We start from the raw sequence: 64,789 nt of genomic DNA, 5'->3' as shown, positions 1-64,789 counted from the left end.
CGGTGGTGTCAAACTTGATTCCTGATTCCGCCACGAAATCAGGAATCAGCGGCTCATAATTTTCGGGGGGCGAAGTCCATATAGGCTCAGTAGTGGGGGGCTCTGGAACATCTCTCCTGCGACGATGGCGGGGCGGGCCAGCAGAACCTGAGGAAGAGGAGGAAGAAGAGAAGGAGGAAGACGACGAGGAGTCGGAAAAGCAAAGAAATGTGGGATCCTCATCCTCGCTGTCAGTGTCGGAGGCAAGAATAGCGTATGCCTCCTCCGCTGAATACTGAGTTTGGGATGAGCAGGACATTGTTTGTTATGTATGTGGTGCGTGTGTGTCAATACTTTATTGAGAGTGTGTGTGTGTGTGTGTCAGTACTTTATTTAGAGTGTGTGGAAAAAGGAAATACTGTATGTGGTGCAAACAGCGAGCACGAGTGTGGATTGGTGAACTATGTCACCGATCAATACTCGGCAGCTGCTGGATGTGCGCACAGATGTGTGGGGAATGGGAAGAGGGGAATTGGGTTGGATGAGGGCAAATCAGAGATTACTTACCAAAGTCCTCTCTGTTCTTCTTTCAGGACCGGGAGCCCGGCGCTGGTGACCGGGAGCCCGGAGCAGGAGACCAGGAGCCCGGAGCAGGAAACCAGGAGCCCGGAGCAGGAGACCAGGAGCCCGGCGCTGGTGACCGGGAGCCCGGCGCTGGTGACCTGGAGCCCGGAGCAGGAGACCGGGAGCCCGGAGCAGGAGACCGGAAGCCCGGAGCAGGAAACCAGGAGCCCGGAAAAGGAGACCGGGAGCCCGGAGCAGGAGACCGGGAGCCCGGCGCTGGTGACCGGGAGCCCGGCGCAGGAGACTGGGAGCCCGGAGCAGGAGACCGGGAGCCTGGAGCAGGAGACCAGGAGCCCGGAGCAGGAGCCCGGAGCAGGAGACCGGGAGCCCGGAGCAGGAGACCAGGAGGCCGGAGCAGGAGACCAGGAGCCCGGAGCAGGAGACCAGGAGCCCGGAGCAGGAGACCGGTACTGGAGCTGGAGATCAGAACCAAAAGAATTAACTGGGACACTGGGGTGAGGCGGATTGGGGTGGGAAGTGGGGTAAAAAGACAGGGGAGTGGGAAGAGGGGTAAAAAGACAGGGGAGTGGGAAGAGGGGGATTGGGGTGGATGAGGGGAGATCAGAGATGGACTTACCAAAGAGTCAGCAGGACTGGAACAGAAGACCCAGAGCAGGAGCCCGGGAGCCCGGCGCTGGTGACCAGGAGCCCGGCGCTGGTGACCAGAAGCCTGAAGCTGGTGACCGGGAGCGGAGCTGGAGACTCGGACTAGAGCTGGAGACCGGTGCAGGACGCAGAAAAAAAGGTAAGGGGGGATTGGGGTGGATGAGGGGAGAACAGACTTACCAAAGTCTTCTCTGCAGGATAAGCAGCAGGATCAGCAGCAGGCTCTGGAGCAGGAACCACAGCAGGTCAGGAGCAGAAGATCCAGGACGCTGGAGCAGAAGATTCAGGAGCAGCGGCAGCAGCAGCAGCGACTGGAATGGGTGAGAAGATGGTCTTGTGGTGTCACAGAATATTCTGTGGCACTACAAGGCCCAGCACAGACACATCAGATGTGACCACTCTGTAGAAATCCTCACCAAGTGTGAGGGTCTGCAGGGTGGTCACAGGGTGATGATGGGGTGGTGACAGGTGGAGGTAATTTGATTGGAGCAATCATTGATGACATTGATTGCTCCAATCAGAGTTCCTGAATACAGGTGACCAGGCGGTCACAGGGAGGTGTCACCTCTCTGTGACCCCCTGTGGTGCATGCTGTGCCCCAGCCATCTGATTGGTGACACTGATTGCACCAATCAGACATGGCTGTATTCAGGTACTCTGATTGGAGCGATCAATGTCATTATCGATCGCTCCAATCACAGCAGTCTGGGGGCTTAAATCACATTACAGGGGGTCATGGGGCGGTGACAGGCAGGTCACAAGCCGGTCACCACCCCATGACCGCCCTGTCACCGCGCGGTCGCGCTACGATCGGTGCGATCGATGTGATCGGCGATCGCACCGATCATAGCAGTCTGGGGCCAGGGCTGGGGTGTCCTAGCAACAGCCTAGGATCGGTGCTCTTAGGAGCACCGATCCTAGGCTGCAGATCACTGTTTCCGGCTATCACATTGCCGGAAACAGTGAGAAATGCTGTGATTGGCTGTTCAGATTTGAACAGCCAATCACAGCGATAGCTGGTGCGGGGGGGCGGCGACACTCCCCGGGATGATGACGCCATCTACCAAGAGGTAAGATGGCACTGTAACATTAATGCTGTCACCGCGACTTAAGTCGTGGTGCCGCATTAAAGATATGACGTACTAATACGGGTCTGGCTCTTAAGTCCCAGGGCACAGACGCGTATTAGTACGTCTAATGTTGTTAAGGGGTTAAAACTGTATTTTCTCCATCACACGGATCACACATGCGTTTTCAGAAAATACTGCCATTTCTGACCTCCATTAAAGGTTTGTTGCAGTGTGTCAGTGATGCAATTGACACCAGATTGCTGTTCAAAATAGTTGCCTACAGGCCAGGTATTTAAAACTGTCTTTTCTCTGTCACACGGATCACATATACAGTACAGACTAAAAGTTTGGACACACCTTCTCATTTAAAGATTTTTCTGTATTTTCATGACTATGAAAATTGTACATTCACACTGAAGGCATCAAAACTATGAAATAACACATGTGGAATTATATGCTTAACAAAAAAGTGTGAAACAACTGAAAATATGTCTTATATTCTAGGTTCTTCAAAGTAGCCACCTTTTGCTTTGATGACTGCTTTGCACACTCTTGATGAGCTTCAAGAGGTAGTCACCGGAAATGGTTTTCACTTCATAGGTGTGTCCTGTCAGGTTTAATAAGTGGGATTTCTTGCCTTATAAATGGGGTTGGGACCATCAGTTGTGTTGTGCAGAAGTCTGGTGGATACACAGCTGATAGTCCTACTGAATAGACTGTTAGAATTTGTATTATGACAAGAAAAAAGCAGCTAAGTAAAGAAAAACGAGTGGCCATCATTACTTTAAGAAATGAAGGTCAGTCAGTCCGAAAAATTGGGAAAACTTTGAATGTGTCCCCAAGTGCAGTTGCAAAAACCATCAAGCGCTACAAAGAAACTAGCTCACATGAGGACCGCCCCAGGAAAGGAAGACCAAGAGTCACCTCTGCTTCTGAGGATAAGTTTATCCAAGTCACCAGCCTCAGAAATCGCAGGTTAACAGCAGCTCAGATTAGAGACCAGGTCAATGCCACACAGAGTTCTAGCAGCAGACACATCTCTTCAACAACTGTTAAGAGGAGACTTTGTGCAGCAGGCCTTCATGGTAAAATAGCTGCTAGGAAACCACTGCTAAGGACAGGCAACAAGCAGAAGAGACTTGTTTGGGCTAAAGAACACAAGGAATGGACATTAGACCAGTGGAAATCTGTGCTTTGGTCTGATGAGTCCAAATTTGAGATCTTTGGTTCCAACCACCGTGTCTTTGTGCGACGCAGAAAAGGTGAACGGATGGACTCTACATGCCTGGTTCCCACCGTGAAGCATGGAGGAGGAGGTGTGATGGTGTGGGGGTGCTGGTGACATTGTTGGGGATTTATTCAAAATTGAAGGCATACTGAACCAGCATGGCTACCACAGCATCTTGCAGCGGCATGCTATTCCATCCGGTTTGCGTTTAGTTGGACCATCATTTATTTTTCAACAGGACAATGACCCCAAACACACCTCCAGGCTGTGTAAGGGCTATTTGACCAAGGAGGAGAGTGATGGGCTGCTACGCCAGATGACCTGGCCTCCACAGTCGCCAGACCTGAACCCAATCGAGATGGTTTGGGGTGAGCTGGACCTCAGAGTGAAGGCAAAAGGGCCAACAAGTGCTAAGCATCTCTGGGAACTCCTTCAAGATTGTTGGAAGACCATTTCCGGTGACTACCACTTGAAGCTCATCAAGAGAATGCCAAGAGCGTGCAAAGCAGTCATCAAAGCAAAAGGTGGCTACTTTGAAGAACCTAGAATATAAGACATATTTTCAGTTGTTTCACACTTTTTTGTTAAGTATATAATTCCACATGTGTTATTTCATAGTTTTGATGCCTTCAGTGCGAATGTACAATTTTCATAGTCAAGAAAATACAGAAAAATCTTTAAATGAGAAGGTGTGTCCAAACTTTTGGTCTGTACTGTAAGTTCGCTCCAAATTCAGTCATTTGTTGTGAGCGTGGAAGATATTGTCCTCCATTTAAAATGGGCAAGGGACGGGGAACTGGACATGATGGTGATGAAGGTACATTCAGAGGCCGAGGCCGTGGGCAAGCTGAAATTGTTCCACAACAAACTACCCACATCTTCTCGTTCGACCTTCCTGTCCCAATTAATAGGGGACCGCAGAACACCACTATTGAACAGAGAGCGGTGTGAAAAGGTTATTGGTTGCATAGCAGATAATGCTTCCAGTCACTTAGCCACCACCACCACCTTGTCTTCCACACGGTCAAGTGTCAATAGCTGTGAGTCTGGACTGCATATTCCTCACCCTGAACCTCCTTCGTCCCACCATTCAGAGTGCCCAGAGACAACTGATCCCACGCTTGGACACTCCGAAGAGCTGTTCACTTTCCCATTTATAGATTCGGGCCTCTCGCCCGATCCAATTGAAGCGGGGCAAGAGGAGATGTAGCAATGCCCAAATATTTGAGCAGCCACAGTCACACGAAGGCGACGGTGGGAAAGTATCACAAGAGGTGGACGATAAGACACAATTGCCAGAAAGTCAGGAGGAGGACCAGAGTGCGTAAGTGGAAGACGAGGTGGTGGATGATACAGTAACTGACCCAACCTGGCAGGAAGACATGCAGAGCGAGGACAGCAGCACACAGCGGTAGGGAGGCAGAGCACCCCAACAGGCAGGAAGAAGCAGTGTGTTGGCCGCAGAAAAAGGCAGGCAACCATTCCCCGTAACACCAACACGAAGGAAGTTGCCAGTACAACTGTTAGGTCTTCCCGAGTCTGGTTGTTTTTTAAAGACTCTGCCGATAACCCCAAAAATGCCATTTGCACCACCTACCAGGCCAGCATCAGCAGGGGTGGCAAAACGACCAGCCTGACCACCACCAGCATGATCAGGCACATGGCAGCAAAGCACCCGACTTTGTGGGCCGAACCCCAGGGTCCAGGAACAGTGTCTGCGGGTGGCACCATTGCTTCTTCCGCTGTTGTACATGAAAGCCAATCCCCTGTCCATGGTGCATGCGAAGATGCCTCCTGCCCTGCACCTGTCGTTGCACACTCTCAAGTAGCAGCATCAGGGAGCACATCCTTGTCCCAGCGCAGCGTTCAGTTGTCCATACCCCAGTCCTTGGAATGCAAGCGCAAATACGCAGCCAACGCCCCACAGGCCACAGTACTAAATTTCCACATTTCACGACTGCCTGCACTCGAAATATCGTGGAGACGGAAGCATTCCGCAACCTGATGGCGGCGGCCGTCCCTTGTACTCTGTCCCCAGCCGCCACTATTTCTCCTGGTGTGCCGTCCCCGCATTACACAAGCACGTGTCCCAAAACATTAGCTGTGCCCTCAACAACTCAGTTACCGGGAAAGTCCACCTAGCCATGGACATGCTGAAGAGTTGTGGACAGCTCTGAAAGAGCAGGCAGATCTGTGGCTCACACCGCTGAATCTACAGCCAGGCATGGTCGTGTGTGACAATGGCCGGAACCTAGTGGCGGCTCTGAGGCGAGGCGAGCTCACACATGTACCATGCCTGGCCCATGTGCTTAACCTCGTTGTTCAGCGGTTTCTCAACTCCTATCCGGAGCTGCCAGATCTGCTTGGTAAAGTACGCCGCCTATATGCCCATTTTAGAAAGTCACCTACAGCTTCCGCCGCCCTTGTCGTGTTTCAGCAGTGTTTGTTGGTTCCGGCTCACAGACGGATATGTGATGTCCCCACTTGTTGGAACTCTACACTGCAGATGTTGGGAAGGATTTGTGAGCAGAAGATGGCAGTTGTTGAGTACCAGCATCAACAAGGCCGTCGGTATTCAGTTCAGACTCCACACATAAGACCTCAGGAGTGGACATGGATGTCAGACATATATATCATCCTCCAAAACTTTGAGGACTCCACCAAGATGGTGAGTGGCGATGACGCCATAATTAGGGTCACCATCCCGCTTCTCTGTCTTCTGAAATTCTCTCTGCTCACAATCAAAGAGGATGCATTGCAGGCGGAGCACGATGAGATGGAGCAAGGAACCATACAGGGTGATTACACACAACCCAGCCTCATCTCATCCCAACGTGGATTGGGTGACAATGAGGAAGAGGAGGAGGAGGAAGAACATGATCTAGTTTCATGCGCTGTAGACGGTACTACCTGCACAACTGTCATACCGTCTGTTCAGTGTGGATGGCCAGAGGACAGAGGAGGAGGAGAGCATGGTCAGTCATCCTCTTGATGAGGACACGGAAGTCTTGCCTGTTAGCAGTCTGGCACGCATAGCTGAGTTTATGTTACGCTGCCTTTCCCAAAATTTTGTGTGACAGTCATTACTGGTTGGTGACACTTCTAGACCCACGCTACAAGGAGAACTTCATATGTCTTATTCCTGTGGCGGACAGGTCTACAAAAATGGGGCAGTACCAGAAGGCCCTTGTTGCGGAACTATTAAAAAAATTCCCATCTGAAAACGCTGGCGGCAGAGGTCACAGTTTGTTGTACAACCAAGGAGTACAGGCGAGAGAGGCACAAATGCAATCCAGCAGAGGCAGGTGAACACTGTCAAAGTTCTGGGACAGTTTTCTGAGACCCTCCCATCGCACAGGCCCTGAGGTGCGGGGTACTCTCACAAGGAGTGCAAAGTTTGGTAAGATGCTGAGGGAGTACTTTGCCAACCGTACCAACGTACTCCGTGATTCCTCTGTGCCTTTTAATTATTGGGTATCCAAGCTGGATACGTGGAATGAACTGGCTCTCTATGCCTTGGAGGTTCTGGGCTGCCTTGCCGCTAGCGTTTTAATCAGAGCGGGTTTTTAGTGCCGCTGATGGAATTATAACTGATAAGCGCATCTGCCTATCAACTGAAAATGCTGACAGGCTGACTCTTATAAAAATGAACAAGGGCTGGATTGGGCCAGACTTCTCAACACCACCGAATGATAGCAGCGTAACATAAACTCAAATCCAGTGTCTTTTTTTGGGAGGTGTATTCCCATGCACCTCTTCACACCCACACATGGGTATACGCTTCCTGATTTTGGCTATTTGCTCTTGTCCTCCTCCTTATCCTAATCCTCATCCTCCACCACCATATCACCAGAGTGACCGTGGTCCATAATGCAACACCCACATAATTTTTTTAAAGGGTGTTTATGATGCCCTTAAAAAAAAAATTATACAGTATGTTCATGTATACCCCCCAGGGGTAAATGTTTGTCAGCCCATACACTTAGTGCATGGGCATTACAAGTATAGGAGACCCACTCCTTTCTAATGGGAACATTTTTTTATGAGGCCCTCTAAGTCTCTTCCAAGGGGAATTGGAGTGTCTCCCAATTTTTGGCAGCCCTTGCATTCACTGCATAGGCCAACACTATGGGAGACCCTCTCTTTTCTAATCGGAATTTGTCGTTACTGTGGCCCTGCTCTATGTGTCTTTAAATTCTTAGTGGTGTTTTTCTTGTTTTTCTTAAATTTGGTCAGCCGTTGGACTCACTGCATACGCTATAACTGTATGACAGACCCTCTCCTTTCTAATGGGAACATGTCGTACTTGTTACTGTGGCCCTGCTCTATGTGACTTTAAATTCTTAGTGGGGCTTTTCCCAAATTTTGGCAGCCCTTCCAAGGGCCCTGGCAGCCCTTGGGAATTACCACTATAGGAGACCCGCTCCTTTATAATGGGAACATTTTTTTTACCTCCTCTATGTCTCTTCAAAGGAGTATTGAGTTGTGTCCAAATTTTTGGCAGCCCTTGCAGTCACTGCATACGCAATAACAGTATAGGAGACCCAATTGTTAATAATGGGAACAACAAAGCATAGCCGGCTGATGGCTCGCTAGCGAGGGCCGACTGCTGGCCTTTTAAGAATAGTAAGGGCCGTCTGATGGGCCTATAAAAATAGGCTTTATGACTTTCAGGGTCCCTCCATCATAAATAAAACATGATGTGTCTGATGATGTGTCACACACCACATGGCCAGATAAGGTTGTAAAATGTTAAAATGACATTTCCCGGTGAATGCATTTGTCTTAAAAAATAACGTAAAAAAGCCCCAAAACAATAGGATCTTTCTTTAGTATAAAAAACAGCGTCGCCAATTTAACCTCAATGTAATCACATTGTTCAGCTCCTGCACCTCCTCCTCCATCTCCGAAATGACCACATCAGTCACAAGCTGGCAGCACTGCCTTGGCCAAGCGGCAACAGGCTGTGCTGAATATAACATGCTTAATGGTTAGGTGAGAAACCGCCCAGCGCTGCAGAGTTGTTGAAAGCTGTAACACAACAGCCTAATCTGTGGCTCTCACTGCTGAACATACAGCCAGGCATGGTCATGTGTGACAATGGGCGGAACATGTTGACAGAGAAATGACAGCCAGAGTAGATACGGTTTCCCTCTATGCCGGTCCTTTCACTGAGTTAAAGAATATGGCTGTGGTGAAATACAACTCCCACTGAGAAGCTGTTTCAGGTTGAAAAACATTGTGCCCACCAGAGGATTTGATGCTGAGGGCTCACCTTTCTCCCCCGCTCAAGAGCCGCTGCAAAGTTAGCGCTATCATGAACTCTCCTGAGGTAGAAGCCAGGACACACCAGAGGATTCTGGCTGGCTGCATACTTGCGCTTGCATTCCAAGTAACAGAAAACTAAGCAGATGGTGGTCTCTATCATCATCATGGCCTCACCTCAGCACTATGAACTTTCCTGAAGGAGAAGCCAGGGCCCACCGAAGGAGTCTCTGGTTTTCTGGTGGGCCCATCCATCCCTGCCGTGAAGCAGCCCTGGCTAAGAAAAGTGTGGGGGAAGGTTCCCGGACACTCTATGGCTGCTTTTTTAATGTGGATCGGACGTGCTTATGCATGTTATTTCTCAAACCGCATTGCAGATCAGGCCATTGCCCAACTCTGTAGTCATGAAATGAAATGCGCAAAGAAAGATGTTTGTGTGTCAAAGCACCACCGACAAGTGCGAGTTGATGTTGGACGTGCTGCCATTGCTTCTGCAACAAGCTGCATTAGAGGACTTCCTGGGAGAAATGACACCCAGAGTAGATACGGTTTCCCTCTATGCCAGTCCTTTCACCGAGCTAAATACAACACAGCAAAAAAAGCCATGGACTGGCTCCGTACCGTTCCTGGCCACATTCACCTGTCCATGTGTTTTGTGGTTAGGTTGTTAAGTGCACTACTGGGGAAGGCATGGGTAATGTTGTGGAACCCATGCTTGTGGAAAGCGGAGACGATACTAGGAGGAATAGTGGCGGCTGGGGACCGAGTATGGACACCCGGCCGCCGCCGGCATGAGGTTATGAAAAGCTTCCGCCTCCACGAGCCTAAAAGGCCACATTTCAAGTGAAAGCAGCTTTAGAGGACGTCCTGGGAGAAATGACAGCTGGGTAGATATGGTTTCCCAAATCCTTTCACCAAGCTAAAGAATATGGCTGTGGTGAAATACAACTCAGCAAAAAAAGCTGTGGACTGGCTCCGTACCGTCCCTGGCCACATTCACCTGTCCACGTGTTTGTGGTTAGGTGGTCCTTCCCAGTAAGTGCACTGGGGAGGGCAATTTTAATGTTGTGGGACCCGTGCTTGTGGAAGGCGGAGACGATACCGGGAGAAATAGTGGCGGCTGGGGACCGAGTATGGACACCCGGCCGCCGCCGTCATGAGGTTATGAAAAGCTTCCGCCTCCATGAACCTAAAAGGCCACATTTCAAGTGAAAGCAGCTTTAGTGGACTTCCTGGGAGAAATGACAGCTGGGTAGATATGGTTTCCCAAGTCCTTTCACCAAGTTACAGAATATGGCTGTGGTGAAATACAACTCAGAAAAAAAAGTTGTGGACTGGCACTGTACCGTCCCTGGCCACATTTACCTGTCCATGTGTTCCTTCCCAGTAAGTGCACTGGGGTAATGTTGTGGGACCCGTGCTTGTGGAAGGCAGAGATGATACCCGGAAAAATAGTGGTGGCTGGGGACCGAGTATGGATACTCATAAAATTGTGGACAGCTTCCACCTCCACGAGCCTAAAAGGCCACATTTCAAGTGCAAGCAGCTGTCAAAAATTTGGCAGTATAGTATTGCAACCTGTGGGAGGGTGGGTGGCTGGCTGCATACTTGCGCTTGCATTCCAAGGAATGGGGTAGGGACAACTGAACGCTGCACTGGGACAAGGACGTGGACTGTGATTGTTGCAAGTCTGCAATGACAGGTGCATGGCGGGAGGTATTTTCGCATGCGCCAAGGATCACTTATGATGCGCACACTTTTAGGCAGTGACCTGGGAGTCAGAAATGCTTCCAGAGGTCTTCCCCATGCTGTTCTCGTGTCTTTTCAGCACTGTATGCATGCGTCTGATGATGTGTCACACACCACATGGCCAGATAAGGTTGTAAAATGTTAAAATTATATTTCCCAGTGAATGCTTTTGTCTTGGTTGAAAGCAATGCAAAAGTGCAAAAACATATCAAAAGCACTACGTGTGAACATAGCCCAAGGTGTGGAGGAGTATTTTTGGTTTTGGTTATTTATTTTGCCTTATATACAAGTCATTACCCTGGAAAGGATGTTCCTTAACATATTTCCCAGGAAAATCCATTTTGGTTTTGTTTTTGTATGTTTTATTGTGAGTCCATAAAACTGGCGTAATACAACATTGTTGACAGCAGTGACCTGGGAGTCAGAAATGTTTCCAGGGGTCTTCCCTATGCTGTTCCCATGTCATTTGAGCACTGTTCCCGTCGATTTGGGCAATTTTTAGACCCTCTGCAGACTGCCGGGGGGAGCCACCTGGAAAATACTCGAGTTTCCCATAGACTTACATTGTTCTTGTTGCTCGTGTCAAGCACCCGAGTATTCCAATTTGCTCGACCCGAGCAACGAGTACCCGAGCATTTTAGTGCTCGCTCATCACTACTGGTTAAGTATGAAGAATATTTAGGTTTAAGAGTCCTCAGTGGTTGATACCTTTTAATGGCTAACTGAAAAGATGGTAACAAATTGCAAGCATAGTATAACAGAATTTGAAGAGTCACATATTTATACCCAGCAAGACACAGAAATAATGCAATAGATGAGACAAATGACGTAAAGCAGAAGTATTACTATAGGAGAGGGATAAACAGTTGTGGCCATAAATATTAGAATAGTTCATAGATAATAAAACTTTCACACTCCTTATCTTGTGATTGAGGTCTGGTCCAGGGTTGAGATGACCCCACAAGTCTGAGGAGCACATTCCTTAATTGATGTAGAACGACATAAATCAATGCAACACATTCATTCCAGCTCTGAAGGTGTCAAAGGTCATGATGACTCTATATTCCCAAACTTTTCTGTCTCTCTGAGATTTGAAATTACCTTTTAATACGAGTAATTTCATGTCCTTGATGCTAAGTTCTAAGTTTTTGCCCTGTCTCCCCTACAGACCCACAGCTGGATATTTGGTACATATAATTAAGCACACCACATTAGATGTGATGCAGCTGAAAAGTACCTGGGATCTTGTGGTCCTGATGTGAGTTGGGTATCTTCATCTTGTCTGTGGTCATTATAAATGGACAGGTTTTACATTTTTTCTGGTTGCAGGGAAAGGTTCCTGTAGCTGGTGGAGATGACAGGGAGCTTCTGACAATGATGCTTCTTAGATTTGGGGGCTGCCTGAAACACAGAAGTGGGGGGTCTGGAAATATGGATTGTAATCAGGCATCTTTTTGTAGTAAATGTTGTAGTTTCCGTGCAGCTCCCCTTAGCGCCTCCAGATTTAGGATTGTAGGTGACTACTAGAGGCACCCGGTTGCTTTCTTGTTTGGTTTTGTAATGTAGGAGATGATTCCTTGATATTGTGTTGGCTCTTGTAATCTGGTTCTCAACTGTTCTTGGATGGTAGCCCTGATTCAAAAAGGTCTTTCTGAGGCCATCAAGGTGTTTGTCTCTATCCATAGGGTTGGAACATATCTGGTTGTATCTGATGGCTTGGCTGTAGACAATAGAGTTTTTTATGTGTTTTGGATGGAAACTGTCCCATTTAAGGTATAATGGACAGTCGATTGGCTTCCGGTACAGGGATGTCTCTATTTCATTGTTCTGTAGCTTGATGGCGGTGTCCAAAAAGTTAATTTCAGTGCAGGAGTAGTTGAGTGTTAGATTGATGGTGGGATGAAATTGATTAAAGTGTTCATGGTGCTGTTCCTCGGATTCCGTCCAGATGATTAAAATATTGTCAATGTAACCATAGTAGGCCAGAGGCTTGGCCATGAAGAGATTTGTGTACTGTGGAACCATTTTACTTCCCATCGCTGTACCATTTTCCTGTAGATATATGTTGTTATCAAATTCAAATAATTGTGGGTGAGGATGAATTTTGTAGGTTTCACCACAAAATAAGCATCAATTCCTGTATTTACCATGAAGATTTTGCAGGCATTTAATCCCTCCTGGTGTGGGATATTAGAGTACAAAGATTCCACATTCATGGTAGCCAAGATGGTTCCTTCTGGAAGAGGACCTATTGCTGCTAGTTTATTCAGGTCCGTTGTGTCCTGAATGTAGCTGGGTGTATTATTTAACAGGGGTTTAAGAACACCCTCTACGCATCCAGAAACTTGCTCAGTAAGGGTGCCCACACCACCCACATAGATGACGGAAGTGGTGGGACACATAGATAAGGTGACAAATATTACATGCAGTGCAGAGGAACAGCGATGGGCACCAGGATGGCGCCCGCTTATGCAAATTTGGTGATGAGAATCATGGAGGAGGACCTTATCTATGTGTCCCACCACTTCCGTCATGTATGTGGGTGGTGGAGATACATAGATGATGTCCTCCTCCTATGGTCCGATTCCTTGGAGGAACTGTTGGATTTTTATGTCTTTCTTAATGATCTGATTGAGGGCATTGGGTTTACTTTGGTGCATTCGGATAGAGAGATACAATTTATTAATGTATTGATTAAATATAATAACAATAGATTGAGTACAGAACTATTTGTTAAGCCTACGGATAGAAATAATTTATTGAAATATGATAGTCACCATCCACGCAAAATGGTTGAGTCGCTTCCCTATAGCCAGATGTTGAGAGTTAGGAGGTTGTAAGTGAGGATAGTATGTTGGAGGCTTCTTTGGATTCAATGATTGATAAATTTAAGGTGAGGAATTACCCATGCAAACTCCTAGATAAATGGAAGGATAAAGTGAAGGGAGTGGACCGCAATTGCCTGCTGAATAAACCAGTGAAAAAACATGGAAATTTGAATAGAATACCAATGGTAACGTCTTTTTGTGAGGAAAGTAAGATGGTGGCTAATATTGTTAAACGCCATTGGCCAATGCTAAATAAATGTCTACCCGAAATCAAAGAATTTCAATTGCCTCCCCTGATGTCTTACAAACATGCCAAAAACATCAAGGATAGGTTGATTCGGGCAGATATTGGTTCCCGAATTGACTTCTACGAGGAGGTTAGCTCTCGAGTAGATCATGGGGAACCAGTGGATGTCGTGTATCTCGACTTCTCAAAAGCGTTCGATAGCGTGCCACATAATAGGTTGGTATACAAAATGAGAATGATGGGGCTGGGGGAAAATGTCTGCAAGTGGGTAGCTAACTGGCTAAAGGATAGAAGGCAGAGGGTGGTTATAAATGGAATATACTCAGATTGGGTAAGCGTCACTAGTGGGGTACCACAGGGGTCTGTACTAGGCCCAATGTTATTTAATATCTTTATTAACGACATAGTCAACGGGATAAATAGTAAAATATCAATATTTGCAGATGACACAAAGTTATGTAAAACAATTAATACAAAAGAGGATAGTGAAGACCTACAGAGGGATTTGGATAAGCTGGGTAGGTGGAGCATTAAATGGCAAATGAGGTTTAACGAGGAGAAATGTAAGGTCATACATATGGGAAGGAAAAATGGAAGTCACCAGTACTCACTGAATGGGAAACCATTGGGGAATTCAGAGATGGAGAAGGACTTGGGCATCTTGATTGATAGCAAACTAAATTGGAGTGCCCAAAGTCAGGCGGCTGCTGTAAGGGCAAACAGGGTAATGGGATGTATCAGAAGAGGTATAGCTGCAAAGGATGAGAACATTGTTCTTCCACTGTACAAAGCACTGGTCAGACCACACTTGGAATACTGTGCTCAGTTATGGGCCCCAATATATAGAAAGGATATAAATGAGCTTGAAAAGGTACAAAGGAGGGCAACAAAATTAATAAGGGGAATGGAGGGACTGCAATACCCAGAGAGGTTGGCAAAACTAGGACTATTCAGCCTGGAAAAGAGAAGGTTGAGGGGGGACATAATAAATGTGTACAAATATGTTAGGGGACAGTATAGAGACCTTGCCCGGGATTTGTTCAAAAGGAGGGATATTACGGTAACAAGAGGGCATTCACTAAGACTGGAAGAGAAAAGGTTTCAGCACCAGCATAGGAAGGGGTTCTTTACGGTAAGAGCAGTGAGAATATGGAATTCACTGAGTGAGGAGACGGTAATGTCGGATTCACTAAACCAGTTCAAGCGGGGACTGGATGCTTTTCTAGATACCAGGCAGATTTCTGCATATACTTAAAAATAGAATAAAATAGTAGGTTGATACAGGGATTTATTCTGACTGCTGGTTTCAGAGTCGGGAGGGAATTTTTCCTCAGGTGAAGATTGGCTAAATCATTTGGGGTTTTTGCCCTCCTCTGGATCAACTTTAGCAATTACAGAACTAACAGGTCGAACTTGATGGACGCAAGTCTTTATTCGGCTTTACTAACTATGTAACTATGTAACTACTATGTAATGGATTAAGAGACTTAGAACTTTAAACCTAATGGATTAAATGTTGATTATAAGTTGAATGTAACTGTTTAGGGATGCTTGCTTGCCCATTTCCTCCTTGTGATTGTTTCTTAGTCATACATGATGTGGTTATTTTTTAGAATTCTTATTAATACCTATATTTTTTCCTTATTTTTCTTTATAGATCTACCACCACTGTCTTATGTTTGAGAACATGATTCATCCTTATTAAAATTGATAGTTTTCATCTAAAATGGCGCAATGTTTGTATACGAATATGATGATAAAAGATATGAATTGGGCTCCATGTGATAAATCCTTTATTTACAATGTACCGAGGGGTTGCTACACAATTATCTATGGGAGTATATGGACCAGTAGGTAATAATAGTAATAATTTTTTATTTTTATAGCGCCAACATATTCTGCAGCACTTTACAAATTTTAGGGGGGACTTATACAGACAATACAGAATAAGCATATCTCATATCGAAAGGAGTGAGGGCCCTGCTATCAAGCTTACAGTCTATGAGGTAGCCTGTGTAATGGGGGGGTTGAGACTGGTGCCCTTATGGCAGATCTGGGCAACGTGCGGCCCACGGGCCACATCTGGCTCTCTGGCTGTTCCAGTCCGGCCCGCGGACCGAGACAGCCGAAGGGCTGATAACAGTGGCCCACGGGCCGCACTGCACCGCACGCCGTCACCGCTCGCCGTCACTGCCCGCCTGCACACCGTCACCGCTGTCTCAATCCGTGGTCTCAATCCGCGGTGAATGCATTGGTGGAGGAGGGGCCGCCACTTCCCTCTTCCACCAATCAGCGTTAGAAACAGCTGACACAATGGCATCAGCCTGCACACTGCGGAGAGTCAGTGCATCAGAGACAGGAGCGTAGGGAAACGGGGAGTGAAGTAAGTATATGCTGGACACAGGGGGGGCTTTAATGCTGGACACAGGGACGGCTTTGCTTTGATGCTGGACACAGGGGGGCTTTAATGCTGGACACAAGAGATGCTTTAATGCTGGACACAGGGGGGGCTCTCATGCTGGACACAGGGGGGCTCTCATGCTGTACATAGTGGGGCTCTCATGCTGGACATAGTGGGGGGCTCTCATGCTGGACACAGGGAGGGCTGTCATGCTGGACACAGGGGGGTCTCATGCTGGACACAGGGGGGGCTCTCATGCTGGACACAGGGGGGTCTCATGCTGGACACAGGGGGGTCTCATGCTGGACACAGGGGGGTCTCATGCTGGACACAGGGGGGACTCTCATGCTGGACACAGGGGGGTCTCATGCTGCACACAGGGGGGGGCTCTCATGCTGGACGCAGGGGGGCTCTCATGCTGGACAGAGGGGGGGCTCTCATGCTGGACACTAGGGAGGGCTGTCATGCTGGACACATGGGGGCTCTCATGCTGGACATAGGGGGGCTCTCATGCTGGACACTAGGGAGGGTTGTCATGCTGGACACAGAGGGGCTCTCATGCTGGACACAGGGGGGGCTCTCATGCTGGACACTAGGGAGGGCTGTCAGGCTGGACACAGGGGGGGCTCTCATGCTGGACATGGGGGGCTTTAATGCTAGACACTGGGGGGCTTTAATGCTGGACACTGGGGGGCTGTCATGCTGGACACTTGGAAGGGCTGTCATGCTGGACATGAGGAGGCTCTCGAGCTCTCATACTGGACATGGGGGGGTGGGTGGTGCACATGCTGGACTTGGGAGGGCTGTGTGGGGCTCATGCTGGACATGGGGGGCTGTGTATGGCTCATGCTGGACACGGGAGGGCTGTGTGGGGCTCATGCTGGACATAGGGGGCTGTGTGGGGCTCATGGTGGACACAGGAGAGCTGTGTGGTGCTCATGCTGGACACGGGAGGACTCCGTGGGGCACATACTGGACATGGGAGGGCTGTGTGGGGCTCATGCTGGACATGGGAGGCTGTGTGGGGCTGATGCTAGACATGGGGGGCTGTGTATGGCTCATGCTGGACACCGGAGGGCTGTGTGGGGCTCATGCTGGACATGGGGGGGCTGTGTGGAGCTCATGGTGGACACAGGAGAGCTGTGTGGTGCTCATGCTGGACACGGGAGGACTGTGTGTGGCTCATACTGGACATGGGGGGGGGCTGTGTGGGGCTCATGCTGGACATGGGGGGGCTGTGTGGGGCTCATGCTGGACTTGGGGGCTGTGTGGGGCTCATGCTGGACATGGGGGGCTGTGTGGGGCTCATGCTGGACATGGGGGGGCTGTGTGGGGCTCATGCTGGACATGGGGGGCTTTGTGGGGCTCATGCTGGACATGGGGAGAGGCTGTGTGGGGCTCATGCTCATGTTAATATTAATATTGAGCAGAATTAATTTCAGCCTATTGGTTCGGCCCTCCCCAACAGTCACGGTCTCTCATGTGGCCCCTCGGGAAAATTAATTGCCCACCACTGCCTTATGGGTACCTTTCTCCCATCCCAGTAAGGCCACTGGGTTGCCATCCCCAGCTAATGAGGGGCGTTCCCATGCCTCTCAGGCATAAATATCTGTAACTCCTACCTTTAAATGAGTGTAAGACTCTGTCACAATGAGCACTGTAGTGCTGTGTCCCCTACAGCTGTATAATGTATATATATGCGTATTGCGCTCTGATGTAGCAAGATGTGGGCGAGCTGCCCTTAATAAACATGGATGCCCAGGTTATGAGTCTGCCTTTGACCGCAGAGTGGGACGTGTCTGCGCCTTCTCGCGTATGCGTGGTCAGTTTTGTATGGGTTTCTATCACGGCACCGGCATTTCCGGTCTTTGGAACGCAATTGCACTCCAGAACCATTATATTACTTCCGGACATGCGCAATAGAGATAGCGGGGACGCCGAGATTTCGGCGCTTCTCATGTTTACATTATGGGGTGAGTCATGTGGCTTTTTAAATATGTACAGCTGGTGATCAATTACTAGTAGAAATGGTTTTTATAATGATGATCTGAACTTTTTTTGTCTCTTTAGCACTTATGCACTTTATATATTGCACATACAGTCATATGAAAAAGTTTGGGCACCCCTATTAATCTTAAGCTTAATGTTTTATAAAAATTGGTGTTTTTGCAACAGCTATTTCAGTTTGATATATGTAATAACTGTTGGACACAGTAATGTTTCTGCCTTGAAATGAGGTTTATTGTGCTAACAGAAAATGTGCAATCTGCATTCAAACAAAATTTGACCGGTGCATAAGTATGGGCACCCTTATCATTTTCTTGTTTTAAATACTCCTGCCTACTTTTTACTGACTTACTAAAGCACTTTTTTTGGTTTTGTAACCTCATTGAGCTTTGAACTTTATAGCCAGGTGTATGCAATCATGAGAAAAGCTACTTAAAGTGGCCACTTGCAAGTTGTTCTCCTGTTTGAATCTCCTCTGAAGAGTGGCATCATGGGCTCCTCAAAACAACTGTCAAATGATCTGAAAACAAAGATTATTCAACATAGTTGTTCAGGGGAAGGATACAAAAAGCTGTCTCAGAGATTTAACCTGTCAGTTTCCACTGTGAGGAACATAGTAAGGAAATGGAAGAACATAGGGACAGTTCTTGTTAAGGCCAGAAGTGTCAGGACAAGAAAAACATCAGAAAAGCAGAGAAGAAGAATGGTGAGATCAGTCAAGGACAATCCTCAGACCACCTCCAGAGAGCTGCAGCATCAACTTGCTGCAGATGGTGTCACTGTGCATCGGTCAACTATACAACGCACTTTGCACAAGGAGAAGCTGTATGGGAGAGTGATGCGAAACACCAAGGTTACTTACCGGTAGCCGGTTTTTCCTGAGCCCATGACAGCACACCTTGAGAGGGGATCCGCCCCACCAAGGACAGGAAACCGTCTGAAATAAAAGGGCGGTACCTCTCCCTCGCTTCAGTTGTTTACAGAGCATTGAGAGGACCTCCCTAAACAGGTTAGGCACATAACCAACACCACAATATACAAATACACACCACCCCACACAGTGCACACCAGGGTGTGAGAAACATAGAAAAAATAAGGGGGGGAAACTACGGGTGCTGTCATGGGCTCAGGAAAAACCGGCTACCGGTAAGTAACCTTGGTGTTTTCCCCTCCCCCATGACAGCACACCTTGAGAGAATTTTGGAGAATTTATGAGCACCCTAGGGAGGGACCACCGCCTGAAGTACCCTTCTCCCAAAGGTGAGATCAGAAGAGGATAGATCCAACCGATAGTGCTTAAAGAAGGTGGATGGTGTAGACCAAGTAGCAGCCCTACATATCTGCTCGATCGAGACGTCTGCTCTCTCTGCCCAGGAGGTTGCAACGGCTCTGGTGGAATGAGCCCTCACATTGTCCGGGGCTGGAACCCCTGTGGACGTATAGGCTAAGCAAATGGCCTCCCTGAGCCACCTAGAGATGGTACCCTTGGACACCCCATGACCTTTCCTACACCCTTGAAAGGCCAGGAACAGAGAACAGTCTTTCCTCCACAGACTAGTCATGTGAATGTACTGTAGCAGGGACTTCCTAACATCTAGGCTATGGAACCTGACTTCCCCTGGGTTCTTGGGATTGCTGCAGAACGAGGGTAGCACAATCTCCTGACTACGGTGAAATCTAGATACCACCTTGGGAAGGTATGCTGGATCTGGCCGCAAGGTGACCCTATCCTCAAAGATTTGTGTGTAAGGAGGATTAACCGAGAGGGCCTGCAGATCCCCCACCCTACGGGCTGATGTTAAGGCCACTAGAAGGATGGTCTTAAGGGTGAGAATTTTTGGAGAAACCTTGTGTAGGGGTTCGAATGGTTCACTAGTAAGAGCGTTCAAGACTAAATTCAGGTCCCAAGGAGGAACACCCATGGACCTAACCGGTCCAGCTCTGGCACAGGACTTGATAAACCTCGAGATCCACCTATTCCCAGCCAGATTACAATTGTAGAGTGCTCCCAAAGCTGAAACTTGAACCTTAAGGGTCCCTGTAGCTAGACCCAGGTCCCGCCCCTTTTGCAGAAATTCCAGGATCCCTCTGATCGGAGGTTTGCTCGATAGCGGAATATCTATAACCTCTAGGAATTTACCCCAAACCCTGCTATAAATCTTAGTTGTAATCGGTTTTCTGCTCCCCAATAAAGTAGAAACTAAGCCTGGTGAAAACCCCTTGCTACTCAATAGCGACCTCTCAAATTCCATGCCGAAAGATGGAACCCCCTGGCCTGGGCATGGAATACTGGTCCCTGCATGAGAAGGTCCGGCCTCTCTGGTAGAATCCAGGGATCTGACACCGACATTAGCCGAAGCAGAGAGAACCAAGGCCTCTTGGGCCAAAAAGGGGCTATCAAAATCACCCTGGCGCCTTCCTCCCGGATCTTCCTCACCACTACTGGAATCATCACTAATGGCGGAAAGGCATAGGCCTTCCTGAACCCCCAAGGAATCTGGAGGGCATCTATGGCATGGGGATTTTCTGCCGGATTTAGGGAGCAAAATCTCTGCACCTTTCTGTTTGCCCTTGTGGCGAACAGGTCTATGTCTGGCTGCCCCCATAACTGGACAATCTGATGGAAGACCTCCGGGTTCAACCCCCACTCCCCCTGTCTTAGGGTATGGCGGCTTAGAAAATCTGCCTTCACGTTTTCTATCCCCTTTATGTGAAGGGCGCTGAGGGATAGGAGGTTTCGCTCTGCTAGACCAAGGATCCTGTCTGCCACCACCATCAGAGGGCGTGACCTTGTCCCTCCTTGGTGATTCACATAGGCTACTGCGGTCCGGTTGTCGGACCTGACCTGGACATGGTGATTTTGGATGTGAAGGAGGAAGCCCCTGAGGGATCTTTCTACTGCCCAAAGCTCCTTTAAGTTTGAGGATGATCCCCTCTCGTGGTAAGCCCAGTGACCCTGTATTGAGAGTTCTGCCAGATGACCCCCCCATCCGGAACTGCTTGCGTCGGTCGTAACTACCCGATCTATCGATCTGGACCATTGAACGCCTGTGGTCAGATTTCCCCTGACTGTCCACCACGAAAGAGAATCTACTACTTCTGGGGAGAGAGAGAGCCTGCCTTCTAAACGCCCGTTGCAGGACCTCTGTGCTGACAGGACCTCCCACTGAAGCCGCCTCATATGCCCCTGGGCCCACATTACTGCTGGGAGACAGGCCGTCATAGAACCCAGGAGGGACATTGCCTCTCTCAGAGACATCTCTGGAGCTTGAATGGCCTTCGAGACTAATGCAATTAACCTGCAGATTTTGTCCTCTGGGAGGAAGCAGGTTTGACGACGAGAGTCTAGGATTAGACCCAGAAAGGTCTGAGTCCTGGAGGGGGTTAGTCTTGATTTTTGGAAATTTACTAACCACCCCAGCTGATGCAACACTTCCGTGACCACTAGGAGCTGACTGGAGCAGTGGGCTTCTGTTTTCCCTATTATCAAGAAGTCGTCTAAATATGGCACGATCACTACATTCTTGATCCGTAGGAAGGCTGTCACTTCTGCTATTAGTTTCGTAAATATTCTCGGGGCAATGGAGAGGCCAAAGGGTAGGGCAGCAAACTGAAAATGCCTCAGCTTCCCCTGAATAAACAGGGCTACTCTCAGATACTTCTGATACTCCGGATGGATTGGGACGTGATAATATGCGTCCTTCAAGTCTATTACAGCCATAAAGCAGTTGCGATGTAAGAGCTTCACTGCCGAGCCTACTGACTCCATTTTGAAAGTCTGGTTTTCTACTACTTGGTTCAGACTCCTGAGGTTGATGATGGTCCTTAAGGACCCGTTTGGTTTTTTTATCATGAATAGTGGGGAATAGAACCCCCTCCCTCTCTGTGTTGCTGGTACTTCGAGAAGGACCTGCTTTCCTACTAACTCTAACACTTCTGTTTCCAGGGCTAATTGTTCTTCCTGGACCTTTCGTAGGGGGGTAACCACAAAGGTCCGCCAGGGGGTCTGGCTGAACTGGATCTTCAGGCCCCCACTGATAATTTTCAGAATCCATGGGTTTGTTGTTATCGCGTCCCAAGCTGGAAAAAAGTGGGAAAGCCTTCCACCCACTTCCAGCCTGGCGTCATTGGGAGGATCTCTTCGAACTCGAGGATGGTCCTCCAAACATGTAGCCCGATTCTTTTTTGGACTTGGCTTCCCATTTCTTTTTGTCTCCCGGAGGACGACCCCGGTTAAATTTTCTCCTCCGAAAACTAAATCTTCTTGGTTCCCCCGAAAATCCCGGGAACCCTTTGGTTTTATCGCCTGCTTTTTCTAACAGGTCCTCTAACTTTTGGCCAAACAGGAGTCTACCGTCACACGGGAGGGAGCACAGTTTCTGTTTCGAAGGTAGGTCGCCTGGGCAACCCTTGAGCCACAAGGCCCGCCTGGCTGCGTTGGATAGTCCCGCTGCCCTAGCTGACAGTCTGACCGAGTCAGCTGAAGAGTCGGCCAGGAAGGCCGATGCTGTTTGAATTAAAGGTAGCTCTGCAAGTATTGCCTGTCTGGAGACCTTTTTATCTTTAAGCTGGTCTTCCAGCTGTTGAAGCCACACCATCAAGGACCTCGCCACACAGGTGCTAGCCACCGCTGGTTTTAGGCCACCTGCTGCCGCCTCCCACGTGTGGCGCAGGAAGGAGTCAGCTCTTTTATCCAGGGCATCTTTTAGGACGCCAGAGTCCTCCAAGGGCAGGGAAGATCTCTTTGATGACCTTGCCACAGTCCCGTCCACCTTGGGGATCTTATCCCAAGGTTCCGCATCCTTCTCTTCGAAGGGGTACCTTCTTTTGGAGAAGGAGGGTAAAGCCCCTGATCTCTCAGGTCTCCTCCACTCCCGGTCAATGAGGCCCTGAATCTTACTGTTCACCGGAAATGAGCGTCTCTTCCGCTCTCCCAAGCCCGCAAACATGATGTCCTCCCGGGATTTAGATGCTCTCTCTTCCTCCAGACCCATGGTTGATCTTACTGCCCTAACCAGTCTGTCTGTATTCTCAATGGGGAAGCAGGGTCTACCGCCCCCCGATGAGGAAGAGGACGATGAATCCCACTGCTCCTCGGACTGGGAGGAATCAGAGACGGAGGAAACCTCTCTACGGGGCCTTTTCTTCCCTCTAAGGAACCCCTTCAGGGACCCCTGAACTTCTGCATGTACTATGGACTTTAAATTTGCAGCAAAATCCTGGGAATTCTCAGCTATGGTTTTGGTCACACAGCCCTGGCAAAGTGGTTTCTGCCACTCTACTGAGAGAGAAGCTTGGCAAAGGGCACACATCCTATGCTTTTGCTTGGCACTACTCTTCTTAGGCTCCGGATTCGGAGGCTGTCGCGGAACTGATGATTCCATTCTGGATGGTCCCGAGGCGCTCGAAGCCTTACTCCTGCGGCTGCCACTACGATTACTCGAGCGGCTGTCTGTATACGATGCATCCCTCTGCTTCTGTTGCTGAGGTGGGGGGGTAAGCTGCTGCTCCTGGCTATCTGGATCAGCCATGTCTCAGAAGCGCACCACGCTTCCAGGAAAGCTCCCCCCCCTTAAATATAGGGCCATCCAGCCTCCTCCGGTCTGTGGGTCCTCCCCCTTCGCCAGGCCGGAGCTCCGTTGAAAAAAACCGGCCTGGGACGCTCCGATGGGCGCCGCCATCTTGGATCGGCGCCGCCTCCTGACGTCACCCAGCGCGCCGCTCCCAGCGTGCCCTGCGCCGTGACGTCAGGCGCGTCACACCCGGAAGCGTTCCACACTGCAGGGGGAGGACGGCGCCGCGGTCTCCGGGAGGACAGAGCCTGCCTCACCGCGTGCGCCCCGCTCGGCGCAGAGACCCCAGGGGAAGCTGCGGACGGCGCTTCTGGGATACTGAACCCGGTGCACAGGCCAGTGCCCGCTCTTCCACACCGGGACAGCCCCAGGTAAGTCTTCTTTCTTCCAGACAGGTTCCCCATCAAGGACAGGAAACCAACTGAAGCGAGGGAGAGGTACCGCCCTTTTATTTCAGACGGTTTCCTGTCCTTGGTGGGGCGGATCCTCTCTCAAGGTGTGCTGTCATGGGGGAGGGGAAAAGAAGCCGTTTCTGCAAGTACGCACAAACAGAGTCGGCTGAGGTATGCAAAAGCACATTTGAAGAAGCCTATTTCTTTTTGGAAGAAGGTCCTGTGGACTGATGAAACCAAGATTGAGTTGTTTGGTCATACAAAAAGGCATTATGCATGGTGGCAAAAAAACACAGCATTCCAAGAAAAACACTTGCTACCCACAGTAAAATTTGGTGGAGGTTCCATCATGCTTTGGGGCTGTGTGGTCAATGCCGGCACTGGGAATCTTGTTAAAGTTGAGGGACGCATGGATTCCACTCAGTATCAGCAGATTCTTGGCAATAGTGTTCAAGAATCAGTGATAAAGTTGAAGTTACGCAGTGGATGGATCTTTCAGCAAGACAATGATCCAAAACACCGCTCCAAATCTACTCAGGCATTCATGCAGAGGAACAATTATAATGTTCTGGAATGGCCATCCCAGTCCCCAGACCTGAATATCATTGAACATCTGTGGGATCATTTGAAGAGGCTGTCCATGCTCGGCGACCATCAAACTTAACTGAACTGGAATTGTTTTGTAAAGAGGAATGGTCAAAAATACCTTCATCCAGGATCCAGGAACTCATTAAAAGCTACAGGAAGCGACTAGAGGCTGTTATTTTTGCAAAAGGAGGATCTACTAAATATTAATGTCACTTTTCTGGTGAGGTGCCCATACTTATGCACCTGTCAAATTTTGTTTGAATGCAGATTGCACATTTTCTGTTAGTACAATAAACCTCATTTCAAGGCAGAAACATTACTGTATCCAACAGTTATTACATATATCAAACTGAAATAGCTGTTGCAAAAACACCAATTTTTATAAAACATTAAGCTTAAGATTAATAGGGGTGCCCAAACTTTTTCATATGACTGTATTATATGAATCATGACAAATGATTTATTGATGGTATTTGTATCATATCTAAAATGTATATGCTATATTAATTACTGCCAATCAATTTGTGTGATTAAGCAGGCTTAAATACTCTGCACATTGCACTTTCACATTGCTTGAGAAAAGTCCACATCTTTGGACCAAAATGTTGCTACAGCCACATGGGCTATTAAAAGACAATTTTTTCATCATCCGTTTGTGTGCTGCCTCCATTCTCTTTTTGGATATCTATCTATCCATCCATATATCCATCTAGATATCTATCTATCCATATATCTATCTATCTATTATCTATCAGTAGATGGATAGATAGTTATATAGATAGATAAGTAATAGATATATAGATGATAGATAGACTGCTAGATAGATAATAGATTAATAGATAAATGGATAATAGATACATAGTTTACAGGGGGACCCCAGAAAAAAAATTGAGGTAGGCTCCCGCTATAAAATCTAACCAGTAAAGGCAAAACAGACAGCTGTGGGCCGATATTAATAGCCAGGGAAGGGGCGATGGATACTAGCCCCCTCCGAGGCTAATAACATCAGCTCTCATCTGCCCCAGAAAAGGCGCATCCACAAGATGCGCCAAATCTGGCACTTAGCCTCCGCTGTTCCCACTGCCATGTAGCGATGGCAAGTGGGATAATAGGGTTGGGGTTCATGTCAGCCTTCTATTGGCAGTAAAGTGGTACCATGGCACTCCTATGTATGGTGCACAAGTAGGATCTAATCCCTTGAAAACTGTAGAAAAAGACTTTTCACTCGTAGTGAATCAAAGAATATTATGAATATATTTATTTAAAATGCTGCAATCCAACAAGTGAAGACATTTCAGTCAAGAGACCTTCATCAGTACAACAGATTGCACAAAATAAACCGTATAAACTAACGTTGTGGATAAGCAGTGAGCACTGCAATGGCGGGAACGTGCTTCAGCAGCGTTGCAGCTTCCAGCTCACCCAACTGGTGTGCGATGTCACCACTAGTGTTGAGCGAGTATGTTCTGTTCCGAGTATTCTCAGGCCGAGCTCCGAGTATTTACAGCTGCTCGGTGATATGTTTGAATCGCTCCCGTGTGCATGATTTGCAACTGTTTGACAGCTTTATTACATGTGAAGAATGTGTAAGAAATAGACATTCCTTACATGTAGTAAAAATGTCAAACAGTTGCAAATCATGCACACGAGAGCGATTCAAACACATCACCGAGCAACTGTAAATACTCGGAGCTCGGCCCAAGCATACTTGGCGAAAGGGTTAATAGAACATACTCACTCAACCTTGCATATGTGGAGAAGGATTTGTGAGCTGCAGAGGGCAGTTGCTGAGTACCAGCTTCAACACGCCCGTCGATATTCAGGTCAGCCTCCGCACATAAGAGCTGATGAGTGGACATGGATGTCTGACATCTGTGCCATCCTCCAAAACTTTGAGGACTCCACCAAGATGGTGAGCGGCGATGATGCCATAATTAGCATCACCATCCCGCTTCTCTGTCTACTGAAACGCTCGCTGCTCACAATTAAAAAGGAGGCATTGCAGGCGGAGCACGATGAGATGGAGCAAGGAACTGTGCAGGGTGATGCCACACAACCAGCCTCATCTCAGTGCAGATTGGGTGATAATGAGGAGGAAAAGGAGGAGGAACAGGAGCTGGTTTCTTGTGCTACAGATGGTAATACCCACACAACATTCATATAGTCTGTTCAGCGTGGATGGCCTGAGGAGAGGGAGAATGAGGAGGAGGACCAGGAGGAGGCGGAGAACATGGACAGTCGTCCTTTTGGTCAGGACAGTGAAGTCTTGCCTGTTGGCAGTCTGGCACACATGGCTGAGTTTATGTTCCGCTGCCTTTCCCGTGACCCTTTACGTTGTATGCATTTTGGATGACAGTAATTACAGGTTGGCCACACTTCAAGGCCCACGCTACAAGGAGAACTTTCTAACTCTCCTTCCTGTGGCGGAGAGGTGTAATAGAATGTTGCAGTACCAGAAGGCCCTTGTTGAGGAATTATTAAAAAAATTGCTATCTGAAAATGCTGGGGGCAGAGGTCACAGTTCGTTGGACATCCAAGGAGTACAGGAGAGAGAGACACAAATCCAATCCAGCAGAGGCAGGGGAACAATGTCAAAGGGGTGGGACAGTTTTCTCAGACCCTCCCAGCGCCCAAGTCCTGATGCGCGGGGTACTCTGACAAAGGAGGAAACATTTTTGGAAGATGCTTAAGGAGTACCTTGCCGACCGTACCAACCTACTCCTTGATTCCTCTGTGCCTTATAATTATTGGGTATCCAAGCTGGACACGTGGCATGAACTTGCTCTCTACGCCTTGGAGGTCTTGGCCTGCCCTGCCGCTAACGTTTTGTCAGAGCGGGTTTTTAGTGCCGCCGGAGGCATTATAACTGATAGGCACATCTGTTTTTCAACTGAAAATGCTGACAGGCTACCTCTTATAAAAATGAACAAAAGCTGGATTGGGACGGACTTCTCAACACCACCGGATGATAGCAGTGTTTTTTTGAGGTCTACTCCCATGCACCTCTACACACCCAGACATGGGTATTCGCTTCCTGATTTTGTCCATTTTCTGTTGTCCTCCTCCTTCTCCACCACCATATCACCAGGTTGAACGTGATGCAACACCCACATAATTTTTCTTAAGGGTGTTGTTTATGATGCCCATAGGAACAATTTTTTTAATGAAGACCTCTACGTCTCTTTAAAGGGGTATTTGAGTGCGTCCAATTTTTGGCAGCCCTTGCAGTCACAGCATGGGCATTACCACTATAGCAGACCCACTCCTTAATAATGGGAACAACAAAGCATAGCCGGCTGATGGCCCTCTAACAATAGTGAGGGACGACTGCTGGCCCTCTAACAATAGTAAAGGCCGACTGATGGCCTTGTAAAAATAGGCTTTGTGACTTTCACAGTCCCTCCTTCATAAATGAAACAGGATGTGTCTGATCATGTCTCACACACTACATGACCAGATAAGGTAGTAAAATGTTAAAATTTCATTTACCGGTGAATATATTTTTCACCGTTGAAGGCAAAAAGTGAAAAACACATCAAAAACAGTACGTGTAAACATAGCCCAAGGTGTCGAGGAGCATTTTTGTTTTTGGTTATTTATTTTGCCTTATATACAAGTCATTACCCTAGAAAGAATGTTCCTTTACATTTTTTCCAGGAAAATCCATTTTGGCTTCATTTTTGTATGTTTTATTGTGAGTCTGTAAAAGTGACGTAATACTCTGACAACATTGTTCACAGCATTGGCCCGGGAGTCAGAGATGCTCATGCTGTTCCCATATCATTTGAGCACTGTTCCCATCGATTTGACCAATTTTTAGGCCCCCTCCAGACCTCTGGGGGAGGGGGGGGGACCGCCAGAAAAATACTCGAGTTTCCCATTGACTTACATTGGGCTCGTTGCTCGGGTCGAGCGCCCAAGCATTATGATTTGCCTGACCCAAGCAATGAGCACCCGTCCATTTTATTGCTCGCTCATCAATAGGTTCTATACATCCCAACCCCCCTTCTTTTTTAATCCTCTGGTTCATTCCCTCTTCTCCGTGGCACGCCAACATCACATCACTCACACAAATTTTGATACTTTGATTCTGTGACTTCTAGTCCGACTTACTTACTGATATTTTTACATCATGCTATATTTATTTTTGGATGAAACTTATCACATGCATTTTATTATTATTTTCTCAACTTCATTCATCTTATAAACAATATGTAATTATATATTTTGAAATCTTTTATCATTTCGTCTTAAATTATTTACAATGTTAAACTGCCCAAGATGAACTTTCACATATCATGTGTTCTTTTCTGGCTCCACATTTTTTCAAATTCACCAGTGTATATACTGTATATGGCTGCGTTCTGTCACTTGGCATATGTTTATTTGTCATGAGTCGCTAGTATGCTACTTCAAAACGCTTAGACAATAAAAAAATATATATATTATTCTAGTGTGGATCTGGATTTACTGTTATCTACTAGCAGCACGGATTTTCCACTTTTCTTTCCTTTCCACATACTACTGGTTTGGGCCAGATCCTGGACCATCTGGGTCAAATTTGCCACGTGATCACAGAGTGTACAAACTGGATCCATTGGTGGGGAAAAAAAAGTATCGGCCAGACGTAATGTCACTCATGGACAGGCAGTGAGACACGGTAGTCAAACATTCTGAGGTCAGATACCAAGAAAGCACATAGAAAACTAAAGTGAAAAGACAAAGGTGAAGTCAAGTCATGATCTGAGGTCATAATACCAGGAAGATAGCGGATCAGAGCAAATAGGTTAGACAAAGAAATTGTCAGAACTACGTCCAAGGTCAGACAGCAAAGGATAAACAATCAGAGCATTGAAATACAAGACAAACCACTGAGCAGATGGTAAGTCTGGCAGAGGTCTGAGAAAGAGAGCTCAGCTAAGTAATTGGGTAATCACCTGGAACAGTGAACACCTGAAAGAAGCTCAGCACCTCTCAGACTCAGATTGGACAGCTGAGCTGTCCATCAAAGCACCGACAGCTGAGCACACCCCGCACCAGAATGAACGACTGAGGTATCAGTCACAGCGTCCAAGACACTCTGAGCGGAGGAATCGTGACACTCTGATGTTTATTAAGCTGATGTTTATTAAGAGTTGATTATAGTGTAAAACATTTCCCACATTAAGAACATGAAAAAGGCTTCTCTCCTGCGTGACTGCTCTGGTGACTAAGAAGAGAGGATCTCTTCACAAAACATTTTCCACATTCTGAACAGGAAAAAGGCTTCTCCCCTGTGTGGTTTCTCTGGTGCGTAACCAAATCTGATTTCTGGTTAAAACATTTCCCACATTCTGAACATGAATACGGCTTCTCCCCTGTGTGAGTTCTTTGGTGTATCATAAGATTCCATTTATGGTTAAAATATTTCCCACATTCTGAACAGGAAAAAGGCTTCTCCCCTGTGTGAGTTCTTTGGTGTATCATAAGATTCCATTTATGGTTAAAATATTTATCACATTCTGAACAAGAAAAAGGCTTCTCCCCTGTGTGCGTTCTCTGGTGACTAACAAAAACTGATTTCCGGTTAAAACATTTCCCACATTCTGAACAAGAAAAAGGCTTCTCCCCTGTGTGCGTTCTCTGGTGAATAGCAAGATCTGATTTCTGTTTAAAACGTTTCCCACATTCTGAACAGGAAAAAGGCTTCTCCCCTGTGTGGGTTCTCTGGTGACTAACAAAAACTGATTTCCGGTTAAAACATTTCCCACATTCTGAACAAGAAAAAGGCTTCTCCCCAGTGTGCGTTCTCTGGTGAATAGCAAGATCTGATTTCTGTTTAAAACGTTTCCCACATTCTGAACAGGAAAAAGGCTTCTCCCCTGTGTGGGTTCTCTGGTGACTAACAAAAACTGATTTCCGGTTAAAACATTTCCCACATTCTGAACAAGAAAAAGGCTTCTCCCCTGTGTGGGTTCTCTGGTGGCTATCGAGATGCGCTTTCCGGTTAAAACATTTCCCACATTCTGAACAGGAAAAAGGCTTCTCCCCTGTGTGGGTTCTCTGGTGGCTATCAAGATGCGCTTTCCGGTTAAAACATTTCCCACATTCTGAACATGAAAATGGCTTCTCCACTGTATGAGTTCTCTGGTGACTAACAAGATCTGATTTCTGGTTAAGACTTTTCCTACACTTGGAAAAAGAAAATCTATTCTCTTGTGTGTGGATTTTTTGATCTTTAAGAAAAGATTTTTCAATGGGAAAACTATTTCCATATTCTGAATGTGATAATGGCTTCTTTGCTTTAGGAGCAGTTCGCTTTTTAATGCTTATTTTGTGACTTTGATTTTCCTTAGTAGTCGGTAATGAATCAGAAGACAGGACCTGTTTCAAAGGATCAGATGACAGATCTTTGCAGTGAAGGGATGATGGTATATCCGGGGTAATGGCATTCATTTCAATTGTATCCTGTGGGATCTCAAGATCATCTGATTTAAAAATTGAAGATGTCAGCTGTCCCTCTGATTTCCTGGTACAGTCATCTGCTAAGAATAAAACCAATTATTACTTTTGAATAAAATATCCTTGAGTTTTATATTTTTGAGCATTTCTACTTAGACTGTCTGTAAAAAACTGAACTATTCACCAAGACAATGACAGGTCACAGTCTAATAAAACCTCATAGGATGAACCAGTAGTGCGTGGTGTTCAACTGTTTGTTCATTCTGCCTCCAAAATATGGAATAAAAAGTCACCAAACAATGTTATGTAGGGGAAAATAATATCAATAAAAACTTCTACTCATCTCACAAAAAAACAAGCCCCCACTCAGGTCCATCATCTGTCAGTGGAAAAACAGAGGTTTCCACATTATTAGTGGCTCAAAGGCTCTTGAAAAGCAACATGGCTTCCATAAACTAATACAGTAATATCCACCCTCCCAAAGTCAAATCTCCCTCTCACTTCTGAGCCTTGCAGTGTGCCCAAACCACATTTAGCATCCATGTATTTGGCATTACTACAACCCCTGGCAAAAATTATGGAATCACCAGGCTCGGAGGACGTTCATTCAGTTGTTTAATGTTGTTGAAAAAAAGCAGATCACAGACATGGCACAAAACTAAAGTCATTTCAAATGGCAACTTTAGGGCTTTAAGAAACACTAAAAGAAATCAAGATAAAAAATGTGGTACTCAGTAAGGGTAATTTTTTTCAGACCAAGCAGAGGGAAAAAATTATGGAATCACTCAATTCTGAGGAAAAAATTATGGAATCACACTGTCAATTTTCATTTCCAAGACTAACACCCGCATCAAATTAGATCTGCTCGTTAGCTTGCATCTAAAAAGGAGTGATCACACCTTGGAGAGCTGTTGCACCAAGTGGACTGACATGAATCATGGCTCCAACACGAGAGATGTCAATTAAAATAAAGGAGAGGATTATCAAACTCTTAAAAGAAGTTAAATCATCACGCAATGTTGCAAAAGATGTTGGTTGCTCACAGTCAGCTGTGTCTAAAATCTGGACCAAATACAAACAACATGGGAAGGTTGTTAAGGCAAACATACTGGTAGACCAAGGAAGACATCAAAGAGTCAAGACCGGAAACTTAGAGCAATATGTCTCCAAAACAGGAAATGCACAACAAAACAAATGAGGAACGAATGGGAGGAAACTGGAGTCAATGTCTGTGACCGAACCGTAAGAAACTGCCTAAAGGAAATGGGATTTACATACAGAAAAGCTAAACATAAGCCATCATTAACACCTAAACAGAAAAAAACAAGGTTACAATGGGGTAAGGAAAAGCAATCGTGGACTGTAGATGACTGGATGACAGTCATATTCAGTGATGAATCACGAATCTGCATTGGGCAAGGTGATTGTAGCACCCCCTTACCGCCGCGGTCCCGATCCGGCGTCCTCCTGCTCCCCTGCTGCTGCTGGTGCGCGCAGCTTCCTGAGCACTGTGCTTAGGGCGCGCACGCTCCATCCCTCTTAAAGGGGCCTCGCGCGCAGTCCTAAAGAGTCCCCGGCCAATGGCCGGAGGACTTCCCCTATATAAGGCACCTCCTCCAAAATGGAGGTGCCTGTGCAAGGTTGTTGTTTGTCATTGATGATATGGGGCTGCATGTCAGGTAAAGGCACTCTGGAGATGGCTGTCATTACAGCTTCAATAAATGACCAAGTTTACATTGATATTTTGGACAGTTTTCTTATCTCATCAATTGAAAGGATGTTTGGGGATGATGACATCATTTTGCAAGATGATAATGCATCCTGCCATAGAGCAAAAACTGTGAAAACATTCCTTGAAAGAAGACACATAAGGTCAATGTCATGGCCTGCAAATAGTCCGGATCTCAATCCAATTGAAAATCTTTGGTGGAAGTTGAAGAAAATGGTCCATGACAAGGCTCCAACCTGCAAAGCTGATCTGGCAACAGCAATCAGAGAAAGTTGGAGCCAGATTGATAAAGAGTACTGTTTGTCACTCATTAAGTCCATGCCTCAGAGACTGCAAGCTGTTATTAAAGCCAGAGGTGGTGCAACAAAATACTAGTGATGTATTGGAGTGCTTTTTTGTGTGTTTGTTTTTCATGATTCCAGAATTTTTTCCTCAGAATTGAGTGATCCCAGAATTTTTTCCCTCTGCTTGGTCTGAAAAAAATTACCCTTACTGAGTACCACATTTTTAATCTTGATTTCTTTTAGTGTTTCTTTAGTTTTGTGCCATGTCTGTGATCGGCTTTTTTTCAAAAAACATTAAACAACTGAATGAACATCCTCCGAGCACGGTGATTCCATAATTTTTGCCAGGGGTTGTATAGTGAGGAAATCCCACTTAATTTATGCTGTGTGTCTCCTGGAGCACAATCTGGGCACTATGTGTTGGGCAATAAAATGGCAAATGTGCGATTTTCACTCTCCAACATCCACTGTGTGCTAATTTACAGTAAGAGAATGTGGAGTCAAAGTAGTCACTGCTCCTATAGATTAATTCACTGAGGGTTACAATTTCCAAAATGGAGTCCCCTTATGGGGATTTCTACTGCTCTGGTTTTCTGACATTTTGTCATATTAAGGCTTCTGCAAATGGTGTGTCCCATCTCCCCTGGGATCAGCTCCTGCAACGTCTGCTTCTCTCACCAGGAGCCACCTTATTCATTCAGCAGGCGGCGATGGTAATGGAGGAGATGTCGGAACCAGAAGCTGTGGGCGGTACAGACTCTGGTCAGGGTGCCTGGGACCTGTAGTACGATCCAGTCTGGCAGTATGGGTTGTGTGCTGTCCATCTGAAGTAGTCTGCTCTCTGATTCAGCCATTGGGAAAGCACCACACCCTACTAAAGCTGGAAGCATATTGCCGGAAGCTGCCAGATACAGCCTTGTTCTCCTCTGGTTCAGTCCTCTGTGCTCAGCTCCCGGCTTGTGTATTTGTCTCCTGTTGTGATCTCGGCCCATTTACTGACTACTCTTGTGTCTTCTGATTTTGTATTTTCTCTGCCCTCCTGGTTCTGACCCAACTACCTGACTATTCTTCTTCCCATCTAACACCACAGAACAGCCTGTAAAGTTAGACCTCGGGCATTTGGAAGAGACAATGGAGACCTTCTTTTAAAGACTACCAGGGAGTTGCAGACTCACATAAGTGAGGCAGGATAATCCCACTAAACAAATAGACAGAATAAAAAAAAATATGCTACATCTGCAATAAGAACTTATGTATGAGAGGAGAGCATCAAGACTAAATGGGAGTTGCACTCATTTATGGTGGACCATTGGAGCTACTATGAGTCCTGACCAGAAGAGTAGAGAAAGTATTAGTGCCCCCATTTCAGGAGAGATTGTGCAGTAATCTGAATTCTTTAGGATTGAAAACATAATGGAATTTATGACGTGGAGTGAATCCATGAAACCAGGGGTCGAGCCATGCCAACACATCTCCTGCAGGCGGGAATAAATGTATATTACAGCCATCAGCCACGCACAGCTTAGAGATATATCATGGTACAGGTGTAATTTTTTTTTGTATAGTTTATCATGATCCTGTTTGAAGTTAGTTGGTTTTAAAAAATATTTAAAATTCAGGATAAAGGGAAACTCTGCTGCTATTGTACAGAAATTCACACTTGGCCTCACTGCACATTTAATGCTGTTGATCATAAAAGTGACGTTTGGCCAGAAAGACTGGACCTGGTCTTGTAGGGACCATATGAGCACATTCAGCAACACAGAAGGGAGAGAAGGTAGATTCATCCAATAAGATATCACGGATCTAGGAAGCCAACAGCATCATTACCCTCCGCTTTCTCTCAGAGGCCCATTATAATTTTTCTTCAAGTGATTTTCTCACTTGGCAGCACATTCTACGTACGCGGTCATTTGGCTTTGTATTTTACAGATCTGGGAAGGTAACGGTCAGGGTCATCTAATCCCAGGGAGTAGGTGGATCCTTCAGGTTGTAAGTTCTCTAGAAAATGGCTTTCCCAATTCACAAAGTAATTTGAACATTTTCGGATGGAGGAGAATGTTGTGGTCTAGCGGTAAAATGGTGATCACACGACTGATACAGCCGGACTACATCACCGATAAAGCAGCCACAGCCGGTGACAGAGAAGAATCTGTCACTTCTCAGCACTTAGTGGCTATTACTACTCACCTCGGTAGTCATATGTAGGAATCTCTTCTTTACACCGCTCATCACCACTCACATATGTCTCTGTAGTATTAATATGGGGCAGATCTTCACCCTGAAACAAATATTGTAAAAGTCACAGACAGATTGAGAAGTCACATCTATGATCAGCTCTAATCCATCTCCACAGTTCTCACACAAGACCTTCACAGTCATTTATACATTATAGGGGAGATCTCATGACACCTTCTCTCCATCTACCTGATGATCCTGAGGAACATTGGGATCTTCTTGTTTACAGTCCAGTGGAAGAAGAGGATAGGGACATCTCTCTGGTGTTGTTCTCTTACTGGATAGATCTGGGGGAAACACATACAGGGACTGAATTCATTCTTTACATACAGATAATTATAGGCCGTGTGTGTTTAGTCCTGTCTATTACCTGGTGATGTGAGGGACTGGGGAACCTCCATCATGACGTCTTGGTACAAATCTTTGTGTCCTTCTAAATACTCCCACTCCTCCATGGAGAAATAGACAGTGACATCCTGACATCTTATAGGAACCTGACACATACAATGATACAGTCATCCCCCTGATCCTTTCATACTGTATAATGTCCCAGCATTCCCAGCAGCGTCACCTCTCCAGTCAGCAGCTCAATCATTTTGTAGGTGAGTTCTACGATCTTCTGGTCATTGATGTCCTCATGTATGAAGAGGTGAGATGGAGGCCCTGTGATTGGGCTCAGGGTTCTTCCCCATCCCTCAGACACAGGGTCCTGACAGCGCTCACTAGAGGTCTTCTTCACTACTGTGTAATCCTGGTTATGGAAATACATATAAATAAATCTCACTACATACATTTCCAGAGTCCTCACCTCTCCAGTTCTGTTCATCTGTTATTCCCATAGATAAGAATGATGTAATGTGATCTCATCAGAATCTCTCACCTCTCCAGTAAGCCGGAAGAGGATCTCTAGGGTGAGGTGTAATATCCTCTCCGCCATCTTGTCTCTATCCATATCCATCTTTGATGGGTCCATAAGGAAAATTCTCTTAAATAGAAGATCTTCACTGAGAGGATCTGATATTGTAGAGACCTGAATGAGAAGATGATGAGCCTATATAACATCATAAAGATCCTGTGTAATAATACAATTACTGGGAATAATAAGGGAAACATAGGAGGAGATTTATTATTTTACAGTATTTAGTTTTCTGCTTTACATCTAGTAATAAAATCTATATATTTTAGGCCACAGACACCAAGCAGTTTCTTCCTCGGAGTCTGTAGCTGAACACGTTTCTCATAAACTCATCTTCCATAAAGCTAATTCTCGTCTCATTTACCAACACTGCAATCGGCATTAGCAATACTGCAGGAGATATTCATTACACGTATCATGAGAAATAACTACTTCATGATGAGGACGACATCTTCATCTTCTACTACGGCTCTAGAAACATATTTAGCCAGATTTCTCACTGACTACATCTCCAACGGCCGTCTATATGAATGTTTCCAGTCTTCCCCGGACTGTAATCTTCTATCACGTTAGATCTCATGTCTGATTCACACACAGAAGTTTGAGGCTTTGATACACGGTAAGGTTTTTAACCCCTTTACAACCCAAGGTGGTTTGCACGTAAATAACCAGGCCAATTTTTACAATTCTGACCACTGTCACTTTATGAGGTAATTACTCTGGAACACTTCAACGGATCCCCCAGATTCAGAGAATGTTTTTTTGTGACATATTGTACTTCATGATTGTGGTAAAATTTCTTCGATATCACTTGCGTTTATTTGTGAAAAAAATGGAAATTTGGCGAAAATTTAGAAAATTTTGCAATTTTCAAAATTTGAATTTCCATGCCCTTAAATCAGAGAGATATGTCACACAAAATAGTTAATAAATAACATTTCCCACATGTCTACTTTACATCAGCACAATTGTGGAACCAACATTTTTTTTTATTGGGGAGCTATAAGGGTTAAAAGTTGACCAGCGATTTCTCATTTTTCCAACAAAATTTACAAAACAATTTTTTTAGGGACCACATCATATTTAAAGTCACTTTGAGGGGTCTTTATGACAGAAAATACCCAAAAGTGACACCATTCTAAAAAACTGCACCCCTCAAGGTGCTCAAAACCACATTCAAGAACTTTATTAACCCTTCAGGTGCTTCACAGGAATTTTTGGAATGTGGAAGAAAAAAATTAACATTTAACTTTTTTCACAAAAATGTTATTTTAGACCCAATTTTTTTTTTCGCAGGGTTAACAGGAAAAAATGGACCCCAAAATTTGTTGTGCAATTTCTCCTGAGTAAGTAGATACCCCATATGTGCGGGAAAACCACTGTTTGGGCGCATGGCAGGGTTCGGAAGGGAAGGAGCGCCATTTGACTTTTTGAATATAAAATTTGCTTGAATAATTAGCGGACGCCATGTTGCATTTGTGGAGCCCCTGATGTGCCTAAACAGTAGAAACCCCCCACAAGTGACACCATTTTGGAAACTAGATCCCTCAGGGAACTTATCTAGATGTGTGGTGAGCACCTTAAACCCCCAGGTGCTTCACAGAAGTTTATAACATTGAGCCGTAAAAATAAAATTTTCACATTTTTCCCACAAAAATGTTTTTCAGCCCCCACTTTTGCATTTTCATAAGGGTAACAGGAGAAATTGCACCATGCAGTTTGTTGTGCAATTTCTCCTGAGTAAGCAGATACCCCATATGTGGGGGAAAACCACTGTTTTGGCGCACGGCAGGGTTCGGAAGGGAAGGAGTGCCATTTGACTTTTTGAATGTAAAATTTGCTTGAATAATTAGCGGACGCCATGTTGCATTTGGGGAGCCCCTGATGTGCCTAAACAGTGGAAACCCCCACATGTGACCCCATTTTGGAAACTAGACCCCTTAGGGAACTTATCTAGATGTGTGGTGAGCATCTTGAACCCCCACGTCCCTTACAGAAGTTTATAACATGGAGCCGTGAAAATAAAAAATCTAACTTTTTCCACAAAAATGATGTTTTAGCCCCAAATTTTTTATTTTCACAAGGGTTAGAGGAGAAAATGGACCCCAAAAACTTTTGTGCAATTTCTCCTGAGTACGCAAATACCCCATATGTGGGGAAAATACAGTGTTTGGGAGCACGGCAGAGTTCAGAAGGGAAGGAGCACTGTGTGACTTTTTGAACGCAAAATCGGCTGGAATCGAGAGCGGACGCCATGTCGAGTTTGGAGAGCCCCTGATGTGCCAAAATAGTTGAAACCCCCCACAAGTGACCCCATTTCGGAAACTACACCCCTCAAGGATTTTATCAAGGGGTATAGTGAACATTTTGAACACAGAGGTACGACACAGAATTTGATGACATTAGGTCATCATATTGAATAAGTTGTCATTAGTCTTGAGCGCAAGTGCTCGCTACTTGAGTTTGCATTGGGTATTCAGGTATGCACCATGTATCACGGGTGCTCAAGCGAAATTCTCGAGACCCCGCCCGCATGTTTCACGGTTATTAGACACCCCCAAAAAAACATGCGGGGATCGCTCGTGAATGGCAGGCAATCCTCGTGAGGTTTTTTTGGCAGCGAAGCATATGGGGCGGAGACTCGAGCACCCGCGATACTCAATGCATACCCGAGCACCCGATGCAAACTCAAGTAGCGAGCACTTGCGTTCAACACTAGTTGCCAGATCGTCATCGTTTTTTTTTTTTTACTTTTGAAAATAACAACAACCCTAACCCCAACCCTAACATTAGCACAACCCTAACCCCAACCCCAGCGTTTATTTTTTACGCCGTTCCTAGTGCGGTATAAAAGATTAGACGACCTTATTCTTCGGGTCGGTGCGACTACAGAGAAACCAGAATGATATCAGGTTTTTATGATTGACAGCTGTCACACACTAAAAGACACATATTTTGTAAAATCTAGTTTTTGCATCGCCATATTTTGAGAGCTATAATTTTTCCATATTTTGGCCGACAGAGTCATGTGATGGCTTCTTTTTTGCGGGATGAGTTGACGTTTTTATTGGTGCCATTTTCAGGCACGTGACATTTTTTGATCGCTTTCTATTCCAGCTTTTGGGAGGCAGAATAAACAAAAACCAACAATTTAGGAATTATTGTTTTTTTAAAAAAAAAATTATTCTACTCCGCGTGTGGTAAAATTAATAAGGTAGCTTTATTCTTTGGGTCAGTACGTTTACAGCGGTACCACATTTATATCGTTTTTCTATGTTTTGGCGCTTTTACACAATAAAAGCTATTTTATAGAAAAAAATATTTTTTTGCATCGCTTTATTCTGAGAGCTATAACTTTTTGATTTGGAGCTATATGGCGGCTTGTTTTTTGCGGGACAAGATGACGTTTTCAGCTGTAACATTTTTATTTATATTCGTCTTTTTGATCGCGTGTTATTCCATTTTTTGTTTGGCGGTATGATGATAAAGCATTGCTTTTTGCTTCGTTTTTTTTTTTACCGTGTTCACTGAAGGGGTTAACTAGTGGGACAGTTTTATAGGTCAGGTCGTTACGGACGCGGCGATACCAAATATGTGTACTTTTATTGTTTGGTGGTTTTTTTTCATAATATTTATTGATTGGTACATTATATTTTTATTTTTGGTGGATTATTTTTTATATTTTTACAATTTTTTTTTTTTTTCACTTTCTGAGAGTTTTTTTACTTTGTCCCACTCTGGGACTTTCACTTTTTTTATTCTGATCGCCTGCATAGCAAAGGGATGGAGAACCATCCCTGTGCCATGCAGGCAGTCAGTGCTGCACAGTGAGAAGATTGTTTGGTCATGCACTGCGCATGACCAAAAAATCTTCCTGCTGTCTGGTGACCCGGATGTTGTCATGACGACATCGGGTCGTCATGGCAACACCCGGGAAGCCGTGGCAGACAGCGCTGGAGGCCGGAAGATGAGGTGAGTATTGCGATCACCTCCCCTTAGCCACTGCAATGCTGCGATCGACTTCGATCGCAGCATTGCGGGGTTTAATGTGCCGGGAGCAGTGTGGCACCGCTCCCTGCACATAGTACCGGGTGTCAGCTGTGACAATCAGCTGACACCCAGCGGAGATCGCGCCCGCACAGCCTGTGTGCGCGCGCGATCGCGATGACGTACTAATACGGGTCAGGCTCTTAAGTCCCAGGGCACAGACGCGTATTAGTACGTCATGGGCTTTAAAGGAGTTAATATTATACAGAGTAGGACTATCCCGAATGGGTTCATCTTGCCATGGTGTGATAGCTTTCATGCTATTTTTGATCAAAAACAGTGTTGCTAAGAACCCTATTTTATTTAACCCCTTTCTGACCCAGGGCATATTAGTACGTATCTGTGCCCTGGGCCTTATGGGCCTGATACGCATTAATACGGCCTGGCGATTTCGCCCGCGCACAAGCGGTGCGGGCGAGATCGCCGCCGTGTGTCAGCTGATTGTCACAGCTGACACCCGGTGTTATGTGCAAGGAGCGGTCCCGCACCGCTCCCGACACATTAACCCCCGAAATGCTGCGATTGAAATCGATTGCAGCATTCCGGTGGCAAGAGGAGGTAAGCGCGATACTTACTTTCTCTGCCGGCGTCCAAATCCGGTCCCGGATGTTGCCATGGTGACCCGACGTCATCATGACAACATCCGGGTCACCAGGAGGCATGAAGTTGTTTTGGTCATGTGCAGTGCACGACCAAAGTAACTTTCTCCCTGTGCAGCGCTGACAGGCTGCATGGCATAGGGAGCTGCTGCTCTCTATGCCATGCAGACGATCAGGCTGCAAAAAGTGAAAGTGCCATAGTGGGACAATGTGAACAAGTAATAAAAATGTCAGAAAGTGAAAAAAAAAAAAAAAAAAATTGTAAAAATATTATATTATACCCATAAATAAATAATCTTATGAAAAAAAAATAAACCAATAAAAGTACACATATTTGGTATCACCACGTCCGGAACAACTTGACCTATAAAACTGTCCCACTACTTAACCGCTTTAGTGAACACGGTAAAAAAAAAAACGAAACATAAAATGATGTTTTATCATCACACCGCCAAACAAAAAATGGAATAAAATGCGATCAAAAAGACGAATGTAAATAAAAATGGTACCGCTGAAAACGTCATCTTGTCCCGCAAAAAACAAGCCGCAATACAGCTCCAACAACAGAGAAATAAAAAAGTTATAGTTCTCAGAATAAAGCGATGTAAAAACAATTATTTTTTCTATAAAATAGTTTTTATTGTGTAAAAGCGCCAAAATATATATATATATATATATATATATATATATATATATATATATATATATATATATATATATATATATATATATATATAAAAAAAAAAAAAAAAAATGCGGTACCACTGTAAACGTACTGACCCAAAGAATAAAGCTGCCTTATCAATTTTACCACACGCAGAAAGGCATATAAAAAAACAAAAAAAACAATTCCTGAATTGTTGGCTTTTGTTTATCCTGACTCCCAAAAATCGGAATAGAAAGCGATCAAAAAATGTCATTTGCCCGAAAATGATACCGATAAAAACATCAACTTGTCCCGTAAAAAAACAAACCATCACATGACTGTCGGCCGAAATCTGGAAAAATTATAGCTCTCAAAATATGGCGATGCAAAAACTAGTCTTTGCAAAAAAATGTGTCTTTTAGTGTGTGACAGCTGTCAATCATAAAAACCCGATAAGATTCTGGTATCGCTGTAATTGCACCGACCCGAAGAATAACGTCTTCTAATCACTTATACCACACGAGGAACGGCGTAAAAAATAAACTTTAGGGTTAGGGTTGTGCTATGGTTAGGGTTGTGCTAGGGATTGGGATTAGGGTTAGGCTAAGGTTAGGGTTAGGCTAGGGTTAGGTTTGGGCTAAGGTTTGGGTTGGGGTTGGGATTTTTTCAGAAGTAAAGAAAAAGAAAATGACGACGATATGGTGACTAGTGAGTGCAAGTACTCGCTACTTGAGTTTGCATCGGGTGCTTGGGTATGCACAGAGTATGGCAGGTGCTCGAGTGACATGCTCGAGTCTCCTCCTCAAATGTTTTGCAGCTGTTATACAGCCAAAAAAACCTTATGGGGATTGCCTGCCATGCACGAGCGATCCCAGCATGTTTTTTTTTTGGGTGTCTAATAAAAAAACATGCGGGGCAGGGACTCAAGCATGTCACTTGAGCACCCGCGATACTTGGTGCATACCCTAGTACCTGATGCAAACTCAAATAGCGAGCACTTGCACTCAAGACTAATGACAACTTATTCAATATGATGACCTAATGTTATCAAATTCTGTGTCGTACCTCTGGGTTCAAAATGTTCACTATACCCCTTGATAAAATCCTGGAGGGGTGTAGCTTCCAAAATGGAGTCACTGGGGGGAGGGTGGGGTGGTTTCCACTATTTAGGCACATCAGGGACTCCCCAAACGCAACCTGTTACCCTTGTGAAAATGCAAAATTGGGGGCTGAAAAACATTTTTGTTGAAAAAATGTGAAAATTTCATTGTTACGGTTCAATGTTATAAACTTCTGTGAAGCACCTGGGGGTTCAGGATGCTCACCACACATCTAGATAAGTACCCTAAGGGGTCTAGTTTCCAAAATGGTGTCACTTGTGGGGGGTTTCCACTGTTTAGGCACATCAGAGGCACAAGCGCTAATTATTCAAGCAAATTTTACATTCAAAAAGTCAAATGGTGCTCCTTCCCTTCTGAACCCTGCCGTGCGTCCAAACAGCGGTTTTCCCCCACATATGGGGTATCGGCTTACTCAGGAGAAATTGCACAACAAAATGCATGGTGCAATTTCTCCTGTTACCCTTATGAAAATGCAAAATTGGAGGCTGAAAAACATTTTTGTTGGAAAAATGTGAAAATTTTATTTTTACGGCTCAATGTTATAAACTTCTGTGAAGCACCTGGGGGTTCAAGGTGCACACCACGCATCTAGATAAGTTTCCTAAGGGGTCTAGTTTCCAAAATGGTGTCACTTGTGGGGGGTTTCCACTGTTTAGGCACATCAGGGGCTCCCCAAACGCAACATGGTGTCCGCTAATTATTCAAGCAAATTTTACAAAGAGTCAAATGGCGCTCCTTCCCTTCCAAACCCTGCTGTGCGCCCAAACAGTGTTTTTTCCTCAGATATGGGGTATCTGCGTGCTCAGGGGAAATTGCACAAAAATTTTTGGGGTCCATTTTTTCCAGTTACCCCTGCGAAAATAAAAAAAATTTGGGTCTAAAGTAACATTTTTGTGAAAAAAGTTAAATGTTAATTTTTTTCTTCCACATTCCAAAAATTCCTGTGAAGCACCTGAAGGGTTAATAAACTTCTTGAATGTGGTTTTGAGCACCTTGAGGAGTGCAGTTTTTAGAATGGTGTCACTTTTGGGTATTTTCTGTCATAAAGGCCCCTCAAAGTCACGTCAAATGTGATGTGGTCTCTAAAAAAAATGGTTTTGTAAATTTTGTTGTTAAAATGAGAAATCGCTGGTCAACTTTTAACCCTTATAGCTCCCTACTAAAAAAAAAATGTTTGTTCCAAAATTGTGCTGATGTAAAGTAGACATGTGGGAAATGTTATTTATTAACTATTTTGTGTGACATATCTCTCTGATTTAAGGGCATAAAAATTACATTGACAAATTTTCAAAATTTTCACCAAATTTCCGATTTTTCCACAAATAAACGCAAGTGATATCAAAGAAATTTTACCACAATCATAAAGTACAATATGTCACGAAAAAATAATCTCAGAATCAGGGGGATCCGTTGAAGCGTTCCAGAGTAATTACCTCATAAAGTGACAGTGGTCAGAATTGTAAAAATTGGCCTGCTCATTAATGTGCAAACCACCCTCGGGGGTAAAGGGGTTAAAAGCACTTTTGCTTTTTATTTATTTATTTACAGCAGGGTTTATGATCATTTTTCTTCTTATAGTTTTTTTCTGATTTATGGCCATAGTAAACATGCATTTATGTGCTGCATGGATACCAACTTAAACCAAGCTCAAATTCTGTGTTTTTTCACGGGCACCATAGTGGCCCTGTGGGCTGCTGCTATGGATGATACACCCCTAACTATCCAACTATCATATGGTAAAAATCTCATAGGTCCTGGATTCATTAGTATCTACACGAAGAATGGGGCTAAGTGAGTATTTATTAAAGGGAATCCACTCCACCGACTACCCCACGGCCAGCAAGCATCAGAATCTTCACTGAATAAAAAGCCATTTCACAGCAAACAGACCTCTAATATGGGCCATACAGGTATGTATAGATTCACATTTCTATCACCTGTATGCCCATAGTAGAGGTCAGATAAGTCCCAGGGGGTGACAGATTCCCTTTCATCAGCCGTGGGGTAATCATAAAACCAGATATGTATCAAAGTATTGTAAGGTGGCTAATGGTCGCGTAGTCAATGGGAGGCATGTGTCACAGAGATGGCTGGTCTCTGATGTAACCCGGAGTGTTTCTCTAGGGCACATAAGCACTAAGAGGATCGTTTGGTGCACCTGGGAGCCGGGTTACGGGTAGCTAGGAGAGAATGGGCGAGTCCAGCTACCAACATACCTCACCTCTGGGTGTGGTTAACAGCCTATAAAATGGAGGCTGTTGTTTGGTACATGGTCTGTGTGTTTGGAGGTAGACGGCCTCCTGTGTATGTTTGTCTTCAGACTAAGCCAGGACACTGGACACTACCCCAGCTTGTGTGCCACACAAGCCTGGCTGAGCAGAGACCTGCTAAGGACATTTACTTTGTTTGCCTGATCTAAAGGCTATTTGCTTTTCTGCTTGGCTTCTGGGTTTATGAAGCAATAAACCCACAAGAACTTTTAAAGGAACATGCCTCCTGTTTTCCTTCCGTCGCACCCAAGTGAGTAAAACCTCTACAATTGGTGTTAGACGCGCGAGCAGTGTTCCCAGCAGAGACGTGTGACTGCTACAGGATGGACTGCATGCCCTGGGTGAAGTCTGTTGCAAGCCAGCAAGCATCGCCAACAGGCTGTTACAGCAGATCCAGCAGCACTAGCAGGAACAATGGCAGCAGATGCAGCTTCTCGCAACCGCCATCCAGGGAAGGATGAGTGCTCCAACCCCAGGCCCGACTGATGACTCCCATGTCCGGAAGGCGGTATGACGGGCTTTGCAGAAAATGACCCGGGGGTTGACGTTGAGGCCTTCCTGACGGTGTTTGAAAGGGTCGCCGAGAGGGAGGAATTTTCGCAAGAGCAGTGGACAGAGGTACTGGCGCAATACTTGACGGGAGAGCCCCAGAAGTACGTCTAGTAGGCGTACTAAGATTTTGCTTTGCAGGACGCCCTATTTAGCTTTGCATAGTACGTCCTATTTAGCTTTGCATAGTACGCCCAAAAGGTGTACTATGATTTAGCTTTGCAGGATGCCAAAGAGTATGGCAAGCTAAAAACTGAGATTCTCGCGCGCTTGGGGGTGACAATGACTATCAGGGCACAGCGGGTTCGTATCACCGGAACAAACCACCTCGCTACCAAATATTTGACCTTATCCACAAACAAACTCAAGCTACATGAGCCCGGTTTTAAGGAAGATATGAGTACAATTATTTGTTAAAATTAAATCATTTTTATTTCAATAATTAAAAGAATTTTTTTGTAAAAAACAGGTACCTTCAAAATTCACAAAATGAAATCTCCATTAGAGGCTTATATTATTACAGTAAGCTACCTCCTCTGATGTATCAAGAAATTCTATTCCGTTTTTATTGCACCCTTTCCCTAATAATAAGGTGCTGATAAAGTTGAACCCCTTTATTCAAAAAAATCCAGAGACATAAAGTGCAAAAAGGTATTTTCCTCTCTGTATTGAAAGATGTATAAATATAAATATACTTGTGAGTATATATATAAGTGAATTTTTGTTATGTTTTACATTATATCTTTCAGACAAAGTAATGACTGAAAGATAGGGAAATAAAGCCAGCAACAATTGATTTAATACCCTAAACAGGGAACTGTGCATATAGGGACAGATTCATTCAGGATTCACAGTTAACAGACACAAGGTCCTAAGGAGAGTACTTACATATTTCAGTATCCAGCCTGTGGAGATGAGATTGCGGTCTACCCCGACGCCGCCGTTTCGCCTTGGGCTTCTTCAATGGGGGGCGTTAGTTTGTGTGCACGGTGTACCGTTTATGTATTCCTCCCACCAGCTGTATGTAATTAATCTGATAGACCAGAGTGATTATGGCGCATGCGTTAGTTACGTAGGTGCCCCGTAAACAAAAAGGACTTCCGGAGTCACTGCGGCTGACACGCATGCGGTGGAACGCATGAAGTGTCTCTTGCGCAGGACCGGAAGTCCGACGGGCCCGTTCACGTGCGCATGCGCACTCTCTGTTGGGAATCTCCATATAGTAGTAGCGGAGCTTGGAAGGGGCGTGTCAATGTAACGGAGATCGTAAATACATTTAGACACATAGATACTCGCCTTCATTACATTCTTTTGCGTTTTCTATATAATAATTAGTTGAACCCCAATCATCCATTAGGGAATGCTTCTGATACTTGATAAGTATAAACTTCTTGATTTAAGAGATATCTAATGGGTATATGTTTTATATAGTAAAATTGATGTAAGAGTGCAAGGAATGTGTTGGAAATATGTGAAAATTTAATGTGAAAAGATTCATGAAAAAAATATAAAATATCATAGTAAGCAAATATGGTGTGAAAATGTGTATAATGGGGCACACAATAATTTTGATATATATTGTGCGTCTCACATTTTAAAGGAGTGAATAAATAGCTTAAGATAATAACTAATACACTACAATTGTGTATAGTACGTGAAACATAATAATTTCCAAGGTGCACAATATAAAATTAGAAAGAAAACTATTCTTTTCCCAAAAATGCACCACAGTAATAAATTGTCCAAACCCACAAAAAAAAACACATACAGTATGATTACATCAATAATTGTCACTATATATTATTAATTTGATTTATTAATATAAGGCCACAGGAAGTCCATTATTATCATTCTTCTTATCTCATTTTGTTTCTTTCTTTTTAGGGTCCTCAATTAACGCGGTCCACATCTGGCAGTCACTACCTCTCAGGATCTCCCTCCAATAGATGCAGCCCTCCAAACTCCACCAACCATCCTGATGTCCAACAAATACCAGCGGGTAGGAACTAGGCATAATAAAACCATAATTAAAATCACTAATAAAAAGGAATTAAAAACATGCGCCACAGGATATAGAGAGAAAAAAATTGGCTATCACCAAAGGTGTATACTTTTTATACCAGTCCTCATGTGCCCCTGCATACGCAAACCTGTTTTTGAGAGCGTGGGAAAAACATATTTTTCAAAGTGATGAAGTCGATGACATCCACCTCGTACAGGGGTGGATGAGGTTCATCGATGATATCTGGTTCATCTGGGAGGGACCAATAAAGCGATTGGAGAGGTTCATGGATCAATTGAATAAGAATGACCTCAACATTAAGCTTACTTACCAGTATGGGAAAGAGGTTAACTTTTTGGATTTCCACATTACTGCCACTTCTAGTGGCTACATCATGACTGATATGTATGGGAAAACGACTGCCACAAATACATTACTACTACATGGCACCTCTTCCCACCTCCCCTCTACAATTAGAGGAATCCCTACGGGGCAATTTCTGAGATTGAAAAAGATATGTACCAGTAATGAATCATTCCATCAACAGGCTCAAGATCTCACGAGACGTTTCAAGGACCGGGGTTACAGTAATAGAAACATAAAAACCGGATTTAAGAGAGCAATGCATACCAGCAGGGAACAGCTGCTGTATGGCAAAAAAGAAAAAAATGAAGACAATCAATGTTTCATAAGATTTATATCCAATTACAACGATCAATGGCCAGAACTTACTCAAATTATCAAAAAACATTGGGGTGTGTTGTTAGCAGATCCAACACTGCAGAAAAATTCTACCTCAAAATCCCTCAATGGTTGCCAGATGATCCAAAAATTTGAAGGACTCCCTAGTACACAGTCATTATGAGAAAAGACCATATCCACAAGTAATTGATAAATCCAAATTTGGTTTCTTTACATGTGGTAAATGTAAGGCTTGCAAAAATCTGATCAAAGGAAAAAGTTTCAGTAATTATAACAGCAAAGTATTTGAAATTAGAAAAACTCTCTCTTGTAATTCAAAAAGCGTAATATATTACGCCCAATGCCCGTGTAACAAAATTTACATAGGCTTGACAGCCCGGGAACTTAGGGTGAGAACAAGAGAACATGTATTGGATATAGAAAAATCGGTTACAGTAGATGAAGTGGCTAGCCTGAGAACTCTACCTAGGCACTTTAAACTCCATCACAATAGTGACCCTAGGGGGTTGAAAATAAAAGGGATCGATCAAATCGATATGGGCATCAGGGGTGGAAATTTGAGTAAAGCACTAGCGCAACTAGAAAGTAAGTGGATATTTAGACTTGGTACATTGTCCCCTCAAGGATTGAATGAACATTTTGGATTTGGTGCCTTTTTATAAAATCTGGGTGCTAGTCCTTTTTTTTTGGGGGGGGGGGGGGTTTATCCATACCCTTGAAACCTCTTATCTTTCGTTGAGCTGTACTATCTTCCTCCTGTCAAACAATATTTTCTAATTCACTGGAATACCTGTCCTGGTATAAAAAGTATACACCTTTGGTGATAGCCAATTTTTTTCTCTCTATATCCTGTGGCGCATGTTTTTAATTCCGTTTTATTAGTGATTTTAATTATGGTTTTATTATGCCTAGTTCCTACCCGCTGGTATTTGTTGGACATCAGGATGGTTGGTGGAGTTTGGGGGGCTGCATCTATTGGAGGGAGATCCTGAGAGGTAGTGACTGCCAGATGTGGACCGCGTTAATTGAGGACCCTAAAAAGAAAGAAACAAAATGAGATAAGAAGAATGATAATTATGGACTTCCTGTGGCCTTATATTAATATATCAAATTAATAATATATAGTGACAATTATTGATGTACTCATACTGTATGTGTTTTTTTTTTGTGGGTTTGGACAATTTATTATTGTGGTGCATTTTTGGGAAAAGAATAGTTTTCTTTCTAATTTTATATTGTGCACCTTGGAAATTATTATGTTTCACGTACTATACACAATTGTAGTGTATTAGTTATTATCTTAAGCTATTTATTCACTCCTTTAAAATATGAGACACAATATATATCAAAATTAGTGTGTGCCCCATTATACACATTTTCACACCATATTTGCTTACTATGATATTTTATATTTTTTTCATGAATCTTTTCACATTAAATTTTCACATATTTCCAACACATTCCTTGCACTCTTACATCAATTTTACTATATAAAACATATACCCATTAGATATCTCTTAAATCAAGAAGTTTATACTTATCAAGTATCAGAAGCATTCCCTAATGGATGATTGGGGTTCAACTAATTATTATATAGAAAACGCAAAAGAATGTAATGAAGGCGAGTATCTATATGCCTAAATGTATTTACGATCTCCGTTACATTGACACGCCCCTTCCAAGCTCCGCTACTACTATATGGAGATTCCCAACAGAGAGTGCGCATGCGCACGTGAACGGGCCTGTCGGACTTCCGGTCCTGCGCAAGAGACACTTCATGCGTTCCACCGCATGCGTGTCAGCCGCAGTGACTCCGGAAGTCCTTTTTGTTTACGGGGCACCTACGTAACTAACGCATGCGCCATAATCACTCTGGTCTATAAGATTAATTACATACAGCTGGTGGGAGGAATACATAAACGGTACACCGTGCACACAAACTAACACCCCCCATTGAAGAAGCCTAAGGCGAAACGGCGGCGTCGGGGTAGACCGCAATCTCATCTCCACAGGCTGGATACTGAAATATGTAAGTACTCTCCTTAGGACCTTGTGTCTGTTAACTGTGAATCCTGAATGAATCTGTCCCTATATGCACAGTTCCCTGTTTAGGGTATTAAATCAATTGTTGCTGGCTTTATTTCCCTATCTTTCAGTCATTACTTTGTCTCAAAGATATAATGTAAAACATAACAAAAATTCACTTATTTATATACTCACAAGTATATTTATATTTATACATCTTTCAATACAGAGGAAAATACCTTTTTGCACTTTATGTCTCTGGATTTTTTTGAATAAAGGGGTTCAACTTTTTCAGCACCTTATTATTAGGGAAAGGGTGCAATAAAGACGGAATATAATTTCTTGATACATCAGAGGAGGTAGCTTACTGTAATAATATAAGCCTCTAATGGAGATTTGATTTTGTGAATTTTGAAGGTACCTGTTTTTTTACAAAAAAATTCTCTTAATTATTGAAATAAAAATTAATTAATTTTAACAAATAATTGTACTCATATCTTCCTTTAAAACCGGGCTCATGTAGCTTGAGTTTGTTTGTGGATATTGTATGAATTGGAAGTTGTAAACCATTGACCTCTTTTGATAGATACAAATATTTGACCTGTTGCACCTGGTCCAGAAGTGGCTTCAAGTGGAGTCCTCAATGCCTGCGCAGATGGTAGAGTGGATGGTGATGGACCGTTTTGTGCACTCCCTGCCAAGGCCCATACAGCCTTGGGTTGCCCAGGGTGATCCCCGGAATGCGGATGAAATGGTCGGACTGGTCGAGAGATACCAGGAGGTTGAAAGTTCCTTGGGAAGGCTGCCCACTCCATACTGGGGGTCCCAACAGGGGGAGGAGGCCCAAAAGGTGGTGGGACTTCCAAGGTCCAAAGGGACGAGGGAGGTGGTGCCCAAGGTCCATACAGGTGATGTTGTTTGCTGGAGGTGCCACGGCACAGGCCATATAGCCGCCTGTTGTCCCCTGACCCTTGAGCCGATGGACTGCAGTATAGGACACCGTTATTCATATTATGCTTATCCGGCCTGCAGTGTGAACTGTCCACCCAGTGAGGGGCCACAAGCATGTCCCGTGAAGATGAACGGACGGGAGGTAATGGCACTACTAGACTCGGGGAGGGAAAAAAGTCGGCGTTCGGTACATTCATGGTGATGCTAAGGGAAACCCATGGCCAGAGTGGACATTGAAACGGCCCACGGTACTGAGTCTCACGAGGTCGGCATCATTCTGGACTTGTTGCACCCTATTATTATAGGCTGGGACTTTTGTTTGTTTTGGGATCTGTGGGGGAAGGGTTCTGGGTTCGCTGGCTCAGATAAGAAAACAGTTAACCCTAATGAGGTATCACCACACCCAGAGTCAGACAGGTTTCCCTTTTGTGTCCTTGTGAGGGATGAGGAGGTAGTGCCCCCTGTGTCTGCCATTCCAGAGTTAGGGGTGACCAGCGAGAATTTTGGGTCTGCCTAACTCTGAAGGAAGCCTTTAATAATGTCACTGTTATAAATGGGGTTGCACAGGAGCCGAGGCTAACACAAGGTTTCCCCATTTTATGATGAGTGGCGAGTTGTTGTACCGGGTCAAGAAAGTGAGGGAGCAGCGTGTGGAGCAGTTAATAGTGTCGGGCCCGTTTAGACGGAAGGTGTTGGACATGGCCCATTCACATGTCTTGGGGGGACATCTGGGAGTGGAAAAAAATGCAGGAACGGATCTTGCAAAGGTTCTATTGGCCTGGATGTCACCAGGAAATATTTAAAGTATTGCAGGTCTTGCCCTACATGCCAGTTAACCGCCCCCACCTCTCACTTTCGAAGACCCCTCGTGCCATTGCCCATTATTGAAGTGCCGTTTGAAAGAATTGCTATGGACTTGGTCGGTCCCCTGGTTGAATCTGCTCGTGGGCATCAATATATATTGATTATCCTGGACTATGCCACACGCTATCCTGAAGCGATTCCACTGAGAAACTCCTAAGCAAAGAGTATAGCCCGTGAGTTGGTCCACGTTTTTTCACGAACAGGCTTACCAAAGGGAGATACTCACCGACCAGGGAACTCCCTCTATGAGTAAGGTGATGAGGGAGTTATGCAAAGCCCTTCAAGTCTCCCAACTGAGGACTTCAGTATACCATCCTCAGACAGCTGGCCTAGTCAAAAGGTTTAACAAGAATCTGAAGAGTATGCTGAGGAAGGCCATAGAGAGGGATGGTAGAGACTGGGACTATCTCCTACCGTATCTGTTGTTCACTAACCGAAAGGTTTCACAGGCCTCTATGGGGTTCTCGCCATTCGAACTCCTGTATGGCCGACATTCGCGGGGTCTCCTGGATGTCACAAAGGAAACCTGGGAAGCTGAGGTCACGCCCCACATGAGCGTCATTGAGCACGTTGCTCTGATGCAGGAGAGGATTGCGAAGGTGATGCCCATTGTAAAAGAACATCTCCTGCAGGCACAAGAAGCTCATGCCAGAGTCTACAACCAGTTAGTCAGAGTGAGGCAATTCAATCCGGGAGGCTGAGTCCTTGTGCTAATTCCTACAGTGGAAAGTAAGTTCTTGGCCAAGTGGCAAAGCTGTATGAGGTGGTGGAAAAAGTGGGTGAAGTGAACTACAAGGTTCATCAAACGGGACGACGTAATGCGTACCAGATATATCAAGTCAACCTCATCAAGCCGTGGCAAGACAGAGAGGCTGTGGAAGCTCCTTGCTTGCTGGGCAAGCCAGAAGGTGACGTTGGAAGAGTCGCAATAGCGGAAACGCTAACGAAGGCCCAGAAACAGCAGTGTGGGGGGTTGATGCAGAAGAACCGGGATCTGTTCTCGGAATTGCCGGGATGCACAAGTGTCATAGAACACGAGTTTCTGACGGAGCCTCATGTGCGGGTTTAAGCCCTATCAGATACCTGAGGCCCGACGAGAGTTGATCTACAAAGAGGTAGCTTGTATGCTGAAGCTCAGTGTCATTGAAGAGCCCGATCGTCTTGGTCCCAAATCCTGATGGTGAGTGGAGATTCTGAAACGACTATCGGAGGTCTCCAAATTTGACGCATATCCCATGCCACGCGTCGATCAGCTGATCGAGAGGCTTGGGCCAGCAAGGCACATAACCACCTTGGATCTGACAAAGGGATATTGGCAGATGGAAAGGGAAAAGAAAAAAAACAGCTCACCTCCATGAACCAGCTGGGTGTCTCCGTGATCAGAGCTGCTGCTTGCACTCAGTAGACAGGTAATAGAAAAGAATTTGATCCAGCTCCACAGTCTCCAATGGTAAAAACAAATGTCTTTTATTTAGAATTTTTTTTAAAAAATATCCAGATGGCGATAATGTAACTCCAGCTGGTAGAAGAACAATATTAGAAGGGAAACACAGGGGCACCAAGGAGGGGTGCGCTACCAGACCAATATTGGCAGATCCCCAAGGCACAGGTAGCCAAAGAGAAGACTGTGTTTTCTAAGCTTGACGGATGCTTCCAGTATGTCCGGACGCCGTTGGGACTGCAGGGGGCCCCTGCAACCTTCCAGAGAGCCATGGATCGCATCCTTGCATCCCATAAGAAATATGGCGCAACATACCTGGACGATATTATTATCTTCAGTCCAGACAGGGAGAGTCATCTGGAAAAATTCCAGACCGTGTTTGATGCTCTGAGGAAGGTGGGGTTTTCAATAAACCAGAAGAAATGTGGCATGGAGAAAGAAGAAGCCAAGCACCTTGGATATGTAGTGGGTAGAGGCAAGATAAAACCCCAAATTACTAAAGTAGAAGCAATCCAAAATTGGCATAGACCACTGTCGAAAAAAGCAAGTCAGAGCCTTCCTGGGAATCGTGGGATACTACAGGAAATTCATCCCAAACTTCACCATGAAGGCCGCACCCCTGACTGACCTCCTTAAAGGGACAAAATCAGCCATGGCCAAGTGGACTGCAGAGGAGGAGACGGCCTTTCAAGAGATGAAACTGGCTCTGTGTAGGCAACCGGTCCTGGTTGCCCCAGACTTCAAGAAAGATTTTATACTCCAGACAGATGCTTCAGAGCAGTCCTTTCCCAGGAGATACACGGGGTGGAGTACCCTGTCCTCTACCTGAGTAAAAAGCTGTCCTCCTGCAAGAAAAATAATTTGGTTATAGAGAAGGAATGCTTGGCCATAAAATCGGCAGTGGACACTTTACGGTACTATCTGTTAGGTCGAAAATTTAGATTAGTATCCGACTATGCCCCAATCGGATGGATGAGGGGTCAACCTCTGGTTTTTAGCCCTACAGGATTTCTACTTCCATGTAGAACATAGAGCATGGAAGCTACATGGTAATGCCCATGCCCTCTCGAGAATCCCCTGTCTGGCAGTAGAAGGTGCCAAGCCCCACGGCATTAGGCAGAGGGGGTAGATATGTAAGGTGGCTAATGGTCGAGTAGTCGATGGGAGGTATGTGTCACAGAGATGGCAGGTCTCTGTGATGTAACCCGGAGTGTTTCTCTAAGGCACACAGCACTAAGATGATTGTTTGGTGCACCTGGGAGCCAGGTTACGGGTGGCTGGGAGAGAATGGGCGGGCCCTGCTACCCACATACCTCACCTCTGGGTGTGGTTAACAGCCTATAAAATGAAGGCTGTTGTTTGGAGGGAGAAGGCCTCCTGTGTATGTTTGTCTTCAGACCAAGCCAGGACACTGGACGCTACCCCAGCTTGTGTGCCACACAGGCCTGGCTGAGCAGAGACCTGCTAAAGACATTTACTTTGTCTGCCTGATCTAAAGGCTATTTGCTTTTCTGTTTGGCTTCTGGGTTTATGAAGCAATAGACTCACATGAACTTTTAAAGGAACATGCCTCCTGTTTTCCTCCCGTTGTGCCCAAGTGAGTAAAACCCCTACAATATGTATAAAGGAAAGGGTATGGTACTCATAGAATGTTTCAATAATCCGCCTCAAAGCGTTTCCCCAACAGGTTCATTAGGAGGCTTGATACAGGGATGATAATTCATGATGTTCAGCATAGTGTGCCTAATAGCCAGGTGTCCATGTTTAAATATCCCACTTCATCCAAAACCCCAGACTAGGAGGCCCATTCCAATTCCTAGAGGTGAATTGTCACAGGTTATACTGTACTGCGCCTCCGCTACTTCTCATGAGCAAGAGGTTCGATAATGTCCATCACCTAGTGCGCACGTTCGGAAGTGACGTGCTTTTCGCTGAAACGCCAGATAAACTGATTGCCTCTGCGTCACTCGTACCTGTGACTGCGCGTGCCCATAGTTATCATTCCATGACAGAGCACATCTAGGATCATTGTCCACAAATGCGCATGCCCAGATGTCTGCGTTCCACACCGTAGCACATATGGTATTGGATTGCATTCCACCAACAGAAAAATCCTCTCTCTGAGATCAGTATCATGGGAGACTAAAAACAAGTATTGCACATCCTCCCATCATGCAATAAGCATGTAGATCTACTTTATCACTACAAAAAATATGGGATGGTGGCCCACAGTATATTCCTAAATGGTCAAATTTGACCACTATTGCATAATTAGAAATACACAAGGATCACCACACTTGTTAGTTACTAAACAGTATAAGTGGGATATAACTGTTAAGAAATAATTCTTGTATAGAAGCTCAGATCTCTTGATGAAGTAAAACAATATGTGAACCCCATTCACAGAGAACTGAGTAGCAATGGGTAGAGTATAAAACCCAAAAATGTAATCCAGAATGGGGCTGTATTCATACAAAACAGGCATAGGAAATCTGCTCATTCAGTCCCGTAGGGGCTAGTGAATCCAGTCTGGAAATCCACTCACTTTCCTTTTTGAGGATCCATCTATTGAGATCACCCCCTCTCACATTGGGTTTAACCACCTCAATGATACAAAAGGAGATGTCTCTTGTTTCACCTCAATGTGCACTGTTCATGTGTCTCACTAATGGGGTGTCCCGACCATGGCGTAATTTCGCCCAAATGCCACCCTACACTCCTCCTAGACTGCCTCTTGGTCGTGCATACATAATCTAGGCGGCAGGTGCATGTGGCCATATATAAAAGTCCTGAGGTTTTACAGTTGGAATAATCCCTCTGGAAAAAGGTTTCACCTGTAGAGGAACTCGAGAAAGAATTTCATGGTCTCATCCAATTACATATACAACTTTCTACACATCTAAAGAAACCACAGATTCTTCCATCCAGCCATGTCCCCTTGGGTGCAGGTTTTTATAGAAACTATGCACTAAACAGTCCCTAATTGACCAACCCTTTCTAAAAGTTATTGTGGGAGTAGATCCCACAGCACTCTCAGGTCCAGCTCATAAACTGCTGCGCTGGGACGCAGATATCAGCTGCTGGCCTCTGATAGGCCGGCGGCTGCCATTGATATTGCTGTGCAGAGAGCCGGTCTCTGCGCAGCAATACATTGCACTACACCGCTGATGTCGGCGGCTCCTGGACCGGGCCGCGAACATCAAGGGGTCTATGTGCCTGCAGGCCGCATGAAGCAGCTGGAGGGGCCGCATGCGGCCCACGGGCCACGTGTTTGAGACCCCTGGTCTAAACTTTTAGCTGAGAAAAATGTGTCCTACTGTAAATTTAGCACTTAAAATAAGCCATGTATGAGGGAGTAGGTGTCATGGAAATTGAGGAGTAGGAGGCGAAGGTTTGGCTTACCGACTCCACAGCCCTGGCTCCCATCCCATACATTCTTGATTGGTACATCCAGGAAAGGCAACTGGTAACAATTAAACTGTATCTATGGATATTGAGTTCCCTGCCAAATTCAATAAATTGTTCACTTGTCCTTGACCAGATGATAAAAATGTTGTCAATATATCTATCCCAAGCTCCAATATATGGTTGCCACCACTTATGATCATCCCAGAATATTGTGGTTTCCACCCACCAGCCCAAGAATAGGTTAGCAGATGAGGGGGCACAGAGGCTCCCCATCGCAGTACCCCTGAGCTGGTGGAAGTACTTTCTGTCAAAAAGAAAGAAGTTATGAGTAAGCGTGAATTTTAGAAGATCCTCCATGAAGTCATTATGTCTGCTACACTCTATTGATCTCGATTTCAAGAAACGTCTTACTCCTCTGATACCATCATCATGCGGTATATTACTGTACAAAGCCTCACTATCTAGTAAGGCCTGCTCCCCTACATGCATGTATACATGCTCGGGGGTCTACATGTAGGGGAGCAGGCAAAGGGAAAACCATTGTCTGGAGGGAGTATTCCAACTGCAAGACCTCAGGCGATACTTTGGGAACATTGTACTGTGTGTGGGGGGATGGTGGTAGTGTAGGAACATTACTCTGTGTGGGGGGCATCATACATATTGCAAAAGGAGCATAATGGGGGAATTACACTGTGTGGGGGCATCATAAATACTGCATAAGGGGCATAATGGGGGCATTACACTGTGTGGGGGCATCATACATACTGCATAAGGGGCATTACACTGTGTGGGGGATCATACATACTGTATAAGGGGATAATGGGGGCATTACACTGTGCGGGGGCATCATACATACTGCATAAGGGGCATAATGGGGGCATTACACTGTGTGGGGGCATAATACATACTACATAAGGGGCATAATGGGGGCATTACACTGTGTGGGGGCATCATACATCCTGCATAAGGGGCATAATGGGGGCATTACACTGTGGGGGGCATCATACATCCTGTCCTACATAAGGGGCATAATGAGGGCATTACACTGTGTGGGGGGCATGATAGATCCTTCATAAGGGGCATAATGGGGGCATTACACTGTGTGGGGGCATCATACATACTGCATAAGGGGCATTACACTGTGTGGGGGATCATACATACTGTATAAGGGGATAATGGGGGCATTACACTGTGCGGGGGCATCATACATACTGCATAAGGGGCATAATGGGGGCATTACACTGTGTGGGGGCATCATACATCCTGCATAAGGGGCATAATGGGGGCATTACACTGTGGGGGGCATCAAACATCCTGTCCTGCATAAGGGGCATAATGGGAGCATTACACTGTGGGGGCAACATACATACTGCATAAGGGGCATAGGGTGCATTACACTGTGGGGGCAACATGCATAATGGGGGCATTACACTGTGGGGGCAACATACATACTGCATAAGGGGCATAATGGGGGCATTACATTGTGGGGGGCAACATACATACTGCATAAGGGGCATAATGGGGATATTACACTGGGGGGGGCATCATACATCCTGTCCTGCATAAGGGGCATAATGGGGGCATTACACTGTGTGGGGCATCATACATCCTGCATAAGGGGCATAATGGGGGCATTACACTGTGTGGGGGCATCATACATCCTTCATAAGGGGCATTACACTGTGGGGGGCATCATACATCTTTCATAAGGGGCATTACACTGTGTGGGGGCATCATACATCCAGCATATGGGGCATAATGGGGGCATTACACTGTGGGGGACATCATACATCCTGTCCTGCATAAGGGGCATAATGGGGGCATTACACTGTGGGGGGCATCATACATCCTGTCCTGCATAAGGGGCATAATGGGGGCATTACACTGTGTGGGGGCATCATACATCCTTCATAAGGGGCATAATGGGGCATTACACTGTGTGGGGGCATCATACATACTGCATAAGGGGCATAATGGGGGCATTACACTGTGTGGGGGCATCATACATCCTGCATATGGGGCATAATGGGGGCATCATACACCCTGCATAAGGGGCATAATGGGGGCATCATACATACTGCATAAGGGGCATAATGGGGGCATTACACTGTGTGGGGGCATCATACATACTGTATAAGGGGCATAATGGGGGCATTACACTGTGGGGGGCATCATACATCCTGTCCTGCATAAGGGGCATAATGGGGGCATTACACTGTATGGGGGCATCATACATCCTGCATAAGGGGCATAATGGGGACATTACACTGTGTGGGGGCATCATACATACTGTATAAGGGGCATAATGGGGGCATTACACTGTGTGGGGGCATCATACATCCTGCATAAGGGGCATTACACTGTGTGGGGGCATCATACATCCTGCATAAGGGGCATAATGGGGGCATTACACTGTGTGTGGGCATCATACATCCTGCATATGGGGTATAATGGGGGCATTACACTGTATGGGGGATCATACATACTGCATAAGGGGCATAATGGGGGTATTACACTGTGCGGGGGCATCATACATACTGCATAAGGGGCATAATGGGGGCATTACACTGTGTGGGGGCATCATACATCCTGCATAAGGGGCATAATGGGGGCATTACACTGTGGGGGGCATCAAACATCCTGTCCTGCATAAGGGGCATAATGGGAGCATTACACTGTGGGGGCAACATACATACTGCATAAGGGGCATAGGGTGCATTACACTGTGGGGGCAACATACATACTGCATAAGGGGCATAATGGGGGCATTACACTGTGGGGGCAACATACATACTGCATAAGGGGCATAATGGGGGCATTACATTGTGGGGGGCAACATACATACTGCATAAGGGGCATAATGGGGATATTACACTGTGGGGGACATCATACATCCTGTCCTGCATAAGGGGCATAATGGGGGCATTACACTGTGTGGGGCATCATACATCCTGCATAAGGGGCATAATGGGGGCATTACACTGTGTGGGGGCATCATACATCCTGCATAAGGGGCATAATGGGGGCATTACACTGTGTGGGGGCATCATACATCCTGCATAAGGGGCATTACACTGTGTGGGGGCATCATACATCCTGCATAAGGGGCATAATGGGGGCATTACACTGTGTGTGGGCATCATACATCCTGCATATGGGGTATAATGGGGGCATTACACTGTATGGGGGATCATACATACTGCATAAGGGGCATAATGGGGGTATTACACTGTGTGGGGGGCATCATACATCCTCCATAAGGGGCATAATTGGGGCATTACACTGTGTGGGGGCATCATACATCCTGCATAAGGGGCATAATGGAGGCATTACACTGTGGGGGGCATCATACATCCTGCATAAGGGGCATAATGGGGCATTACACTGTGTGGGGGCATCATACATCCAGCATAAGGGGCATAATGGGGGCATTACACTGTGTGGGGGCATCATACATCCAGCATAAGGGGCATAATGGGGGCATTACACTGTGGGGGGCATCATACATTCTGCATAAGGGGCATAATGGGGCATTACACTGTGTGGGGCATCATACATCCTGCATAAGGGGCATAATGGGGGCATTACACTGTGTGGGGGCATCATACATACTGCATAAGGGGCATAATGGGGGCATTACACTGTGGGGCCAGTAAAGGGGTCCTGTACTAAGAGAACAATACGTTTCCTCCCTTCCTGTCTCCATAGTTGGGTCGTATGTATCTATTATAGGAAACAGAACAAAAACCTTATGATTCTTATAAAGGGGCAACACAAGACCCCAAAAGAGTCTCCGTGCTGAAGGGGTTAATGCCCCCCGCGCCCAGTAATGGGGTCTCCACATACCTCCACCTGCAGAGCCGCCACCACATATATGGTTGCTCTGTGCGCACAGGAGCTGTGATGAGGTCACAGGAGGGGAGGAGTCAGGGGTCACATGATCTGGGGCCTCAGTGGATGCAGGACTCTGCTGTGCTGGTTGTCATGGTGCTGGATGAGCTGAAGTTTATGTGTGGGGTCAGGAGGGGTTTACAGTGTGGATGTAGCAGAGCCGCGTGTGTACGAGGTGTACGGAGCGGAGCCGCGCGTGTACGAGGTGTACGGAGCAGAGCCGCGCGCGTACGAGGTGTACGGAGCGGAGCCGCACGTGTACGAGGTGTACGGAGCGGAGCCGCGCGTGTACGAGGTGTACGGAGCGGAGCCGCGCGTGTACGAGGTGTACGGAGCGGAGCCGCGCGCGTACGAGGTGTACGGAGCGGAGCCGCGCGTGTACGAGGTGTACGGAGCGGAGCCGCGCGCGTACGAGGTGTACGGAGCAGAGCTGCGCGCGTACGAGGTGTACGGAGCAGAGCCGTGTGTGTACGAGGTGTACGGAGCGGAGCCGCGCGTGTACGAGGTGTACGGAGCGGAGCCGCGCGTGTACGAGGTGTACGGAGCGGAGCCGCGCGTGTACGAGATGTACGGAGCGGAGCCGCGCGTGTACGAGGTGTACGGAGCGGAGCCGCGCGTGTACGAGGTGTACGGAGCGGAGCCGCGTGTGTACGAGGTGTACGGAGCGGAGCCGCGTGTGTACGAGGTGTACGGAGCGGAGCCGCGTGTGTGCGAGGCGTATGGAGCGGAGCCGGGCGTGTGCGAGGTGTACGGAGCGGAGCGGGTGTGTACGAGGCGTGCGGAGCGGAGCCGGGAGTGTACGAGGCGTACGGAGCGGAGCCGCGTGTATGAGGCGTGCGGAGCCGGACGTGTACGAGGCGTGCGGAGCGGATGCTGCCCCTCTCCAGGAGCGATCACAGCAGCTCGGCATGAGACATTCTTGTACTCCACAGACTGTCCTGACAGAACACAGCTCGTCAGGACATAGCCCCGACCTCCAGCGACAGCCGGACAGTCCCATTGGATCGGGGACGGTTGGGGGGTTTCTGTATATAAGTTGTGTGTGATAATTGTAGAATTATTAATGTCTTAGCATAAAAGGATGGACCTGAGTGTTTGTGCCGGGGTCCACATGCATGGAGGGGTTGAGGCGGTGCTGGCTGTATTATGCAGACGGCATCTGCCTGTAACAGTAGTAACCAGAAACTACTAGAAACTCTGCACCAAAATGAAGCAAATCCTTATATATCTGGGACCTTCGCCTTGTACGTAACACCCCCGGATCCGGTACAAGCCGGGCAGATGTTCTCATTCATGTCATTTTCTGCTTAAGGTTCTGCGGTTTTCTGGCCAACTATAAAAAAGAAAAAGCGTAAAACAATATTTGTTTCTGCTGCATTGACATAAGTGCAATCTTTCATTATATATAAATCTATTACACGTCGGGTCAATGCTGTAAAGGACAGTAAAGTGCCAGGGTTGTGGTTGTGGTTTTTGGGGTCACTCTACTTCCCTCCCAAAAATGCAATCAAAAACTTGTAACTACTGATCTCTCCACAAGAAGAAGCCGACAACTCCATCAATGGGATAATTTTATAAAATTAGTTCTTCGCAAGATGAAAATGGTCTCACAAACCACATTTTTTTTTAAATGTTCATAAAAAAAAAACAAAGAAACAAAAATAATAACCTTACTTTGATTTTTCCCCCATTTTTCAATACTTTATGTGGTAAATTGAATGTTGTCGTTCCAAAGAACAACTAGTCCCACAAAACACAAGCCCTCCGTCTGTTAATGAAAAAACAAAGTTATATTTTTTGGGAAAAAGGGGAGGAAAAAAACAAAAAATTGCTCTTGTCAGAATAATGTAATTGCTATATATATATATTTTTTTTTAAAACTGAATAATTTTACCCAAAAATTGTGATCTGTTATAATATTATTATTCTTGATGCGAGATTAATCATTAGTCTGTAGATAAATCCAAACATCTGGAAGATGTAGAACAATATATCTGTGATTCTCCTCTGCCAGGATAAGCGCCTCCTTTCTGTCCTTTCTGTGATTGAGAAAACGCTTGAAAGATTCAGAAAGTCCGATGAGTTTTTGGAGCTTATTGTAAAGGGCCTTAATAACGACCTGGGAAAGAAACCACCAGAAACAAAGGATCCAACCAGGTAAGTTCTAATGATCCCGTCTGATAAAATGATCAGCTTTATTTCCATGGGATCGTTCTGTAGCAGAGATGGGACCTGCAGCATTTTGATCCTGAACTTCACTATGTATAGATGTAGCAAAGCTTAATGTCACAATTCACACACCGCATTGATAAATTGTCTCAGAAGGTTAGCTCTCATAACAGAATTAACATCACTTATAGTGGAACTAAACTTACAATTTTTTTTCAGAATTGTGAAAATCCTGGCACTTTGCAAAGCACTTCATTAGTTTCTTTGGCGTCATATCCATAAAATGATGATATTAAAGTGGTCTCCAGACCCTGCTTTTCCCCAGTGCAGGAGCGTTGCTGGGGTCCTAAGAGATCAGGGACCCCAGCCCCAAAGTACATGTTTCCCCATATAACCTCCCTGCCACTTAAAAGAGGATTTATACATATATAATTACAGTATACCACTGCTACTAATCTAAAATACACTATACAAAGATCAATATTACCAAAATTACTACTATACAAGGCCAAAATGATCCTGCTACACAATGTCCTCTACCATCACCACCACACAGTGACTCCATATATGAAAGAAAACCCCGCAGGGTAAAAGACCATCAAAGGAGGCCAGGGAGTATAAAATCTATCATATTTATTCAGCAATAGAAAAATAGGATGATGGGGGAAGGGACACAACACATATGTGATTGTTAGACATGTAAGCAAAAAAAAGCAAGGCACGCAAGGAAGGGGCCATTCCAGGTATAATGGCTGTCTATAGTATCATCATGGGTATACTAAAATATCCCAAAATAGACACCGCATATATTCCATTGGGGGCAACACTCATCATATGCAGGTGCATCTCACTAAATTAGAATATCATCAAAAAGATAATTTATTTCAGTTCTTCAATACAAAAAGTGAAACTCATAAATTATATAGAGTCATTACAGACAGAGAGATCTATTTCAAGTGTTTATTTCTGTTAATGTTGATGATTATGGCTTACAGCCAATGAAAACACTAAAGTCAATATCTCAGTAAATTAGAATAATTAACAAAAAACACCTGCAACAGCTTCCTAAGTGTTTAAAAATGTCCCATAGTCTGTTTCAGTAGGCTCCACAATCATGGAGAAGACTGCTGACTTGACAAATGCGAAGAAGGCAGTCATTGACACCATCCACAAGGTCCCAGAGTTCCAATTTTCCTTTGGAAATCAAGGTCCCAGAGTCTGGAGGGAGAGTGGAGAGGCCACAGTCCAAGCTGCTTGAGGTCTAGTGTGAAGTTTCCACAATCAGTGATGGTTTGGGGAGCCATGTCATCTGCTGGTGGAGGTCCACTGTGTTTTATCAAGACCAAAGTCAGCGCAGCCGTCTACCAGGACATTTTACAGCACTTCATGCTTCCCTCTGCCGACAAGCTTTTTGGAGATGGAAATTTCATTCTCCAGCAGGACTTAGCACCTGTCCACACTGCGAAAAGTACCAATACCTGGTTTACACACAACAGTATCACTCTGCTTAATTGGTCAGCAAACTCACATGACCTTAACCCCATAGAGAATCTATTATAGAGAATCTATGGGGTATTGTCAAGAGGAAGATAAGAGACACCAAACCCAACAATGCAGACGAGCTGAAGGCTGCTATCAAAGCCACCTGGGCTTCCATAACACCTCAGCAGTGCCACAGGCTGATCGCCTCCATGCCACACCGCATTGATGCAGTAATTGATGCAAAAGGAGCCCCGACCAAGTATTGAGTGCATTTACTGAACATACATTTCAGTAGGCCAACATTTCGGATTTTAAAAACATTTACAAGCTGATGTTATAAAGTATTTTAATTTACTGAGATAATGACTTTTGTGATTTTATTGGCTGTAAGCCATAATGAGTTGGGTACCGCCAATGGTGGCAGGCCACACCACTGCTATGGGGCCCGTGAGCCTCG

At 45.5% G+C, this 64,789-nt stretch overlaps 1 protein-coding gene across 2 annotated transcripts; it reads right to left on the bottom strand.

Annotated features, from left to right (window-relative positions):
* Positions 1-27,067: 27,067 nt before the first annotated feature.
* On the bottom strand, positions 27,068-60,721 carry LOC141176023 (uncharacterized). 2 transcript variants are annotated; one of them, XM_073659996.1, is made up of 7 exons: positions 60,637-60,721; positions 36,130-36,279; positions 35,821-36,000; positions 35,620-35,743; positions 35,439-35,536; positions 35,202-35,292; positions 27,068-31,081 (listed from the first exon to the last, which is right to left on the bottom strand). In XM_073659996.1, exons 2-7 carry the CDS (start codon positions 36,220-36,222, stop codon positions 29,721-29,723), a joined length of 1,947 nt encoding a protein of 648 aa, XP_073516097.1. In that variant the 5' UTR covers positions 36,223-36,279; positions 60,637-60,721; the 3' UTR covers positions 27,068-29,720. The 2 variants fall into 2 exon arrangements, with proteins under 2 accessions (XP_073516097.1, XP_073516098.1); XM_073659997.1 differs by having other exon boundaries at positions 27,068-31,078.
* Between the last annotated feature and the right edge of the window lie 4,068 nt (positions 60,722-64,789).

This window comes from Phyllobates terribilis, unplaced genomic scaffold, assembly GCF_046119375.1.
Source record: "Phyllobates terribilis strain yellow unplaced genomic scaffold, ASM4611937v1 Scaffold_17__1_contigs__length_24005725, whole genome shotgun sequence".
NCBI classification, from domain to species: domain Eukaryota; kingdom Metazoa; phylum Chordata; class Amphibia; order Anura; family Dendrobatidae; genus Phyllobates; species Phyllobates terribilis.
The sequence above is the reverse complement of the archived record's forward strand: the minus strand, read 5'-3'. Positions and strand labels throughout refer to the sequence as shown.

What these genes read in the sequence shown, in the direction of transcription:
- LOC141176023 (XM_073659996.1), bottom strand. Translation starts at nt 36,222, where the DNA reads ATGGACCCATCAAAGATGGATATGGATAGAGACAAGATGGCGGAGAGG. An exon ending in TCTTCCGGCTTACTGGAGAG is followed by an intron (nt 36,001 to 36,129) that starts GTGAGAGATTCT and finishes TTCCATAACCAG; the next exon opens with GATTACACAGTAGTGAAGAA. An exon ending in CCAGTCCCTCACATCACCAG is followed by an intron (nt 35,537 to 35,619) that starts GTAATAGACAGG and finishes TGTTTCCCCCAG; the next exon opens with ATCTATCCAGTAAGAGAACA.